The sequence below is a fragment of the Bufo gargarizans genome, chromosome 3, assembly GCF_014858855.1.
Source record: "Bufo gargarizans isolate SCDJY-AF-19 chromosome 3, ASM1485885v1, whole genome shotgun sequence".
In the NCBI taxonomy this organism is placed as follows: domain Eukaryota; kingdom Metazoa; phylum Chordata; class Amphibia; order Anura; family Bufonidae; genus Bufo; species Bufo gargarizans.
The window spans coordinates 131,372,092-131,444,180 of NC_058082.1; the positions used below are offsets into that span (position 1 = coordinate 131,372,092).

Below are 72,089 nucleotides of genomic sequence, written 5' to 3' on the forward strand. Positions count from 1 at the left end.
ACAAGACTTGTGTAAGGCTACATAACATGTGTGAACCTTGTTATTCAGTTTAAATTAAATGCAACCAAATACTAACCATGTGTAACTAAAATTCTGAGCAACTGATGCTGCTTGGTGAACTACAAATGTGTTTTCTTATGTTTTTTTCTTGAAGCAATAGCTTTTTTCTGGCCACTTTTCCATAAATTCCCAGTCTGTAGAGTTATATTGATCCTATAGACATATATTTCTATCTCTGCTGTGGATCTTTGGAGTTCTTCAGTGTTATCATTGATGTCTTTGTTGAATCTCTTAATAATGCTCTCCTTTCTCAATCTGTGAGGTTTGGTGGGTGGCCTTTTCTGGTTAGGTTTGCATTTAATTTTTTTTATTTCTTTTGTTATAATGGATTCAAAGGTACTCCAAGGGGTGTTTAAAGTTTGGAACATATTTTTATAACCCAAACCTGATCTATATTTCTTCACAACTTTATCTCTGACTTGTTTGGAAAGCTCATAGGCCTGCATGTTGCTAGTGTTGCAAATCAGTCAACTTTCAGAATGTGTATTTGTATTCACATCATGTGACACAGATCATGTGACCCTTTGCACACAGGGGGACCTTATTCAAATAATTATGTGACTCTTGAAATTGATTGGTTGGACAAGACATATGGACGCAAAGTTTTTTCAGTTTGTATTTAGTTATTTCTTTATATATATTTTTTTCCAAATAAGATATTTTTTCATTCCATGTCAGGTCCATTACATAACGTCTAAATTAAAATCCATTTTCCATTCAAGTTGCAATTCAACAGGAAGAAGACTTTTGCAAGGCATATAGAATATATAGCATTTTTCTTAGCATTAAAATCACTTTCTTATCTCCTGTGCAAATGAAGAAACTTGTTCTTGCTGTTCTACTTTCAAACTCGCACAGAATATCTTTGTTGCAAGCTGTTATTAATTTCCATGTCCAGATACAGCTTTCTACCTGAACTTTGAATTATTTTCAGGACTCAATTACCCAGGATATAAGGCTGCCATGTCTTTAAGGCAATTCTGTTTTTTGCCTTCTGCATTTATAGTACGAGGCCTACCCCTTGATACCTTTTGCACAGAATGTTCTAAAAAATATCATCTTAGTACTGTAGTAATACAGCAATGCCACAGATATAAAGAAAAGTCATTAAGGGAGTACTCAGTTCTAGGAAATACAGTTTTTAATGGCATGGATACATTTTTCAGAGAGGCTTCTAAATGTGTTGCTTCTTTTTTTAAAGTGAAATGAAGAGCACCCTCAATTCCAGATTAAAGGTTGGAAAAATCATCAAAATTGCAGCTTTCCGGGGAAACGTGCCACCTATGGAAAAGTTCTTACCTTGCTTCATGGATGGTGTACCTCTAACTCACAGCAGCTATCAGGGACCGCGGTTTCAGGATCTCCTTGCATTTGTTAACTATTACATAATTATTATTTTTTTAACTATGGGCACACTCACATGATTATATAAAAGTTTCTTTAATTCATAAATGTCACTTGTGTATATCACTTGACCTCCTTGTTCTCATGTTCCTCCTTCTGCTCAGCCGCACGTCTGTAGGGTTCTGTAGTGCTTACGTTGGGTGCAGGGGTGCTAATCTTAATCCATGACTTGATGAAAAATGATCTTTTGACTACAAAGGCTCAGATCACATATCTTCTTTCTTGCACACTTTTGAAATGTGGAAAATCTCTTGGCGATTATGCTAAATGCGTCCATAGGCTCCCAGCACCCAGAATATGTCTAATAGTGTTGGCATACTTTTTTTTTTTTTTACTGCATAGCAATACTTAGTATGATATGCTTTCCTCTGCAGAGTGACACAGCAAAAGCCTTTATACCACGTGGTATACATTTTTTTTTATAAAGGGAGTTAATTGCTGAGGGATACCTTTGTAAGCATATGGTAACATATGGAGGCTTCTGACAGATGTACATGCCTGAGAATACACCCAACATATATCTATGATGTATGGTAGAACAAAAATGGACATGTAAAGAAAGCCTACGTTGTTTATGCAATGTATTTTAACCTAAAAACGGTGAAGACAAGTTTAAGGGTTCTTGCATGGCATAACGTGCATTAGGCTACTTTCTCACACTAGTGGCACAGACTTTCGGCATGCTTTTCCGTTGGGTGAACAGCCTGTCGGATCCATCCTACCGCTAGTGAACGTGTGCCCCCGCACTGTCGCTCCATTCCCATTGACTATAATGGGGGCGGGGGGGAGTTCCGGTGGAGGCAGGGCAGCACATGGCGAGAGGCTGCCGGAATAAATGTCAGACATGTCATAGTTTTATTCCGGCAGCCTCTCGCCATGCGCTGCCGTGCCTCCACCGTAACTCCGCCCCCGCCCCCATTATAGTCAATGGGGACGGAGCGGCAGTCCGGGGGCACGCGGTTACTAGCCGCAGGGCGGATCTGACAGGCTGTTCACCCAACGGAACAGCCTTCCGGAGGTCCGTGCTGCTAGTGTGAAAGTAGCCTTAGCTGGCAGGCTTCAATGCTGCCGATGATAAGATAAGCAAGAATGGTGAAAGAGAAGGTATGTCTTTCCCTTGGGCCCTATAGATCCTGAGGCTGTACCACATATGGACTACATTAGTGTGTACTTTATCCAGCAAGGCCACCTACATGGTGACTGTGCTCTGAAATGAGCAAGACCTCTTAATTATGTGCTCATCAGATCAAACTTAAAGGGAACCTGTCACCTGGATTTTGTGTATAGAGCTGAGGACATGGGTTGCTAGATGGCCGCTAGCACATCCGCAATACCCAGTCCCCATAGCTCTGTGTGCTTTTATTGTGTAAACAAAACGATTTGATGCATGTGCAAATTAACCTGAGATGAGTCAGAGCTTAAAAATATGTCTCTTATCTGGTCACACAAGTGAGATATGACTGTTTTATGTTAATTTGCATTTGGAAGTACAAAAATGCATAATACTTATTGAATTTGTCTGCAAATAAAAGTGTAATTTATATGTTTAGGGGAACACAATGAACATTTAGAAACGCTCAGTGAGGGTAGCATAGTAGAGGTGACAGGTTCCCTTTAATGTCATTTATCTGTTTTCATTATGCATTTTACTGAAACTATTTTTTCTTTTAGCATTTGGCTGCCATTGTCCTTTAAGATCAGCTAGAAGAATTTCATTATTTTATAATCATATCCTTGGAAAATAAAATTGTAATCTTCTACCTCATGTCAGGAACATATGTTCCTCTCTCATTGCAGTGACATAATGCAAGTAAATGAGATTGTATGTTTTGTCAGGAACCAAAACGACGTGCCTGTGATTTAAGAGTTTATTGCTACACTTCTTTTTTTTTTTGCTGTTGACACCAGTACATTCAAATCAAGAAACTAAACCTTGCCTGGGGCAAGAAAGCTTACTAAAATATAGAGTACATGTTGTGGAAATGATCACAATTTAGAAAGGATGAGTTTATTTATCACTTGTAACTACAAACTGTATAATGCGGTCTCAAACTGGGAGTCCTAAATGATTAAGCTGGAGATGACGGTTAATAAAGGCTGTATTTGTACAAACATACAGTTTTTATATATATATATTACATTTTGACTACAAATAAAAGGACTAAAGAAAACATAAAATGCTTTTATGCCCATGCTCAGGAGTGTACTGCTATGCAGTACGCAAAACAGGGTTGATATACTGTAATTTGGTTATTTTAAATGTTGTTTTTTTTTGCCTACTCAATAGTATTGTATGGATAGGTCACAGTTGACAACCTTGATTCAGTCCCTTTAGGTTTCTAGGAGATGGACCTGGGTCCGCATCTAGTCAGTGGACAGTCTATTGCTGAGGAAGAGAGAGGACCAACGTGTGCTTGCTCCTCAGGACTAGGCCTGAGTCCCAGAGAACTATCATTTCTGAGACAGCTACAGCTAAGAAAGCAGGTTTATCCTAAGTGCTCCAGAGAGTGAAAGAGAGGGAAGATTAGACAGTCCAAGTCTGCAAGGTGGTGCATTGGAGTCAGTCAGCAAGGTACTGTGTACGTTTAAGACTGATATAGACTTTGCAATTGTGAGAAAGAATATTGCCCGCACTCTTTTCCACACTTTGGCCAGCCGTATTTTAATTCTGTACCCCTCAGTCCAGGAATTACAGAACATCTACCAAGAACCTCATAGCTAGCTTACGGTTCTGCAGAAAAAGACTTTATAACGAGAGACAGGAGAAAAACCACAACCACCATCATTGCTGCTATTGATACATAGCTATTGAATTGTGCCTTGATCCTGTTGGATGTACTACTGTATCATGCTAATCCGACTGTGGCTCAGGATCTAAGTTCTCTATCATTATGTATTTGGAGTGTGGGAGGAGATCAGAGGACCCAGAGAAAAGTCACACTTACACAGGGAGAAGATACAAACTCCATTCCAATGTTGTTCTTGGTTGGATTTGAACTTGCAGGGCACCAGTGCTAACCAGTAAGCCACTGTTCTGCCCACTCTGCACTTTAGTAAAGAGAGACAAATTTATTTACTACAACACATACTTTTCTTGCACACTGCCGAAGCACCAAATACCACCAGGCAGGAGCCTCAGCTCCAGAGTGTGCCCAGAGGGAAGAAAGGGTGCAGCCTCCTGTCACTGCATGGCCCTAGGAGAGTGTTGGGGTAAGAATGGCTGATCTGCTTCATGTGAGAACTCATTATTGCTAGAGCCACTACTACTTCCATCCTTCACACATTGCTCCTGGGCTGCCGCATACACTGTGCACTAAGAGCACCACAACCAGCACCATGTTATTCATCCTGCAAGAGGATGGACATGGCGGGGCTCACTGCAAAGTCTCAAAGACTGAATGTACCAACTAAAAAACCTATCCAAATCTAGCCAAGTGTCCTGGCTGGTAGCTTTGGGTCCAACCAAATCAAACACAAAGGGTTGATTTTATATTTGCAGTGGTTTTGGTGTCAGTTTTAAATCTGTCTTTGCTTTGTGAGGTTGAGACAAATTTATAAAATGGGGAACAGTAATAATACATTTGTCACAAATGCAATGTGGTGTAGGCCTATGTCTGTAAATGTACACAAGGGAGTTTCTTGATGTGGAAGTCGCAAGGATATAAACTATTTGTGGCATTTTTACGCCATAAAACTGGTGTAGCAGATTTGATAAATGTCCCTCAAAATGCCCAATTCTGATCTGTACCAGTGGGTTTGAACAAGGCCTCTGATACTTTTCTATCTGTGATCAGTTTCTATAGGATTAAAGCTTGAAAACCATTTTCAGCTTTGAAATCCCGTCTGACCCTCCCAGTCTCAATCCCCTGATCTGATAACTACGGTAGCTACCTAAAATCCAAAGAAGGAATATTGTGCACATGGGTGGTTGTAATGAAGATGATCCTTTCTTATCTGAAGCTGTCATTATGATATAAAGAAGAGATTTGAGGGTGGATACAAGCTCTCATTTATCCTCTTTAACAGGAACTGGAGAGATTCAGAGGGCTTATACTGCTTTGGGGAACCTGATGATGATGATTGGTCTGATCCCTGGTGGTTAGCAGCAGCTGTCAGTAGAGAAGAAAGTGATCTGCTTCAATGAATACTTGCTGAACCTCATGAGACATATAGAAGTCTGAACTTTTCATCAACCACTGGGGCAAAATAAACTGGCTATGATCTCCCTGGAGACCGCTAACCTTAAAGGGGTATTTCAGTTGTTTCAAAATATATTCAAGTCCTACTGCTGGGCCCCCAACCGATCTAATAGTTATTCCCTATCCTGTATATAGGGAATACCTTGAAACAAATGGAATACCCCTTAAAATATATTGCTAGGATGAGCTACTCATAATTTCTACTTGAAAAAAAATAAAAATAAATTACTATGATGTAGCATATTTGTTTCAGATTCTTTTTTTTGTTATATTCACTTCTGCTAGCCACAATGAGACTGTAATAGACATACCTGCCCACAATACAATGACATGTTTAAAGGGGTTCTCCGGGCATTTAGTTTAATTAGTGACTGGTGCTAACCTGTGGAGGCAAGCTCTTTTACATAGGACTTACTCTCCTTCGCTCCCCTGATGCTGCTGTCTGCACTGTACTGCCGTCTGTCGTCCGCCCAGATCCACTCTGGATGTGGCCGCTTGTCCTCCTGTTCAGCTGCATTATAGTCAATGTAGCCGAACAGGTAAAGAAGTGGCCACATCTGGAGCAGGGTGGAAAACCCTGCAGCAAGCAACCGTGCAGTGCAGACAACAGCATTGGGGGAACAATGGAGGGTAAGTCCTATGTAAAAGAGCTTCCTTCCACAGGTTAGCACCAGTCACTAATTAAACTAAATGCCCAGAGAACCCCTTTAGTTCTGATATTTTCAAAATAGCCTGTTTCCTACTGCCGGTTATAGCAGTTATTCCCTATACTTTGTTGTACCTGCTCATCACAATTTTCAAGCTTTACCCAGATTAATTGACTATAGTGCTTGTCTACTGTTGGCATGGATTATTTTATTAGTTTCCTTATTTCTCAGCAGCTTTGACTTTGTTTATAGTTTGTGTCCCCATTATATTGGTCCTACTAATTTTGTAGATGCTAGACGTCTTTTCTTTCTCTTTAGTCACTCATATTTCCAAATTTAGTTGGAGATTCTCCACTCACACAAAAAATTTTATATTCATACAAAATATTATTCAATATTATTTGATATTTTCAAGATACAGGCCGTCCATGATCATATCATGCATCACCTGTAAGCTCACTTAGCAAAAAACATTAACTCTAGTATTAAAGGGGTTATCTGATATCTAAAATATCCCTCCCAATGCTCGGGCCCCTTGTATTGATTATACTTATCTGCTCTCCGAAACCTGCAACACTCTGGATCCCTGCATGGCCGTGACTGCATCCCCCCCATCCCTTGAATTAAAAGATCCGGTGATAGAGGGCACAGCTAATAGCAGGCCGCAATGGTTACCAGCCTCATGAGGGCTGCAGAGGCGGCTGTGCAGGGATCCGGAGTGACGCAGGTGTCGGAGAGCAGGTGAGTATAATCCATACAAGGGTTCTGAGCATTGGGGGGGATATTGTATATCGGATAACCCCTTATAGGGTCACCTACAGGGGCTGAGAATTCAACAGATTATCGCTAATGAGCATTTATAGTAATGGTCGTTAGTCATGATCTTGCTGTGTAAATGCACCGCCGATTAGCTGATGAACGAGTGCAACACAAAAAATCCTTGTTTCCCGGTGGAAGATTGTGCTGCATAAACACGATCTGCTGCTGTGAAACAATGAGACAGTATGGGGAAGAGCGATGACATTAGAAATTGCTCCTCCACTGGCGATCAGTAGATTGTTGGGAAGGAACACTTCCTTCCCGACAATCTGCTTGTACATCAAGGGACCTTTACTCAGTTCATAGCCCAAATTCCTCTAAATTATGCAATGTACATTCAGAAGATAGTGTACACCATGGGTGTCAAACTCATGGCCCTCCAGCTGTTGCAAAACTACAACTCCCATCATTCCCTGATAGCTGTAGGATGCCCAGGCATAATGGAAGTTGTAGTTTTGCAACAGCTGGAGGGCCACGATTTTGACATCCCTGGTGTGCACAGTACCTTTCCGATTGACTAGATGTAGTTGGATACTCTTCATAAAAGAAGGGATAGACAAATTATTGTAGGCTTCAGAAGCTAAGTGGACATTAATGGAAAATAATCCGGCAGCCAATTTCAAGGCACATTGTCTTGAATTGCCTTAAGCTGCACATATACATTAGAGAAAAGGTCACTAAACCTGGCTATTTGGGCTGGATCAGCTTACTTTCTAACATGTATGGTGGTCTCCTAAGTCTTCCTTGATGACAGTTGGCAGAGGAGATAAGGATTGGGTAGGATAGATGGGTAGGATAGATGGGTAGGATAGATAGCTGCCAGCCAAGGGGCATTTAGCCCACAGCTATCTTATCTATATATAATTTTTTACTGAACAGTTCAATGTTGTCTATTGGGAGCAGCTGGGCAGATGACGAGTATGATATTAGTCAATGGGATTAGTGACTGAAATCTAAAAAAATGCCTTCTCCCATGGTCATGGTTTCATCTTCCATATCTCCAGTTCTCAAAAGTACCAGATTAAATTAGATATGTGTGAGTGATTGGAGTAGCTTTCTACTGTAGATTCTGGAAGAAACATGAAAAACATGAGACATAAGCAACATAAAACAAACAAAACTGCAAGATAGCTGTACGAGACAAGGATATCCCTGATACAATGATGTCTTCTCTTACTATTTCTTTAAAGTGTTAATGCTCTGGTAATACATTAGACTTTCCCTAGGCGATCCGCATACCATGCTCTCCACATACCTAACACTGCAGTCATTCAGCACAATCTGAATATCTGACAGCAGAGGGAGATGAATGGTGATAGATCTGTGTCACGTCCATCACAGACCAATCACTGTGCACCCCATCCTGCGGAAATACACCTTATTGATACATTACACCCTCAAAGCAGGATTAAATAACTAAAGCATTGTGCTTCTATGACCCCAATCTAAAAATGCCCTTTTGTGAACTACCATCATGTTCAGACAGCAAATACAAGAGGCAAATTGAGTGTAATAAATATCAAATTCATTTTAGGGTTAATTAACTGTATGATTTATTTATAAATGAAAGTGATAGCTGAAATGACGATATAAATGTGTTTTTTTAACTTTTTCTCTGAAAAGTTTCATAAAATGTACTTTATTATTGTAGAAGTAGAGTTGGACTAGTAAATGTGCTGTTATCTACAGAGAAACGTACCTACCATATATCAAAATGGCTTTGAAGCTGAACAAGCATGTCAGATAAAAAGCAACCTATGTCCGATTAGTCATTCATAAAAAACTGAATGAAATAGCCACTCCGTTGTACATGGTGACCAAATATATGTTCTCTTTCCAGTAAATTAACAGCCAAATAACAAAACAAAAAAATAATCATGAGCATGTACAAAACAATAAGTTATCAGATATGGTTGGACATAAACGTAATAAACATGCTATACCAGGTGAGGAGCAGTTGTAAAAATCCAACAAACTGATTACCTTTACAGCAAATATTTGTCTTATGTTGATCATCGTTAAAATTTCCATAAACGTAGACATTGGATAAACCGGTTGGATTTGGTGATTTCAATCCATTCTAAATATTCATGGCCATTTTACAGCTAGAATTTTGATTGGAAACTATATTATGCTTGAATGGGGCTGAGGTGGACTTCCGACGGCATGGTGGACTTGCGGTAGCACGGATCCGGCAGGCTGTTCCCCCGCTGGAACAGCCTGTCGGAAAAGGCTACCGCAACTGTGAAAGTAGCCTTAAAGGGCCCCATATGCCGGGCCCCCCATGCTGAATATACTTACCCGGGTACCCGCTCCCTGTGCCGCTCCTTGTCCCCGCACCCCCTCTGCTGCGGTGACCCGGGTAAGTATGTTTAGTGTGGAGGGCCTGGCATATGGGTAGGGTTGCCACCTTTCACAACAAAAAATACCGGGCAAGTTAAGCCACACCCCAAAGGGTGTGTGGTTGTGGGGGCGTTGTTTAACACAGGGTGTGAAGTTGCTGTCACACTGTGGCTCCACAGGAATATTAAAGTCCCAATTAGCGCCCCCAGTAATAGTAATGCACCCAGTAGTAGTAATGCCCCCATTAGTGTGCCCCAGTAAAAGGTAATGGCCCTATTAGTGCACCCCAGAATTAATAATGCCCCCTATTAGTGTCCCCCAGTAAGAATAATGCCCCAAGTCCGAGTAATGCCCCCATTAATGCCACCCATTAAGAATAATGCCCCCATTAGTGACCCCCAGTTAGAGTAATATGGCCCTCATCCCCCGGGAACCATCACTCAGGGCCGGCACACTAACTGTAGAGTGTTGTGTGAGAGTCCGGCAGCTTTCCTGGTCCCAGTAACGGAGACCAGGGGAGAGGGGAGGTGTTGTGATAGGAAAGGAGCGCAGCAGAAGAGCTGGGGACGGGAGGAGTCCAGGCCCACGGCTCATCTCATTGTTATCTGGCCTGATCTGGGAGTGAGAGCAGCTTAGTCCCGGCGCGGCCTCCATGCTGTGGGGCGAGGGTTTGCTGTTCTCCTTCAGCAGCATCTTCATGCTCCTGTTCCTGACCACCCGCAGCCCCCAGCTTTCTGGCTTCCAATCCATCCTGACCGACGGCCTCGTCCCTCTTCAGGTTCGAGCCAGTCACGGAGTGCTGGCCGCTCACAGCTCGCCGCCGCTCACTCACTGCCAGCTGTCAGGACCATGAGCGAGCAAGTCAGACAGTCTGCACTGCAGTTTGAAAAGAATACTGTGCCCGGGCAAACCCGGACTGTCCGGGTCAATCCCGTACGGGTGGCAACCCTACATATGGGGGGCTTTTTTAGGATTGGATAACCCCTTCAAATGTACTCCCCCGCCTTTCTCTGGTTTTCTTTTCTGCATGCAAATCCTTCTTATTGATTTCTGATTGTTTCTGGGGACAGTGAGACAATGACACTGTGCAACATCTTCAAGTTCCTGAAATAACATGAGAAAACATGAGTCATAAATGACATAAAACAAACTGAAGTTCAAGAAACCTTACTAGATGGCTAGCCTGCTCCTGATAAAATGATTTCTAGCTTCATAATCCAGCACAAAGAAACTGAGTGTTAATAGGTTGCCAGCCAGTAGCCACATTCTACAAGCATAAAAGGTTAATAATAAAGATACAGACCTGAATTGTAAGGAGAAAAGAAGAAAAAACACCTTTTTAACATGAGATTGAATGAAGTTATGTTAACAGGAAGCGCACCATTGTTTTTATGGGGAAATGCTCCCCCTCTTTGCTATGTACACACCTATTTCCATTTGAAAAAACTGAAGTTGACTCAAAGTTGGCAGCTTTCAAGATGGCTGTTATGCTGGTGACATGGTATAACAGTTTTTTCATTTCTCCTACAGCTTGTTTCTGCCAAACAATTTTAACTTTATCTGGGTGCTTCCTTACCTTTCAGACTCTCTGGGGAAATTTATCAAACTGGTCAGTTTCCCATAGCAACCAATCAAATCCCACCTTTCATTTTCCAAAGGAGCTGTGAAAAATGAAAGGAGGAATCTGATTGGTCGCTATGGGCAACTAAGCCAATTCTACTTTACACCATTTTGATAAATCTCCCCTTTGTACTTTTGCTTTCATATGGATCTGCTCCATGCCTTGGGTAAAAATAAAAAACCTCACAAAAGCTGCAAGTGTGACTGCAGCCTTATGAACGTATGCCCCCATCTGCCCCAATATTGTGATATTCAACAAATGTCTGTAATCCATTGATGTCTATAAGATAAATCTGAGATTTTACAAATGTGTTTCTCTGCAGCAGAAAAAAAGCTAATTTTATAGCAATTGTTTGATGCCAAATGCTTTCCCTACTTAGTGTATTTCTGGAAAGCTCACCATCTGCTGAATATAATTCCGGAATGCACAGTTTTCTATTAACTCAATGCTTGGATTACTATTTTCATGGTTAAAATCCAATTTGCTGGTCTAAATTAGGAGCGGGTGGAAGAAATTAGTGAATAAGTGGCTCCTGTTTGTGAGACAACAGAAAGCTCAGTGGGGGGCAATGTCTTCTCCTGTTGCTGGAGTCAGCAGCAACATTTCTGGCAAATTGAGCAGGAGGAACAAATTGTTTTGTCTTTGGCTTGTCCACTTGTTACTTTTGTCACCTATGTGTTGTTGCTTGAAGATTCTGTTAAATATTTAGGCAAGTGGCCATGTTTATGTGGATAAAACACTCTGCAAATTGCCCAGCAAAAGTCCAGAATCTAGTCACCAAAAGATGGAACATGTAGTCCAAATGGTCCACAAATGGGGCAAACATGGAAAATATATATAGTCCAGATGAATGATATAATCATTAGGTCTTCTAATTCACCTTTCTAGGGATCTATAATTAATTATTAATATAATTGCTGACTTGATCAACTGATAGTAAATGCATTGCTATCTGAAATGTAACGTGAGTCTGGTGAGCACATGGGATCACTGTTCCTGCCATCTATTGCCATCTATGGTGCCTTTGTACTGCAGGGCCTGAAGGTATTAGGTCTAATTACCTGTTCATTTGTATGTGATTAAACTGATAACTTCAGGGTATTGTGCAAATGAATAGACATTACTGTGTCCTGGAATCAATGGACTTCTATCAGCCAAGTATCCCTCACCGTGCACATTAACAAATAATGACCCTCTTGTCCATAAGGATAAATAACACAGGCCTACACACACACAAACGTGCACCTACACATAGATACACACAAGCCAAAAATGACTTTCTAAATTTAATTTAATATTTAATGTACGTAGCAATGGTCATCTTATGGTCATCTTATGCATGTGTTATTTCAATGTATTTGCATCTTATGTTGCACTTTTTGTTCATTGTGTATCTTGGGCTCATGTCGCACATGTACTGTACTTCTTTCAATTTCTAATTATGAACCACTTTGTTGGTTTTTGGTTGAAATACTGGCGCATACTGTGTGCTTATGGTTTATTCTTGATTCACTTTGTGATGTTGTTGTATAAAATGTTCATAGTTGTGAGCAGAGTTACTTTTATCCAGATTTTTTACATTTTAATAATCTGAAAAGACTGACCAGACACTTTTTTGTGATTTAGCACATATGGCTTTACAGACCTATGTTTTTTTTATTTTGCTGGACTACCCAAAAAATGTTAGTATTTTTTTTTTACATAACACCTAGAACTTTGTATTCTTTGTTTGTTTGTTTTATTTATGGAAAACTGCAAACCATTTTTTTTTAAAAACTATAGCTCCCTATTTTTCAAATATGCAAACTGACACCAAAATAAATTGCTAAAATTGGTATACTATGTTTGTGGGTTATTTTGATATATAATATGTATAGTTTCACTTGTACGGGGCTACTATAGCAGCATTTTTTCCCTTTCTGTTAGTATATTAATATATATTTTTACTTATTTTTATAATAAGTTTCCCTTGAGGTCAATAAAAACCTCTGGGAAACATTGACCTTTTTTTTATTTTGCACATTTCCACTATAATTGGGGCATACAAAGGAGGCCCAGTTACAGGGAAAACTGCCCCCTGTGGGTGCACTGGACCCAGGCAGAGCTGATCAGGGTCTGGTAAGATACTGGAGCTCTTCTCCACCTGAGACACACAGCAATGACATAATTGCCAGGTCCAAAAGGGGAAGCGGTTCAGCAGCTCCTCTATTGGCTGCATAGCGCTAGTTGAGTACTATGTACAGAAGAAAGGCAAAGCCAGAAGCGGTAATAAATGTCTTCTCTTCTTCTCAGAGTCCCTGGCCGTCAGGATTGCAGGAGCTGAACATGTACAGCACTTAATCGTTATTAAAATGTAAGTTTCATGTGTACATCACCAGCAGACCGGTATAAATGTAAGACACAAAGCAAAACTAAAATCCACACAGCACTAGCAATAGACTGACAGAATATTCCCATATACGAACATATAAACCTCTGTGTGCTGCTGTATAGTTCTTCTGTGAGCAACAGGAGCAATGTTTGTACAGAATACTTGTGTTAGGCTTCCGTCAAATAGGTTTTTGTTGCCTTTTTTTTTGCCTTATTTCAAGTCCAATAGTGAAGGGTATGCAAAAATGTCTTGAAAAATGAAGAACATGCTGCAAACTGCAATGTGGTCACCAAAAGAGAAAACTGGAACAAACAAAAATGCATTGTTCGTAATGCATTCTATATTTCACAATTCGTTTTGCGTTTTTGCCTGTGGGATAAAAAATGTAATGTGTGAAACCACCTAAAAGAAGACCTGTCACCGCTCCTGACATGTCTGTTTTAAAAGCTACACGCATTTCCCGTGTAATAACAATTCTGGAACATCTAGTCTTATGTCTTTATGTTGTGCCATTCCTTTATTATTTGTACTAGAAGTTATAAATGAATTGCTAGCAGTCTGCAGTAAGGGTACAGAGGGGTGGGAACCAGTTGGGGGGGGGGGGGTGTACCTCCACAGACTCATTCTATCCAATCAGTGCTGCCATTTTCAGACTGTGCATGTACACGCCCCAACTGGTTACCTCCCCTCTGTACCCTTACTGCAGACTGCTAGCAATTATTCATAACTTCTAGTAGAAATAATAGAGGAATGGGATAACATACAGGCATAAGAATAGATGCTCCAGTATTGTTATTACATGGGGAATGTATGAAGCTATTAAAACAGACATGTCAGGAGGAGTGAAAGGTCCTCTTTAAAATGGCCACCAGCAAGCTGTCCTAGAATGCGAGCAGGACTGGTTGCTTCCACTTGCGGAGCTGCCTAGGTGGGTGAGGGGACGGGACCTCACTACACATTATGCTCTGGCACTTCCATATGCTACACATTGGTGAGAATTAAATTATTCCCTGAGAACCCCTTTAAAGGGAACCTGACACATTGTACATGTTATAGAGCAGGAGCTGAGCAGATTGATGTATATTCTTATAAGAAAAGATTCAGTATAACTTGTAATTTATACATTTAAATCCCTGTTCATTCTGGGCTTTGAAGTGAAGGAGGTGGTCTTATCAGTGACTTCCCCCTATGACTGTGCAGAAATGACGCACAGCATCTGTGTGCTTATACTGATATTTATGCCAGCCCCCCACCAAATGTGCAGTTTATGACTTTTTCACACAAAATTTACATATTTAAATAATAACCTGTGTGTTGAATGAAGCCTAAATAGACATACTTGCAGTGTCTCATAGGAAGCTGGGTGACATCCCAGTGAAAGCCATAACAACACTATTTATTTGTTATGCACTTATATAGCGCTGACATAGTCCGCAGTACATTACAGACATCATCACTCGCTGTCCCCAATGGAGCTCACAATCTAAGCTTCCTATCCACATAAATAAATAAAAACTGCCAAAATGAAAAGTAGAACAAAATAGAAAATTTAGCTATTTCCACGTTTACTTCAGTGATCTTTAAAGTCAATGGGGAGTGGATGATGTGGTTCTTAAATGGCATCTGTCTATCGTATGTCCTTGAGAAAGGCTTTAAGGTTGAGCCGAAATGTCGTGTATCCACATGGGTGAATGAACTTTTTGCATTTTTATATATTTTTTTGAGTGCTGCCTTTTTGCTATTTTGTATATTGGGCAATGGTCTAGTCACCTCAGGCGTGCACCTATTTAGCTATTTATGGTTATTTTACTCTAGTGCTGCCATATATCTGCTTTTATGTCTATCTATCTATTTATCTATCTATCATCTGCGTCTGTCTTTCTATCTGTCTGTCAATCTATTGAACATTTGTCCGATTTTTAAAACATACAAAACCATTTAAAGTTATAAGGAGATTGTTGTGTTATTATTACATTCAGTACATTCAATTAATACAGAACACATATGAAATATTTTTTGGGGAAATAAACAATTAAGGAATACCATAACAAGATAAGAGATAAGTATTAACTTTAGTGAACTTTGTTTATATAATACAGTTTCATAACCATGTAACTGAGTTTACTACTAGTTCTTGCTTTTTTAATTCAGTTCTTGCTTATTTGACATTTGCAGATTAATTTCCAGAAGATCATGGGTTTGCTTAGATGTCACAAAATATAAGTGTGTATTATTTGGCTTCCAACTGAGATCCCTGTTAATGACAGCCTCATTTGCTCAGCTTCACTGACCATTTGTCTTGGAGACACAAGAGATTGGTGAAAGGGGAGACTCATTTACATATCCTTGAGCTTATAACCTTAGGAAAGGGATGGGACCAAACAGTTTTCTGCACTCTCTTGTCCTGATCACAAGGGCTTCTTAACAGGACTGTGCTGAGTGACTTCACAGCTGGAGGGCCTCACTTATGCTACATTTTGCTCTGCATGACAAGGCATCAGGACTTTTAACTTTGCTGCTTGAATTTCTATAACCCAAAGGAAAAGACTAAAGGCCTAAAATGATGGATCATTTAAGCATCCTGCATACACTGTTGCTGAGTTTGATGACTTCATTATCTTTTGGGGAAATCGCTCATTACTATATCTATGAAGAGGATGCACCAGGAACAGTAATTGCAGTTTTATCAGACCACCCTATGTTTAACTCCACGGAGCGACCAGCTACCAATTTCCGCCTCATGAAGCAGTTTAACAACTCTGTTATCCATGTCCAAGAGAGTGATGGGCAGCTGACCATTGGTGAAACAATAGATCGAGAGAAGATCTGCAGACAATCTCCAAACTGTATTTTGGCACTGGATGTGATCAGTTTTTCAAAGGATCAGCTACAACTGATTAACGTGAAACTGGAGGTAAGAGATATAAATGACAACAGACCCCATTTCCCCAGCTCTGAGATGCATGTGGACATTTCTGAAAGTTCATCAGTGGGTACTCGATTTCCTTTACAAATTGCAATTGATGAAGATATTGGAACAAACTCGATCCAAAACTATGAACTCTCTTCCAATAGTCATTTTGCCATTGATGTTCTGACCAGAGTAGATGGTGTTAAATATGTTGACTTGGTGTTAATTAAAGAGTTGGACAGAGAAAGTACATCTGCATATACATTGGAACTTGTGGCTATGGATGGTGGAAGCCCATCACTTTCTGGCAATACAGTAGTTAATGTTCGTGTCCTGGACTTTAATGACAACAGTCCTGCATTTGAGAAGAGTGCTGTCATTGTGGACATCATGGAGGATGCTCCTGTAGGATACATTCTACTAGATCTTAATGCAGAAGACCCCGATGAAGGTTCAAATGGAGAAATTATTTACAGTTTCAGCCCTCAGGTCTCTCCAGAGGTACGTCAGCTTTTTAAAATTGATTCTAAATCTGGAGGTGTAACCCTTGAAGGCAGAATTGACTTTGAAATTAAACAGACCTATGAGTTTGATGTACAGGCTCAAGATTTAAGTCCTAATCCATTAACTGCTAACTGTAAAATAATTGTGAATGTCATTGATGTTAATGATAATGCCCCAACTATCAGCATCACTCCTCTGACTTCTGTGGACAAAGGCATAGCCTACATAAGTGAATCATCTGCAATGAACAGCTTTGTAGCGCTAATCAGCACCACTGACAAAGACTCTGGGTCAAACAGTCAAGTCCACTGCACACTGTATGGACATGAACATTTCAAGTTAAAGCAAGCTTATGATGACAGCTTCATGATAGTCACCACCTCAGGTCTTGATCGTGAAAAGATAGCAGAATATAACCTTACACTGGTGGCAGAAGATCTAGGATTCCCTTCACTGAAAACCATAAAGCAATATACCATCAGGGTGAGTGATGAAAACGACAATGCTCCTCAATTTACAAAGCAAATATATGAACTGTCTCTCCTGGAAAACAATCCTGCGGGTGCTTATATCACTGCACTGACTGCTAAAGACCCAGATTTTGGGCTCAATTGCAAAGTATCTTATAAACTAGTTGATGCAAAAATAATGGGCCAATCATTATCCACATTTGTTGCTATTGACGCAGAGTCTGGTGTATTACGAGCTGTAAGGTCTTTGGACTATGAAAAGCTTAAACAGCTGGATTTTGAGGTTGAATCGTCTGACAATGGTGAACTACAGCTTTCAACCCGCACTCATGTGAAAATCAAAATTATAGATGAGAATGACAATGCACCCGTGATAACATTCCCTTTCTTGGACAATGGATTGGCTGAAGTTATGTTGCCAGTCAATGCTCCACAAAATTACTTAGTTTTACAGCTTAAAGCCACAGATAAAGATGATGGACTGAATGGCAAGCTGATTTACTCTATTGTACAGGATAACCAGAGACTATTTACCATGAACCGAGAGAATGGCGAGTTAACATTAACCAGGAAAATTGACTCATTGCAGGATAAAGACTTGAGTATCAAAATTGCTGTCTATGACAGCGGAAAGCCTCCCTTAAAATGCAACGTAACTATAACATTTATTCTCACTGATTCATTTCTATCGAATGTAGAAGTAGTGATTATGCAAACATCTGCACAACAGCACCAGATGGACTTGTCCATAGTCTTCATAGCTGTTCTAGCTGGAGGCTGTGCCTTGATCCTATTTGCCATTTTGTTTGTGGCCTGTTCTTGTAAAAACAAGTCCAACAATTCCAAGACAGACATTGAAGACCAAATGATGAAAGAAGAAGGAAAAGACCAACTACTAAGTGATACAACTAAGAAGACTGAGTCAAGCCCTTCTATCTCTCATTCTGAATCATGTCAGCAGTCACTTAACACTGAGTCAGAAAACTGCAGCCTAACATCCATAAGTGATGAGTGCAAAGACCTCACAAGAGCTTCACAAGTAAGTAATAAGTAATCATGTTACATCACTTACTTTGGAATTCTTAATGCACCCTTCTGACCCACAAAAACTTATCAATATAATATTTAATATTATGTCTTCTTTTCCCAGAGTTCAGAATCTGCCTTTTTATGTCCTTCATCCAGATGGCAATGCAACAGCTCTTCAGGGAGTATAAGGTAAGAGCTACTACTATTGCCTTGATCACTTATTAGTATTGTTATATGTCTGGAGTCTCACAGATTCATGCATTTTTCCCCATTCCACTAGTAAGTTTCAGAGAACAATGCAGTAGATTATCCCCACATTCATTAGTTTGGAAGATGTGTACTCAAACCACTTATGAAAAATGACAAACATTTGTAATGCACTTTTCTCAAGTTCAGGGATGGTTGGGTGGCTGGGGCAACTCCCTGGGAAGTCAGTGGCTGCCATATAGGTTCTCGAACCCCAATACACACTAGGGTCAATTTCAAGGAAAAACCATTTTTCCCTATTTGTATATTTTTAAGATAAACTGGTGAACCGTAAGTGCATGCAGTAGATTAGTCGTAATGTGGATGCTTTTCCAATCTTCATATTAAGTTATTAAAGTGATTGGCAAGTTACTCATATCGATGACCTATCCTCAGGATAAGCCATTAATATCATATCAACATGGGGCCTGGCTACTGACACCCTCGCCAGCAGTTTGAAGAGGCTGCATCCCTGCTGTAAGCACTGTGTTCTCTTTACAGTTTACCTTGTCATCCACATTGCAGCAGCAGAGCAGTGCAATTGCAGCTGCAATGTCAACAATGAGCAGCTAAACAGTAGGGAGAACACAGCGCCCAGAGGAGCATCATGGTCACTTCAAACTGCTGATCGGTGGGGGTGAGAGGAGTCGGATCCCTGCAGCAGGGGCGGATCAAGTGCATGATAGGCCAGGGGCTGTCTACACTACTCGGGCCCCTCCTTAGTTTAAAAAAAAAATATGTATGAAGAGGCTGTGGTTCTTCGTGAGCACCACAGTCTCTTCATAGGACATATGACATCACATTCATCGTTCACATGGTCTAGGTGCAGCTCTGTTCCGTCTGAGTGATTGGGTCTGAGCTGCAGTACCAAGTGCAGTGCCATCAAATGGACAGCGCTGTGCTTGGTAAGGAGTAAAGAGGCTACGGCGCTCACTGGAACATCGCCGTCTCCTTAAACAGCGGATTGGGGGGGTGCCAGGAATCATACCCCCACCATCTCACAACTCTCTGAGTACAGATGTCATAGATGTTACATGCAGTCCTATGTAACACCCTACATAACACAGTGAATTATTGCGTTATGTGGGGTGTTACATAGGACTGCAGGGAACATCAACTACATTATCTGTACACAGAAAGTTATCACTGTTATCTGGGTTGTTACAAATTTGCCAAATTTAAAATACATATGAGTATAATAAAAAAAGACTTAGAGGAGAATAGAGCCCCACATACCCCTTACATCCAGGGATATCTCCTGTCATGTAGACCTTCTCTTTCCTCTTCTCCCAACAATGTCATCCTGCTGCCACCCCCAATACTGTGCCCACTGTGCTGTGTCATTTATCAAACTGGTGTAAAGTACAATTGGCTTAGTTACCCATAGCAGCCAATCAGATTCTACCTTTTATTTTCCAAAGGAACTGTCAAAAATGAAAAGGTCAGATCTGATTGGTTGCTATGGGCAACTAAGCCAGTTCTATTTTACACCAGTTTGATAAACTATCCCAAAGATCCCTATAGTGTCTACAGCAATTATAATGTCCCCTAGAGTGCCCCCAGTAATAATAACATCCTATTTTGTGCTCCAGGTAATAATGCCTGAATAGTGTCCCAAAAAATAATATCCCCTAAAATGTCCTGTAATAGAAAGGCCCCTACAGTGCCTCCCCAATAGCAACGTCCCCCACACTGCCCCATATAGTAATTTCCCCCACATTGCCCCATATATTAATTTCCTTTACACTGCCCCATATAGTAATAATTATCCCCACACTGCCCCATATAGTAATAATTACCCCTACACTGCCCCCATATAGTAATAATTACCCCTACACTGCTGCATATAGTAATAATTTCATCCACACTGCCCCATATAGTAATAATTACCCCCACACTACCCCATATAGTAATAATTACCCCCACACTGCCCCATATAGTAATTACCTCTCACTGCCCCCATATATTAATTTCTCTCACACTGCCTACACATAGTAATTTTTACCACACTTCTGCATATAGTAATTTCCCCCACACTGCCCCATGTAGTAGTTTGCCCCCACATTGCCCCTATTAATTTGCCTCCACACTGCCCGCATTAATTTGCCCCTACACTACCCCATTAAGAAATCTGTCCCCACACTGTCCCCATTAAGTAATTTGCTGGAAAACTGCCCCCATTAAGTAATTTGCCCCCACACTGCCCCATTAAGTAATTTTCCCTACACTGCATCCCTGCAGCAATATGACCTCCTCTGCCCCCCAAAGTTGACGCATACGCAAAAAAAAAAGGCTAATACTTACCTGTGTCCGTGATGGTGAGGCAGGTGTGCATACATCAAAGCCCTGCGCCCCGCCACAGGCACGCAATGACGTAATCGCACATGATGACGTCATCACGCACACCTGTGTCAGGCTTTTACTACCACATAGGCCTCAGGCCTACTAGGCCTGAAGCCTATGGTGGTGATAGGCAGCAGGGCAGGGAACTATGTGCTCCCATGCCCTGCCGCAGTATGTGGGCATTCGGGTCGGCGTCAGCCCCCCAGCGATGCCAGGCCCGGGGCTGCCGACCTGAACGTCCCTATCATAATCCGCCACTGTTGACCTATCCTGAAGTTAGGTCATCAATATGAGAAAACTGGACAACCCCTTTAATTTGAATAAAATAATGAATTGTAACCTTAATTTAAATAGACTGCTATAATTAATTATATATTTTTATTTTCAGTGTAAGTTCTCAAATTGAACATTTAAGTGCAAAGGACAGTGGCAAAGGAGACAGTGGCAAAGGAGACAGTGACTTTATTGACAGCGACTCTGATGCTAGTGGAGAAAGTGGGAAAAAAGACTGCTGTATAACCACACAGAAACAAACTAGTAAGTTTGGGATAATAATTATATTATATTGTATGATTCAGTACATTGTTAAAGAACAGTATGCTACAGTTGTAATAGATGCAGATGGTTCAGTCTATACACAAACCTTTATGGGTGACCCTTTGTACCCCATTTAGAATTTTGATTTATTGCTGCATACTTTTCATCACTAGTAGGTATCATATGGATATCATATTATTGTCAGTCACCTTAAAGAGCATCTGTCAGCATGATCCACCCTATTAAACCAGACATATTGCTTGGTAGGGTTGATGCTGAGTACAATTATACCCTTCTATTGTCTCTAGGTTCAATAGCTGCCAGAATATAATATTTTTTATATTTATGTAAGTGACCTATTTGGAGCACCGAGGGGCTGGCCATATCACTTGGAGTACCGCTACTGTTACACCCCTTGGTTCTCTGTCTTACCTCCTCTCCCCTTTGATTGACAGGGTTAGACATCTCGTCTAGCCCTGTCTTCTGGTGCCTGCACTGTGGCTAATGTAGTCATTGGTGTTCCAGCATTATTATGGTGTAAAAACAGTCATTGGAATAAGTGTGTTTTAGCAAAATCATGCATTCTTCTAGGAATGCACGATTTGCTAATGTGCTGTGGCCAATATGTAGGTGCTGCCCAGTTCATCATGCCGACAGGTGCTCTTTAACCTCCATAATCATCTAATGGAAGGAGGGCTCCTAGTCTAATGTAAAGTCTGTCAGGCTAGACACTATTTAGTCCTAGAATCATATTGTAACATAAAAATAGCAATTAAATTGATTTCCCATTTATCTCTTATGGTTAATAAGAAATGTATTTTTCAATTTTTTCAAATGTAAGGGAAATGAAACAATAAAATGAGAATTTTTATATTTAGAACTAAATATAATTGTACTAACATATATTTGTTTTCATTTTAAGGTTCCACATACATTGGAAACTCATCAGCATACCAAAATACTGAAAGTCAATTTGGTGATCCAAGCAGTAAAGCTCTCTATCCTGGAAATTTTACAATGCAATATGAAAAGGGATACTCCATGTCTTATTCCTTAGTCCCCACTTACAACTCATACCAACATCATAGAATACCCAACGTGCATATCCCCCATTATGCACTGAAAGAATCCTACTATCATAGCAACAGTATACCAGATGAAAGGATGCACAGACAATGTGGACGAGACTTGATTAGTAGACAGACCACACTCTCTCCACCCAGACTGTCCAGAAGATACCAGGAAAAAGGTTATAATCCACCACTCACATTACAACCTTGTGAAATAGCAACTACTTTTTAGTGTTTTGGACTATTGTAAAAGTGGAATCTCTCCTTAAGACTACCTCTCTGTGAAGACCACCCTAAACCAGATTTTTCTGTGCCAGATTTTTAATCTAGCATTGTATTCTAGTTATAATGCCGTTTTCTTGTGCTTGTCTTAAAGAGATATCACTGTATATTGTTCTCAGGATTGTAGCCTGTAAAACAAAATCAGTGTTTTGCCAAAAATGTGTCACTTACAGATACCAAACTTGAGCAACATGAAAAGGTGGAGATAATATTACTGAGTTTTCATGTGAACCCATGACCTTATGTTTTTTTTTATTTTATCTGAGACCTTTCATAAAGGGCCAAGATCCTTGGTTATGAAAATGTATTATATGAAGATGAACAGATGTCTTAACATATGATTATATGTCTCTATTAATGTTAGATTTGAAAGCACTATACTACTAAAAGTTTCTAAAAATATAAAACAGCATGAATTGAAACATATCAATATATTGTAGAACTGTCAGGAGTTCTAGAAATTGATTTCTTGCTACTTAGTATGTAAATATGTCCTAAATGTTGTCTGTATATATCTATATGTAAATATACTGTTGTATGGTGTAAATTATTGATTTGCTTTTCAATAAATATTTATTTTGAAAATAATTTATTTCTTACTTATTTTTCCTTTCTTTCCGTCATTTTGGATTAATTATCATTGTCAGACAACCATGAAATTATTCTTTAAAAACAAAAGTATTTAGTCACTGAGGTATATTGAGAAAGACAAGGACATATTCCAATGATTTTCTCAATCAGAATTCTAAAAGTTTTCTGTCCTTCAAATGCAATAAAGCATTAAATAGGACATATGACATAGTAAACTTCAGGAACATTTTTACAATTAAATTAAATTTTATAAACTTTGTATGATCTATATTATTGAATGTTGACCGGTTGATTGTGCTAGTTTTCTTTTGCAGAGGCTAACAAAGGTAAAGCACAGTTCCATAAAAAAAAAACTGCTCATATAACAACATAATAAGCATAATAAGGAGTGAACTCCAAATTCTGTGTTTTCTTTTAAAAAATTTTTTTACATCTTTAGCTCAAGGTCCCTTTACACAGGACGATGTACAAGCAGATTGTCGGGAAGGAATCATTCCTTCCCGACAATCGGCTGATCACTAGCGGAGGAGACCGGTGCAGTTACATGTATCAATAGCTTCCAGCTCCCCCAGAGTATGGGGAGAGGCAATCGCTAATGCCATCGCTCTTCCCCATACAGACTTGCTTCCTGGCAGCAGATCATTTTTACACAGTACAATCTTCCACCGGGAAACATGAACTTTTATGCTGCATAAATGATCCAATTACCAGATGAACAAGCGTTTAGCTTGTTCATCGAGTATTCGGTGGTGCATTTACACCACCAGATCACTATGAACGCTCATTAGTGGTGATCTGTTCAATTATTGGCTTGTGTAAAGGGCCCTTTATTCTGTTCAAGCCTGTTCATATATGTCGGTTTAGAATCATAGTGATAACCCTCTAATGCCTTTAGTTTTTATTTTGTTTAATGAGATTTATGGCATAGCTTGAACTCAACCCCTTAACGATTGCCTACTGTCTTATGACAGTGGGCAGTACAGGTCCTCAGTCAGCAGGGATGTTTTTTGGTGTCACTGCAGTATAAGAGGGTTGTCTGCTCAAGGAGAGCTCCTGTTCTAAGAATAAGCTCTTACTAACAGCTGCAGGTCTTAGTGCAGGCTACTGCTTCATAGCTGGGGTGAGAGAAAGCTCAGGTCCTGGATGTTAACCATCACCACAACATGATCAAAAGTTACCACTACGCTCAGGTCAACAGTTTTCCCAATGACTCAATTAGAAACTCATGGAGCCACCTACAGTCAGTTCTGAACAGCTACAAACGGCCTAAGGCTGTCTATTCAATTGTCCTGCTGTTAAGGCACACTAGTGTTGCCCGTACAGCAATCATATCATAGAGACACAGAGTATAATATATTAGCATATTGTTATATATAAATTATTATGCTAATACAGGAGTAGGTTAATACATGATAAATTTTAAATAAAGTTATAAAATAGTAACCTTATAATAGGATTAAAAAAAAAAATCTAATGTGCTAACATGAAACGAAAATAACTAACTTCAAAATGCAAATTATTGTGCATGCATACATATGTACCGCGAACAATGACAAAAATTATGCAATTTCTCAGTCCACAGTCCTGTCAATGAAATAAATAAATAAACAAAATAAAAATGTCTGCTGAAATGCATGGAGGCAAGAAGGCATAGTCATTAAGGGGTTTCGCCCAATTACTGTATTTACGTTGCATATTATGAAGAGTCAAATAGGTATTTTCAATGGATTGCTATCTAACTGATCTATCTACCTGACTCCACCCTGAAGGGATGTAATGAGCATTTTTGGGATTTTTCCTAGCCATTGTACCAAAGTATAGAATAGTAACTTGCTCAAGATTCTCTTAGAGAGACCTCTGTATTGGGCAATAATGAGTGACCATCAAGATATCCAATAAATGGGGGATGAACAATCGTTATAATGCTAATTATTGGGAATGAGAATTTATAGTAATGTTCATTGTTCAGGACGTATCTCTATGTTTTCTCTGAGTGGTTGATTCATTTTTTTTTGTATCCAAAAAATGGCAACAGTTTAAAAGAACATTTAAACATTTTTATATGCAATGGACAAAACAGATGGAAAATGGGCGGCATCCAAGTTCTGTCCATGGATTTCATGAACCAACAGACGTCCATAAATGGAACGCAAGTAGTACATGTCTTCACTCTTTGCATATATATCAGTGGTTCACTTCTGTCTTATGGAATGATACCCTATATGTGCATTTTACATCTTGCTTGGGTTCACCGTAAGACTTCAAAGGACTGGAGCGAATTTTGGATTTTGGAGGCCCATTTTGGTTCTATGGCACCATAATGTCTGAGCAGATGTTGTGAACTGCCGAAACATAAAGAATACAATGAATAAAAAAATACGTTGAAAGTAGATTGCCTCTCCAACCACCCAACCTTATTTGTTATTTATTTTGTGTTTTATGGCAATGGATAAAAATTTTGGAAAAATGTGGGACATTTAAGGTAATAATTTAATGTCGTGTGATATTCTCTGAAGTAATTCTTAATACAGAGGCCAGCGTTTGATGGACACTGTGGAAAATAATATCTGGTGTCTCTTTGAATTCCATGCTTTGCGCAAACCCTGCACCTCTTCTGTGGGTCGGTTTTGCTGCCGGTATGAGGTCAGGGAAATTACTTTTGCTCAGTCTACTGACAGACTCGGACCCAGAGCTCACAGGGATATCATTTGTGATGTTATAATAAAATATCATTTATTTACCAGTCACCACTGACCCTCTGTGCATTGAAGACCATGTGACCTTGCACTAGAGGCAGTTATAGGACAGTCTTATACACAATATATTGGATTATTGCACAGTATAATGTACTTAACATCTCTGCACTTCATTTCTGTGAGCACTGTGGCTTTCACTATAAGGTCTCAAGCACACAACTGTATCCGTTTTGCGGTACGCAAATCAGAGATGTGTTCCATCTGTGATTCGCATTTTCTTGTGGACCGTTAACTTCAGTGGGTCTGCCAGAACAGGACATGATCTATCTTTTGCAGCATGGAGATGCGGATAGCACATGGATGTCCATATTTTGGGGATCCGCAATTTGCAGACCTCAAAATGGATACATGAGACTTAATGGGGCAAAATAGCTGTCCCTATATCTGGGACAATTTATTGGCTATTTGCCAACCCTCCTTGGTTTGTTTTCTGGAGTCTCCCTAAACATGTAAGCCCTCTTAGATCCCAGCAGGACATATATAACATTGTACCAATCACAAATTGTGCTGTTTAATTATAAAAAATTCATTTAATGTGCTCCCCAATCATAAAAGTCTTCCATGTAATGACAAGCTACTAGTCTAATAGTCACATTCATTTTATGAAGTTCTGGATGGTCAGGCTGCAGGTCACTTTCTCCATGTGCTCACAGTGTCCTCTCCAGTAAAGAACGTGCACCCAAACTCATAGCCAACTCCAACACATCACCATCAGCCCCCCCCCCCCAATCTCCATGTCAACATGCGCCGTGCCCGACTGGCCTAGCATGGACCCGATCATTTTATTCATCCTACCAGGGCAAGCATGCTCAGGCATATAGTGCCCTGGGGGGAGTCTGTTGGTATTATTATTATTATTATTATTATTATTATTAGTGATGAGCGGGAGGTGCCATATTCGATTTTGCGATATTTCGCGAAAATTCGATTGAATATTCGTCTTATATTAGTCTAAATCAAATATTCGTCATTATTCTATTTATCGCGAATAATATGCAATTTAATTATTTGCGTATTGCGAATTTTCTTTTAACTGTATAAGGCAACTTTCCTATGCCTATGGCTAGGCTAATATGTGTATTTTACGAATATTCTCTATATTGCTATAACTTCATTTTTTTGAATATTACAAATATTCTAAAAAAACTAAGTTATAGCAATATAACGAATATTCGTAAAATACACATATAGACTGTAATTTAGCTAATATAGTGCTATAATAATTTTTTTGGTCAAATAGTTTTTGCCTCTTCTGAACTTCAGTTCTATACTATAGCACTATATTAGCTAAATTGCAGTCTATATGTGTATTTTACGAATATTCGCTATATTGCTATAACTGAGTTTTTTAGAATATTCGTAATATTCTAAAAGACGAAGTTATAGCAATATAGCGAATATAGTCGTTATTTCAAATATTTGTCATTTTTTCCCAATGTGTACTGTTATTCCACCTTGGCATACTGCTCCCCGACAAGCGTCCCCGTCACCATGGAAACGCATGTGCGTTAGAATATACAATCGGATCTGAGTTTTCGCGTTCTAAGGGAAAACTCAGATCCGATGGTATTTTCTAACCCACAGGAGTTCCCATGGTGACGGGGGCGCTTGTTGGAGAGGAGTATGCGAACAACTGTACAGATAGGAAAAAATAATGTGAAAATTCTAAATAATGAATATATTCACTATATTGCTATAACTTTGTTTTTTAGAATATTGGTCATTTTATTTTCCACATGAAAACATGATTCCTCCCTGTTGTTTTCATTAAATTGAATGCTCATAAAATGTTTTGTCTTGTTGCATGTTGAAGCTCTACTTGGAACTTTGTTAAGATCCAGCCATGCTAAATATGATTTTTTGCCATTTTTCATGTGGTCTTATACTTTTGATCAGGACTGTAGTAGCCTTTTTCAGTCCAACAAGAAAAATATATTCTCAGTTCACGTCTGCAGTTAATTGTGGTAAAAGCGTTTAGTGGCCTATTTCAGTACAAAAAGAAAAATATATTTGTTGCTTTTAGAGGTGTTTTAATTTCCGTGTAATTTGTTTAGTTCAGCTACAAGTATGTCAGGCAGAGAAGTTCCAGGCCATGCACAGAGGAAGGAGTGGCAGAGTCCTAAATGTTTCTGGCGCAAGCAGAGTTCGCAGCAGAGTAAGGGGGCGTGGCAGCAGGAGTTCTTGATTGGTTAACTCGGTCATCCACGTCATCCCAAGTGACATCAGACACCCCCAGCCAATAGTCGGTGGGTTCGTCAGACACAACCTGTAGTTGGCATGGCCCGGGAGCAGACCCTGTGCCCTCACCTGTCCTTAACCTGCCTCTGTCCTATTCTGTTTCCTCACCGCGAGAAGTACTATATGCTGTGGGCTCAGCTCCACTTTTCAGCGAGAAAGAGCTGCTAGAGGAAGCCAGCAGCTACTGCCCAGCCAAGATCTGGAGGAGACATCCACCGCTACCTCCGTTAGGAGGGCAAGTAGTGATGAGGATAGTGGCGCGGGAGCTTGTGTTGCGAGTGGTCAGGCTCCTGATCCAGAGACCATTGAGGTGGACATCAGTGACGTGCAGACACTACTTGATGATGATGAACCCGATTGCACTTGGGAGCCGGGTGTAAAAGGGGCTTCATCATCATCAGGAGAAGAGGGTGGCAGCTTGCCTGTGAGGCAGCGGCTGAGCCAGCAAGGTGGTAGCAGCCTACCTGCCCAGGAAGTAGTGGTGCAGGGGTTCACGGAGGCAGCGGCAGTAGCAGTCAGTCAGTGTGGACTGTTGGGAGGAAATTCACCCACTCGGCGGTGTGGCAGTTTTTTATTAAGCTGCCAGAGGAGGTTAATGTGGCCACATGTAGAATATGTGGGCAGAAGGTGAAGCGTGGTCAGAGTGCCAATGTTGGCACTACGGCCCTGCGTCAACATATGCAGCGTCGCCGTACAGTGGCCCGGGTGAACCATGGCTCCGATGTGGTGGTCCAGCCTGCCGCAGCTACTGCTGCATCACCCAGTGGCACACACTCGGTTTCAGCCAGTCAAGGCTTCACCACCTCAGCCAAAGGGAGCTTTCTGTCATTTCCATCTTCTGCTGGTCCAGATGCTCCTGCTCCTACTCCTTATCAGTAAAGTTGAGCGGACACCTGGAAGTTTGGGTTCGACGGGTTCGGCTAAACTTTGCAAAAAAGTTTGAGTTCGGGACACGAACTTGACCAGAACTTGACCCCGAACCCCATTGAAGTCAATCAGGACCCGAACTTTGGAGCACTAAAATGGGTCTAAAAAAGTCATGGAAAGGGCTAGACGGCTGCAAAGGGCAGCAACATGTGGTTAAGAGCATGACAAGTGGTGTGCAAACAAATGTGAATAGGGAAATTACTTAATATAACATAAAATACGTAAAATTTGAAAAAAATCATCTTGATCTAGTAGTAGGAGGAGGTCCATATAGAGTAGGAGGTTGAGGAAGCAGTGGATGTGGCAGTGTGGCAGTGTAGGTGGAAGCAGCAGTGGAGGAGGAGGAGGTAGCCAACACTCGTTTTTTTTTGTTAAAATTTGGGTAGACCCCAAAACATTGGGAAATATAAAAAATAAAACACAGAGAAAGTGCGCTGGAGTATAACAATGGCTGGGTGAGGCCGGTATACATGTCTATTCTGCACAAGGTATGGACAAGTCCTGTGGGATCCCTGCCTGGTTCATTTTAATGAACGTGAGCTTGTCGCTACATTGGCTGTGCCCACATACTACTCCACCATATTGCACGTCCCCATGACATCCACGATCCAATTGGATATCTTCCCTATCAACTTTCCATGCCGGAGAGGGAGTCTGAGAAAAGGATACCACATCCAAGGGAGGTCAATGGCTGAAATCTGATTGGGACAAGATATTAAAGCAGAAAAATTGAAGGAAGGTAGGAGGCGCGCTACAATTACCCACTCCCGACTCGGGAGGTAATGACAATAAATAACAATACAGGACTCTTATGATGCACTGTTATTGGAATGAGTAATAAAAAATTACAGGGAATGTCACTGCAGTATTTTGGATTAGGAAACGTTATACAGGAGAGGCCCTGCTGCCGCTTTGTTGACTCTAGATAACCTCTGGGCGATTGCACGTCCCCGTGACGTTCACAATCCATTTAGACATCTTTTGATGTTCTTTTATGCGCCTACCATGATGATCACGGGTATTGGGGAATCAGGGTTCCATGCCGGAGAGGGAGTCTGAAAAAGGGATACCACATCCAAGTGAGGTCAATGTCTGAAATCTGATTGGGTGGAGAGGGTGGGTCAAGTTTTTAAATTAAATTCAACACATGCGCCAGGCAAGGGATGTGCGTCAAACTGGTTAGGCCCAGAGCTGCTACGAGATTTCACCCATTATCGCACACCACCAGGCCGGGCTTGAGACTCACTGGCACCAACCACTCATTGGTCTGTTGTTCCGTCTACAGCTTCTGCGCGGTGTGGGGTTTGTCCACCAAACAGATAAGTTTTAAAACTGCCTGCTATTGTTTACCCCTGACTGTGCTGAAATTGGTGGTGAAGGTGTTACGCTGACCTGATGAGGAGGCGGTAGAGGAGGAGGAAGCGGAGTAGGAGAAGGAAGCAACAGGAGGCAAAGAGAAACGCCCTGCAATCCTCGGTGGTGGAAGGACATGAGCCAAATTGCTATCCACCTCAGGCCCAGCCACTGCATTTATTCAGTCTGCTGTCCGGGAGATATATAACGTCCCTGACCGTGCTTACTGGTCCGCGTATCCGTAGTTATGTGGACCTTGCCACAGATGACGTTGAGCAGTGCACACCTGATTTTATCCCCCACTTGGTTGTGCAGGGAAGGGATGAATCGCTTGGAAAAGTAGTGCCGGCTGGGCACAACGTACTGTGGGACAGCCACCGCCATCAGATTCTTAAAACTGTCTGTGTCCACCAGACGGAATGACAGCATTTCAAAGGCCAGGGATCGTGGGTGGGTAGGGGGTACTTCCTCTTTCGCTCCAGTGTTTGGGAGATAGACAGCTGATTGCTTACATGCAAAATTGTCGAGATGCTTGCCACATCCTCTGTTTGCGGGGTAGCAGGTGTCACTGTCACTCCAAAGGGGACTGCAGCAGAAGAGGAAGCAGGAGGAGCCAGAGACCTTTCTTGGTTTTTGAGATGTCTACTCCACTGCAGCTCATGCTTTGCACTTAGATGCCTGGTCATGCATGTTTTGCTCAGGTTTAGAAAGTTTATGTCTCGCTTCAGGCTCTGATTGTACAGCGTGCAAACCACTCGTGTCTTGTCGTCAGCACATTGCCTGAAGAACTGCCACGACAGGGTACTCCTTGGAGCTGGTTTTGGTGTGCTAGGTCCCTTGCTGCGGTGGGCAGTAGCAGGAGTACTGCCTAGGGGATGGTAGCTCCGCTTTTGCACCCTACTCCCTCTTTTGCTGTGCTAGTGGCTCTGTGCGACCACCGCCTCTTCCTCCGAACTACACAGGTCACTCATATGACCTTGATTCCATGTGGGGTCGAGGACCTCAACGTCATCCATGTAATCTTCCACCCAGTCTTCACCCCTGCCCTCCTTGTAGGTCTGCAGAATGCAGAAAGCCGCAGCAGTTGGCACCTGTGTTTCGTCATCATCCGAGACGTGCTGCAGTGGTCCTCCCATGTACTCATCCTGAAACATAAGTGGTTGGGTATCGATGCACTCAATATCTTCCACTTTTGCTGCATTCGACCCTACCAAATGTGCTCCAGAGGAAGGTGTTTCATTTGGACACGTAGCTGGCAAATATCGACCGCGTCCTCTCCCTGTAACAGGAGCTCCACCAACACCAGCAGCACCACGACAGGAGCCACGTCCCTTGTTTGACGCTCTCCTCATTTTTTGCGGTCACCCACCAAAGTAACAGACGTTTTTGCTAAATTAAGCTCCTTGTGAACAATGCAGAGCAGGGTTTTTTTGACAGCCAAAATGGGTTAATGTCACCCAACAATGGAACAGACAAATTATAGAAATTTAGGTTACTTTTGGGACGGGAAAAATGGGTTAATGTCACCCAACAATGGAACAGATGAGTTTTTTAAACTTATTGCCTGGTCTGATATGCAGTGCAGGCAGCAAAGGTACTTTATTGCCAAAAAAGGTGTTTTTTATCACACACAATGAAACAGATGGATTTAACTGTATTTCTTTAAACTACCGTACATGCAGCACAAGGCAAAAAGGTACTTTATTGCCCCCCCCCCAAATATTTTTTTTAAACCCTAAATGAAGCAGATGGATTTAAATGAGAATATATTGCACTCTCACAGATGAAGCACAGGTTTTTTTTGCATGAAAAATGGTGATATGTCACCCCTACAATGGAACTGATGGACTTGCAGAATGTATGTGCCTGCCTGTCACATGTGCAGGCTTCAGAGGTACTTTACACCCAAAAATTGTAATTTGAAGCCCAAAAATATTACAGCGGTATTTAATGGTTTTATTTGACTGATAGGAACGCAGCGTAGGCCGCAAATGTACTTTATAGCAAGAAAAAACTTAATTTTTCAACAAAAAATGTAACTGCAGTATTTGACAGTTTTATTGGACTGTCAGAAATGCAGCACAGGGCAATAAGGTACTTTATTGCCCCCCAAAAAGTTTCTTAACCCTAAATGAAACAGATGGATTTAACTGTGATTATATTTCACTCTCACAAATGAAGCACAGGGGTTTTTAGCATAATAAATGGTGGATATGTCAACACTACAATAGAAGAGATGGATTTTCTAAATTGATGTGCCTACCTGTTACATGTGCAGGCCTCAGAGGTACTTTACATCCAAAAATGGGAATTTGAAGCCCAAAACTGTAACAGCTGTATTTAATGGTTTTATTTAAATGACAGGAACGCAGCATAGGGCGCAAATGTACTTCTAGGCAAAAAAAATTGAATTTTTCACCCAAAAATATAACTGAGGTATTTGGCAGTTTTATTGGACTGTCAGAAATGCAGCACAGGGCAAAAAGGTACTTTATTGCCCCCCATTAACCCTTAATGAAACAGATGGATTCAACTGTGATTATATTTCACTCTCAGATATGAAGCACAAGAGTTTTTAACATAAAAAATTGGGGATATGTCACCCCTACAATGGAACAGATGGATTTGCTGAATTTATGTGCCTGCCTGTCATATATGCAGTGCAGACCTCAGAGGTACTTTACAACAAAAAATGTAAATATGTCACCCCACAATGGAACAGATGGATTTAACTGATTATATTTCACTCTCAGAAATGCAGCACAGAGGTACTTTACAGAAAAAAATGGGGATATGTCACTCTTGGGTCCCGGAACTGACAGACGGTATTATTTTCCCTTTCCCTGGAACATATGCAGTGCAGGTGCACTTTAAAATTGGGTTTATGTTGTTGCACAAAATGGCCGCCGACACCCACCTAACTAACAGACGTATTAAAACTTTTTTTTCAGTCTCACTGGGCTTAGGGCAGGCTGAAAAAATGTTGCATTGCACCCCCAAAACAAAAAACGCTGTAGATCGCTGACTTCACACCAAGTGCAGATATGAGTCTTTCATATTCTCGCCCTCACAGCAGCATCCTATCCCTACAACTAGTAAGAGCAGAGTGACGTGCAGCCTCTTATATAGAGGCTGGGTCACATGCTGCACTTGGCCAATCACAGCCATGACATTATTAGGCATGGCTGTGATGGCTTCTAAGGGCACACTAGTTAAACGTTTTTTGATTGGCTGCCTTGCAGCCTTTCAACAAGCGCCATTAAATCGGCGAACACCAAACTCAAACTTTTACAAAAATGTTTGGGTCCGGGTACAAAAAACCCTAAAGTTCGCTCAACCCTACTCATCAGCCAGTCCATCAGCAATCCATCACCAAAGCGATTGCTAAGAGACAGCAGTATGCATGCACACATCCAACGGCGCAGAAGCTGAAAGTGCTCCTGTCAGAGTTGCTGGTGCTACAATCCCTCCCTTTCCAAGTGGTGGACTCTGAACCTTTCAGAGAACTGATGGCTTTTGCAGAGTCGAGGTGGAGAGTCCCAAGCCGTCATTTCTTTGTGAAAAAGGCAGTACCAGCCCTGCACAAATATGTCGAACAGAAGGTGGGCCAGTCCTTGAGCCTGTCGGTGTCTACCAAACTGCACGGCAGCGCCGACGCGTGGAGCTATAACTACGGTCAGGCACAATACATGTCCTTTACGGCCCACTGGGTGAATGTGGCTCCTGGACAGCAACACCAGCAACTTGGCTAGGTCACTCCGCTTCCGCCTCCACGTTGTCACGCCGTTGGTCCTGCGAAAATGTCCGCCTCTGTCTCCTTATCCTCCACCATGTCCTCAGCCACCACTGCAGGGACAAGTCACAGTGCCCATCCAGCATACATGTTCAGGGCACGGCTGTGTCACGCTGTTCTGCACCTCATTTCCCTGGGCGAACGAAGTCACACATGGGAGGAACTTCTCAGTGTCCTTCGTCAAGAAATTCAATCCTGGCTTTCTCCCCGACAACTGAAAATCTGAACCATGGTGACCGACAACGGGAAGAACATTGTGTCGGCGCTATGTCAAGGAAAGCTGAGCCATGCGCCCTGCATGGTACACGTGTTTAGTCTGGTTGTCAAGCAGTTCCTGAAGTCTTCCACCCATCTGCAAGACATCCTAAAAATGGCCAGGAAACTTTGCATGCACTTCAGCCACTCGTATACCTCAAAGCACAACCTTCTTGAGCTGCAGCGGCAAAAGGGCATCCCCCAACATAGGCTGATATGCATATTTTCCACCCGTTGGAATTCCACCCTCCATATGTTGGACCGAATATATACGAACAGAGAAAGACCATCAATGATTTCTTGATGATGTAAGCGGACAGGAGTACTCCCCTGTGTAACTTTGATGTCCGCTAGTGACAGCTTATGCGTGACACCTATCATTTGCTCAGGCCCTTTGAGGACACCACGTTATTTGTCAGTCACCAGGACTACAGGATGAACAACGACATTCCACTGCTTCATGTCCTGGAACAGATGCTGGTAACAATGGCTAGACAGGGAAGTGGAGATGTGGCGCCTAGATCTCACGGCCACATGAGCCCTGTGGGGGCTGAACTGGAAGAGGAGGCGGAGGAAGACAATGAAGCACAGGCAATGTGTAGCCAATTGGATGGTTTTTCTACTCAGGTGACAGGAATAGGATCAGCCAGAGGAGCTCCAGGTGTGTGTGTGCTTTTTTTATTTATGAAAAAGCACCTATATGTGTGTATATGAAACACGACAAAAACACAAAAATATAGTGGCAAATCTGGGGGAGCTGCTCAACCCCTAACACTGTAGCGTGTTTTTCATTGGGGGAGCAGCCCCACCGCATGTGGACCGCAGCAAACGAAAAAATTTTTTGCATACGGTGGAGGATGTCGGCGCGGTCCACATGCACCACAAAGGCATCCTACACAAAACGGAGCATTGTGCGGATGAAAATATAATCATATAAATCACAGAAGAAATGCACCAAACGGATATGCCACTGACTATACTGGCTAGTCATAAATGCAGATATTAAAAGCTGAGACTTTTGCCAATATATTCCTGTCAGGAAGATATCGGAGCCCAACATGCACCACGTCACGGTTCTCAGCATGGCAAGGGGTCCTACCACTACGCTACCTATGGTGTGAACAAGGTCTGAAGGTGATGTAATCCAGCTCACAGCCAAGCTTCCACACAACCGCCTAGCAGGACAACTAGTGCAATGTGAACAAAGCCAGACTGTAAGCCACACCCATATCAGACCATGTGATGGAGGTTACCAGGTGCAAAGGAGAGTGTTTGAATGCCAGGTAAAGGCACTTACACTACATATAAAACAAGACAAAAACACAAAAATATAGTGGCAAATCTGGGGGAGCTGCTCAACCCCTAACACTGTAGTGTGTTTTTCATTGGGGGAGCAGCCCCACCGCATGTGGACCGCAGCAAACGACTATCCCCAGCAAAAAAAAATTTTGCATACGGTGGAGGATGTCGGCGCGGTCCACATGCACCACAAAGGCATCCTACACAAAACGGAGCATTGTGCGGATGAAAATTTAATCATATAAATCACAGAAGAAATGCACCAAACGGATATGCCACTGACTATACTGGCTAGTCATAAATGCAGATATTAAAAGCTGAGACTTTTGCCAATATATTCCTGTCAGGAAGATATCGGAGCCCAACATGCACCACGTCACGGTTCTCAGCATGGCAAGGGGTCCTACCACTACGCTACCTATGGTGTGAACAAGGTCTGAAGGTGATGTAATCCAGCTCACAGCCAAGCTTCCACACAACCGCCCAGCAGGACAACTAGTGCAATGTGAACAAAGCCAGACTGTAAGCCACACCCATATCAGACCATGTGATGGAGGTTACCAGGTGCAAAGGAGAGTGTTTGAATGCCAGGTAAAGGCACTTACACTACATATAAAACAAGACAAAAACACAAAAATATAGTGGCAAATCTGGGGGAGCTGCTCAACCCCTAACACTGTAGCGTGTTTTTCATTGGGGGAGCAGCCCCACCGCATGTGGACCGCAGCAAACGACTATCCCCAGCAAAAAAATTTTTTGCATACGGTGGAGGATGTCGGCGCGGTCCACATGCACCACAAAGGCATCCTACACAAAACGGAGCATTGTGCGGATGAAAATATAATCATATAAATCACAGAAGAAATGCACCAAACGGATATGCCACTGACTATACTGGCTAGTCATAAATGCAGATATTAAAAGCTGAGACTTTTGCCAATATATTCCTGTCAGGAAGATATCGGAGCCCAACATGCACCACGTCACGGTTCTCAGCATGGCAAGGGGTCCTACCACTACGCTACCTATGGTGTGAACAAGGTCTGAAGGTGATGTAATCCAGCTCACAGCCAAGCTTCCACACAACCGCCCAGCAGGACAACTAGTGCAATGTGAACAAAGCCAGACTGTAAGCCACACCCATATCAGACCATGTGATGGAGGCTACCAGGTGCAAAGGAGAGTGTTTGAATGCCCTGGTAACCTCCATCACATGGTCTGATATGGGTGTGGCTTACAGTTTTTGTAATCTCATTTTATTTTCTGATTGCAGATTTCTTTATTCTATTTCTTGAATATTATTATGGGGCTTGCTAACTTCCCCGACATTTTCTTAACAGCATTTAGAAAGCATTAGGCCCCTTTCACACGGGCGAGTTTTCCGTGCGGGTGCGATGCGTGCGGTGAACGCATTGCACCCGCACTGAATCCTGACCCATTCATTTCTATGGGGCTGTGCACACGAGCGGTGATTTTCACGCATCACTTATGCGTTGCGTGAAAATCGCAGCATGCTCCTCTTTGTGCGTTTTTCACGTAACGCAGGCCCTATAGAAATGAATGGGGTTGCGTGAAAATCGCATGCATCCGCAAGCAAGTGCGGATGCGGTGCGATTTTCACGCATGGGTTCTAGGTGACAGTCTATTCACTGTATTATTTTCCCTTATAACATGGTTATAAGGGAAAATAATAGCATTCTGAATACAGAATGCTTAGTATAATAGTGCTGGAAGGGTTAAAAATAATAAAAAAGTTAACTCACCTTCTCCTCTTGTTCGCGTAGAGGCCGGTCTGTTCTTTAGCTGTGGCTGAAGGACCTTTGATGACGTCAGATCACATGCTCTATCACCATGGTGATGGACCATGTGATTGGAGCATGTGATCTGACATCACCTCAGGTCATTCAGTCCACAGCTAAAGAACAGACCGGCATCTACGCGAACAAGAGGAGAAGGTGAGTTAACTTTTTTATTATTTTTAACCCTTCCAGCACTATTATACTAAGCATTCTGTATTCAGAATGCTATTATTTTCCCTTATAACCATGTTATAAGGGAAAATAATACAATCTTTAGAACATCAATCCCAGACCCGAACTTCTGTGAAGAAGTTCGGGTCTGGGTACCAAACATGCGTGATTTTTCTCACGCGAGTGCAAAACGCATGACAATGTTTTGCACTCGCGCGGAAAAATCGCGCATTTTCCCGCAACGCACCTGCCTCTTATCCGGGCAAAAAACATGACGCCCGTGTGAAAGAGGCCTTAAGAAAATTGCTTTATAGCAGCCCCATGGGCCATAGACACAATGGTCAGGAGGGGACCTCATTGACTTCTATGGGAGAGTTTTCTAGGCATGCTCTGTGACCTGTGCAGGGGTCATTGTACAAGTAAAGAACAGATAAGCTTTGACCTTCACCTATTGTAAATGGTGGATCTTGTCTTATCTGTCATTCTAAAGGGTCAGGAATCCCAAAGATAATGGCTAACAAGCATTCATAGTTTTTCCCCACTTTTTTATAGATAAAAATATTTGAATGTGTTTTATGTTTTGCACACACAAAAGACCACCTATAGTATCACTGAAACTAATAACTATTTTTTTTTTATGAAAGAAAAATAATGTGTGTACATTTGTATATTTTACATACACAAAGTCGGCTATTGCTAAAACTAATAACTATATATGTGAAAAAAATATGTTCCAGTCAGGGAGTAAAGGCTTTATTGACTTTGACAGCATGTAAACTTTTCTTGCTATGTGCCTGTGGTAACTTTATAGCTGGCAGAGACCCTCAAACATCAAGTAACCTCATGATTTATGCAGAGGGAGACCCTGTTATCTTTTCATAAACTTCTTTTATTCCTGACGTATAAAGTTGCGTGACTGTAGACAAGTGGTTAAACTACCCAAGCCTAGTGGACAATCTATACTTATGGTATGTCAAATTGTCATAAGCTAAATGGAATTGTGGTGCCCACAATTGTCTAGGATTGTGATATTGATCTTTCAATATTGGGTCGGTGGGGGCCCAGCTCCTTGCACTACACAATGAACAGAACTGTGTAATTCCTGTGCTGTTACAAGGTAACAGCTGATCAGTGGGTGTGCGGGTCCTCATTATAGGGAATCAATTAAAAAAAACTTTAAACTATACAATAAAAAGTGAACCTTGTCGAAGGGTTTCCAAGTTTGTAGCCCTCACAGTAGTCACTGATTGGCGGTGGATACAAATAAAATGAACGGCTGGAATTTTGTCAAAACGAAGAAAAATGCTAGTAAGAGTCATTGTCAGAATTGTGGTTGGGAGCTTGTTCACACGAACATGCCGTGTTTTGCGGTCTGCAAATTGCGGATCCGCAAAACACTTCCCCAGTTTGTGCCTTCCCCAATTTGTGGAACAGAATAGACAGCCCATTTTAGAAATGCCTATTCTTGTCCGCAAAATGGACAAGAATATGACATGATCTATAATTTTTGCATGGCCATGGAACGGAGTAACGGATGCGGACAGCACACGGAGTGCAGTCCGCATCTTTTGCAGCCCCATTGACGTGAATGGGTCCGCACCCTAGCTGCAAAAAATGTGGCTCGGATGTGGAACCAAACCACAGTCGTGCGAATGAGCCCTAAGACCTGATGTGGACAAATGGTCATAGCTAAGGGATATCAGGAATTTATTCCGAAATTAAAGCGTACTTTAATTCGTACCAGTGAATAGGACCACAGACAAGATGGCCAAACACTGGAGGTGCCGAAGATCAGTTGATGAATGATTAGGTTGAATGGGTTAAATGATTACAATGCAATACAGCTACAGGGGATATGGCATCTCACCATATGAACTAATGCGTGCCCTCAAGATTAGATATGTAGATTAACAATCATTTCTTTATTTGTTATTCTGGCAGTCCACTTATCAGTATTTAAAATAAGAAGGTAGCAGGCACACTCATAGATGGGATAAATAAAGTGTTTTTTATTTTGTTAAAATCTTACATATGTTAAAATTGGGTACTGGTGTTTCAAGAAAAGGTAAGTGTAATAGTCTGGGCACTTGTTACGGGTGCCAGATGGGAGGTGACTGATATTAGGTGATCTTGGGGTAAATTCGTGGAGAATGGATGGGGGAAAAAATGGACGGTATTTAGTCCGTTGGGGTAGGTGGTGTGTTGTGATATAGAGAGGGGGATGGTCGGGGAGTACAGTCTTTTGAGACTGGCTAGAGTAGGTGGGGTAGCCTTTCCCAGTAGTTTGTGATATATGGTGTAGAATAGAGTGAATTGGGCTAAAAGGGAAAAAAACAATTCATGTAGTAGGTGAAATAAAATGGATAAAAAATAGAAAAATTATGTAAAAAATAGAAAAGAGTATTATAGTTCAGTATCCGGTGGTCCCAAAGATAGCGCTAAAAAGAAAAATTAAAAATGGTAGAGAGATAGTATGTGTTACGTATGTAACTTATTGTCCCATAAGTAGCACTTTAAACAAGATTTCAGTGAGTTAAAAAGTGATACTTTTCTGTGTAATAGAAGGCCTTATATTTGTGGGAAGATGTATAGCTCCTGTGGGGGAATTGGTGCTCTGGACCTCGGTGCGGCGTCCCGCACTGTCTTAGGTACAGAGATCACTTACCCGCCACGTGGAGGTGTCTTCCTTCACTGCTCCGGTCAGTTGTTGCTTGCAGTAGGATTCTCCGGCTGTCGGCGTCCCTCGTGGTCTCCAGGCGCGCGCGCTCGTAGTTAGGTCTGTAATATTCACGTGACCTAGTGTCGGTCACGTGATCGGGATCTGCCGGGCCGGTTTGCAAGTAGAAATAGAGCTGGGGGAGCGCTTCTACTTCTATATCCACTATCACTGCCCCGTTTGGCAAGATTCCTCCTTTCTCCTTAAACGCGTTTCGGGACTATACTTGGTCCCTTCTTCAGTAAGTGGAGGACTTGCGGCGTCTGTCTGGAATTTATTTGCCGTTTTGAATTAGTTGATTGATTTAGGGTGCAGCCCATCACTCAGGGTTGATTGGAGAGTGGGTTGTTCTTTGCCTAATTGAAATGATTGTTTCATTTAGGAACATCAGGTTTTGATACTGAGGGACCAAAAAATAAGGTCCATTGGGAAATAATGTAATTGATGATCAGAGTAGAGAGTTGACCTTGGTGGTTAGATAGGTAATTGGGATGGAATAAAAGATTAAGATGGGATGAGAATTTTGGGATAAATGAGAATTCTTGGGATAAGGTGTTTGGTATAGGGGGATAATTGGAGATGGTGGCAAAGCGTTGGCAGCCTTGGATGCAATTGCATCCAGTGTGTGTGTTCTATGTAACATCTTGGTGTGGATGAGACTAGTGTACATATTGGGGTGCATGAGTCTAGTATAGGTATGTGTGTATCTGTGTTCCTATGTGTGTGAATGTGTAGTGGAAAATGTGGTTAGTAATCTTGGGGTATGGTTATGTGTATATCAATTTAGTGAGAATGTAGCTGATGTGTATGTATATAAGTCTAGTGTGGGTATGTGTGTGTATGTGTATATGCGTGTGTGTGACGTATGTCGTAGCACATGGTGGTATGTCTAAGTTGATCTGTTGATCTCAGCTTTTATTTATACATTTTGTGGGTGATTGGTATATGTTGTTTATTATACCCTTATATCCTAGAATTGAATACCAGACCGCCTGGACCAACACCAATAGAGAACAGCCCCCTACATTCTAGATTTGAATACAAGACCGCCTGGACCAACACCAATAGAAGCCCAGTATAACACCACCACAAATATCCCACCAGGTGAATGTGGTGTCATGCTTTGCGCCACATTCTGAGGGCCCTCGTTCAGTCAACGCCGGGTCTACTAATACAGACCAGTGTTGTACTGTTCATGCATACCACTTAGATGTGGAGCAACTTGCAAATCCATGCTTCATTCTCCCAGGACCACAATACTAGACCGCCTGGACTAATACCAATAGAAGTCCAATTTAACATCACCATAAATACAAGATCAATCACCTAGACTCAATAGAAAGAAAAATACAGAAAACATACAAACAATACAAAATATACATAATGCCTAAATATTTCTAACTAAGTGCAAATTATAGCCCAAAAATAGAAAGTGACATTTACAAGATCCTAAAAGTCCCACTGACACAATGCTCCAACATTCCCAATCAAGCACATGGATAAATAAACAACATATACCAATCACCCACAAAATGTATAAATAAAAGCTGAGATCAACAGATCAACTTAGACATACCACCATGTGCTACGACATACGTCACACACACGCATATACACATACACACACATACCCACACTAGACTTATATACATACACATCAGCTACATTCTCACTAAATTGATATACACATAACCATACCCCAAGATTACTAACCACATTTTCCACTACACATTCACACACATAGGAACACAGATACACACATACCTATACTAGACTCATGCACCCCAATATGTACACTAGTCTCATCCACACCAAGATGTTACATAGAACACACACACTGGATGCAATTGCATCCAAGGCTGCCAACGCTTTGCCACCATCTCCAATTATCCCCCTATACCAAACACCTTATCCCAAGAATTCTCATTTATCCCAAAATTCTCATCCCATCTTAATCTTTTATTCCATCCCAATTACCTATCTAACCACCAAGGTCAACTCTCTACTCTGATCATCAATTACATTATTTCCCAATGGACCTTATTTTTTGGTCCCTCAGTATCAAAACCTGATGTTCCTAAATGAAACAATCATTTCAATTAGGCAAAGAACAACCCACTCTCCAATCAACCCTGAGTGATGGGCTGCACCCTAAATCAATCAACTAATTCAAAACGGCAAATAAATTCCAGACAGACGCCGCAAGTCCTCCACTTACTGAAGAAGGGACCAAGTATAGTCCCGAAACGCGTTTAAGGAGAAAGGAGGAATCTTGCCAAACGGGGCAGTGATAGTGGATATAGAAGTAGAAGCGCTCCCCCAGCTCTATTTCTACTTGCAAACCGGCCCGGCAGATCCCGATCACGTGACCGACACTAGGTCACGTGAATATTACAGACCTAACTACGAGCGCGCGCGCCTGGAGACCACGAGGGACGCCGACAGCCGGAGAATCCTACTGCAAGCAACAACTGACCGGAGCAGTGAAGGAAGACACCTCCACGTGGCGGGTAAGTGATCTCTGTACCTAAGACAGTGCGGGACGCCGCACCGAGGTCCAGAGCACCAATTCCCCCACAGGAGCTATACATCTTCCCACAAATATAAGGCCTTCTATTACACAGAAAAGTATCACTTTTTAACTCACTGAAATCTTGTTTAAAGTGCTACTTATGGGACAATAAGTTACATACGTAACACATACTATCTCTCTACCATTTTTAATTTTTCTTTTTAGCGCTATCTTTGGGACCACCGGATACTGAACTATAATACTCTTTTCTATTTTTTACATAATTTTTCTATTTTTTATCCATTTTATTTCACCTACTACATGAATTGTTTTTTTCCCTTTTAGCCCAATTCACTCTATTCTACACCATATATCACAAACTACTGGGAAAGGCTACCCCACCTACTCTAGCCAGTCTCAAAAGACTGTACTCCCCGACCATCCCCCTCTCTATATCACAACACACCACCTACCCCAACGGACTAAATACCGTCCATTTTTTCCCCCATCCATTCTCCACGAATTTACCCCAAGATCACCTAATATCAGTCACCTCCCATCTGGCACCCGTAACAAGTGCCCAGACTATTACACTTACCTTTTCTTGAAACACCAGTACCCAATTTTAACATATGTAAGATTTTAACAAAATAAAAAACACTTTATTTATCCCATCTATGAGTGTGCCTGCTACCTTCTTATTTTAAATCTTCTCCTTTTGACTGGGTGAGTCAAAACCAGCAGTTCAGCACCTCAGCCATTCTACTGACCAGTTGAGCCGCCTTAATCCTATTTTTCATATTATTACAATCACCAAGAAGGCGCTAGCTCACTGCCCAGGAAAATGGATATTTGGGATCATGTTGAAAATAAACGCATTAGAGTAGAAGCCTTTACATTTGAGAACACCAATACAGAACAACATGAAACCAATATGGCAGATTTATTTAAAGAAGCAGAGACCCTATTAATCAAACAACTCAAACAACGTTGGGAAATCAAATCATTAAAACAATACATTGAACACAAAAAAGTCCCAAAGGGACTGCAATTGATAAAAACCCCTGCCCAAGACCTATGGGATATGGAATTCAATAAAGAATGGGATACATTACTACATGAACAATCAATATCTCTCATGCGCCTAATCATAAAAAGAAGATCTGCCATACTTGAGAATGTTACTACACAAATTGATGAAACTAGAGTCAAAATAGAAAACCTCCCCAAAAATGATGATTATAACAGTTGGCAACAGAGATTGTGTAAAAACCTTGACAGAATAGAACAAGACATTATGGAGAAAAAAATAAAGAAACTAAAGAACATTATATATCCTTCCCAAAAAAGGGACCACAAGGAAAAACAGACAAACAATCATATAGATAGAGATACAGATCTCCATAGAAATAGAGAGGCAAATACACCAGAAACCTCCTCTAAAAAACAAACCATATTTTCCATACCGACCAACAATAGATTTGAAATACTGGAAGAACACAACCATTTTTTAGACAAAACCCCCCCACACCACAAACCACACACGCGACACAGACCACCACACTCCCCACCACAAATAACGCCACACAATCACCAATACAACCTAAGACACAGACATCAAACACAAAACCAAGAATACAGGCCATATTACCAGTACAACCCACATCAACCAAAAAGAACACAACAACAAACAAGAGACAATTACCAGACACAACCAATGAGAGAAAATTACCAAGCACAACAAACGAGGAAATACGGAGAAAGAGAAAGAAAAAGATACGTAGAGGAGGGAGAAACAAGGATAAGACACAACAGATAAATCCACTCGACATTGAAAACACAATTATCAACATAAGTCAAGCTACCCTAAATACAGCTCAACAAAAACTACTAAACAAAGGACTGAAATTTGCGCCCACCAACCGACTAAATAAATTTGATACATACATAGGCGTGGAAAAATTTATCCGCAAGCTATGTCTTAAAAAATACTACATGAAAAACCCTGTAATGAAAGAAACTCCGAGTGATACATATGAACACACAACATTGAAAAATCCATCAAAAAAATATCCAAGACAGGAGATAGGAAAAGAACTAGCAGCATTTAAACAATGCGTGGAAAAAGATATACGCAAACTGAAAGAACAGTCAAAAACAAAAAACAACCTATCTAAGAAAGAAATTGAAGCCATAAAACAATTACAAAGAGAGAAAGACATAACAATACATCCAGCAGACAAGGGAGGAGCAATAGTGATCCAAGACACAACCAAATACAATTTAGAATGCATAAAACAACTAACAGACACAAACACCTATAAAAAATTGAAAAGTGACCCCACAGAACAATACCATTCAGAACTAACCCAATTTTGCAATATAGGCCTAGACAAAAAAATTCTGTCTGAGACAGAACATAAATACATCCTAAATACACAAAAAAGAATACCAGTCCTATACTGTCTACCTAAAATTCACAAAAACAAGGAAAACCCACCAGGCCGCCCCATTATATCAGGAATTGGATCACTCACTAGCAACCTATCTCAATATATAGACACATTATTACAGCCAAGAGTCAAAAATATAAATTCCTACGTTAAGGACACAACTCAAATAATCAATATAATAGAGAATTTAAAATTTGAATCAGACTGGTACATTGGTACCCTAGATGTACAGTCCTTATATACATGCATAAATCACTCACAAGGCATTGAAGCCATACACAAACAATTGACCCAGGAAGCCAAACTCCCCACAGAACAAATCAACTTCATAACAGAAGGGATTCACTTCATACTAAACCACAACTATTTCAACTGGAACTCAGAATTCTACTTACAAGTCCAGGGCACTGCCATGGGCACCAGGTTCGCCCCCAGCTACGCCAACCTATTCTTGGCGCAGTGGGAACGAGAAACCGTCGCGCCAGCACTGGGGACGGACCTGGTGCTATGGCAACGCTACATAGACGACATCCTGTTTGTATGGCGAAACAGTGAGGAACACTTACATTCCTTCTTGAAACAGATAAATTCAAATAAATACAACCTAAAATTCACCCCCACCATCAGCACATCAACAATTGAATTTTTAGACCTACAAATAACCATAGACAAAGACAAACTCATCTGCACAACATTTCAAAAACCAACCAGCAAAAACAGCTTCATACAATTCGATAGCTGCCACCTACCGTCCTGGCTAATAAACATACCTCAGGGACAGTTCCGACGAGTTAAAAGAAACTGTACACTGGACATACAATTCGAAGAAGAAGCACAAAAAATGAGAAAACAATTCCTGGATAAAAATTACCCAATGACACTCATCGACTCATCATTAAACCAAGTACGACATATGAACAGACAAGATTTCTTTATACAAAACAAAGAAGAAAAAACCTCACAGAAAGACACCTCCTTTAGAATCATTCTCCCATACAACTCACAATACAAGAAAATAAAACAAATCATCAACAACCACTGGCATCACATCAAACAAGATAAAATCATAGGACCCACCATTCCAACCACCCCACAAATCACATTTACAAAGGCCCCAAATCTAGGCCTAAAAGTAGCCCCCTCCATCAAACAGACCTCAAACAAAGACTCATCAATCCAAAAATGGATGGACATTACAGGCTTCTATAGATGTGGAAAATGTAACAATTGCCGGACAACATCATTCCCCAAAAAAACCACACATGTCACATCCAAGAAAAACTCACACAAACAGGAGATTAAAGAATTCTTAACGTGTAGTTCAACCGATGTCATATATGCCTTGGAATGCCCATGTCAAAAAATTTATATAGGCCGCACAAAAAGAACCCTAAAAAAAAGGATATCTGAACACATCTCAAATATAAAAAAAGGACTTGAAACACACACACTATCAAACCACTTCAAATTAGTACACAACAAGGACCCCACAGGACTAATATTCACAGCATTAGAAAAAGTAACAAAAGATTGGAGGGGTGGAAATCATATACACAAAATGTCCAGATTAGAATCCAGACGAATCTTTGAATTCGACTCAATTGTACCCAACGGATTAAATGCTGAAATGGAAATCTTCGGCTTCCTCTGAAATATTATACCTGGTCTGTCGACATAACCATAATATCCAGCAATGGATCGCTCAGATACAATACACCATGACCCTACACATCCATCAAACATCCCCTCCATTTTATTAGGCGAATCAATGTGACGTCACGCCCTGCTCCACAGTCTGAGGGCCCTCGTACAGTCAACGCTGGGTCTATTGTAATACGGACCAGTGTTGTACTGATCTTACATGCCACTCAGACGTGGAACAACAGGCAAGTCCCTGCCCCACTCCAATATAGAACAGCCCCTTATATCCTAGAATTGAATACCAGACCGCCTGGACCAACACCAATAGAGAACAGCCCCCTACATTCTAGATTTGAATACAAGACCGCCTGGACCAACACCAATAGAAGCCCAGTATAACACCACCACAAATATCCCACCAGGTGAATGTGGTGTCATGCTTTGCGCCACATTCTGAGGGCCCTCGTTCAGTCAACGCCGGGTCTACTAATACAGACCAGTGTTGTACTGTTCATGCATACCACTTAGATGTGGAGCAACTTGCAAATCCATGCTTCATTCTCCCAGGACCACAATACTAGACCGCCTGGACTAATACCAATAGAAGTCCAATTTAACATCACCATAAATACAAGATCAATCACCTAGACTCAATAGAAAGAAAAATACAGAAAACATACAAACAATACAAAATATACATAATGCCTAAATATTTCTAACTAAGTGCAAATTATAGCCCAAAAATAGAAAGTGACATTTACAAGATCCTAAAAGTCCCACTGACACAATGCTCCAACATTCCCAATCAAGCACATGGATAAATAAACAACATATACCAATCACCCACAAAATGTATAAATAAAAGCTGAGATCAACAGATCAACTTAGACATACCACCATGTGCTACGACATACGTCACACACACGCATATACACATACACACACATACCCACACTAGACTTATATACATACACATCAGCTACATTCTCACTAAATTGATATACACATAACCATACCCCAAGATTACTAACCACATTTTCCACTACACATTCACACACATAGGAACACAGATACACACATACCTATACTAGACTCATGCACCCCAATATGTACACTAGTCTCATCCACACCAAGATGTTACATAGAACACACACACTGGATGCAATTGCATCCAAGGCTGTCAACGCTTTGCCACCATCTCCAATTATCCCCCTATACCAAACACCTTATCCCAAGAATTCTCATTTATCCCAAAATTCTCATCCCATCTTAATCTTTTATTCCATCCCAATTACCTATCTAACCACCAAGGTCAACTCTCTACTCTGATCATCAATTACATTATTTCCCAATGGACCTTATTTTTTGGTCCCTCAGTATCAAAACCTGATGTTCCTAAATGAAACAATCATTTCAATTAGGCAAAGAACAACCCACTCTCCAATCAACCCTGAGTGATGGGCTGCACCCTAAATCAATCAACTAATTCAAAACGGCAAATAAATTCCAGACAGACGCCGCAAGTCCTCCACTTACTGAAGAAGGGACCAAGTATAGTCCCGAAACGCGTTTAAGGAGAAAGGAGGAATCTTGCCAAACGGGGCAGTGATAGTGGATATAGAAGTAGAAGCGCTCCCCCAGCTCTATTTCTACTTGCAAACCGGCCCGGCAGATCCCGATCACGTGACCGACACTAGGTCACGTGAATATTACAGACCTAACTACGAGCGCGCGCGCCTGGAGACCACGAGGGACGCCGACAGCCGGAGAATCCTACTGCAAGCAACAACTGACCGGAGCAGTGAAGGAAGACACCTCCACGTGGCGGGTAAGTGATCTCTGTACCTAAGACAGTGCGGGACGCCGCACCGAGGTCCAGAGCACCAATTCCCCCACAGGAGCTATACATCTTCCCACAAATATAAGGCCTTCTATTACACAGAAAAGTATCACTTTTTAACTCACTGAAATCTTGTTTAAAGTGCTACTTATGGGACAATAAGTTACATACGTAACACATACTATCTCTCTACCATTTTTAATTTTTCTTTTTAGCGCTATCTTTGGGACCACCGGATACTGAACTATAATACTCTTTTCTATTTTTTACATAATTTTTCTATTTTTTATCCATTTTATTTCACCTACTACATGAATTGTTTTTTTCCCTTTTAGCCCAATTCACTCTATTCTACACCATATATCACAAACTACTGGGAAAGGCTACCCCACCTACTCTAGCCAGTCTCAAAAGACTGTACTCCCCGACCATCCCCCTCTCTATATCACAACACACCACCTACCCCAACGGACTAAATACCGTCCATTTTTTCCCCCATCCATTCTCCACGAATTTACCCCAAGATCACCTAATATCAGTCACCTCCCATCTGGCACCCGTAACAAGTGCCCAGACTATTACACTTACCTTTTCTTGAAACACCAGTACCCAATTTTAACATATGTAAGATTTTAACAAAATAAAAAACACTTTATTTATCCCATCTATGAGTGTGCCTGCTACCTTCTTATTTTAAATCTTCTCCTTTTGACTGGGTGAGTCAAAACCAGCAGTTCAGCACCTCAGCCATTCTACTGACCAGTTGAGCCGCCTTAATCCTATTTTTCACTTATCAGTATGTCACATATAAATAGATATCAATTTATGGCCCCATATATATGAAGCCGTAACCAAAATTTCCGAGATCACTACCAGATTTGTTTGTTAGCAGTCCATAGTTAGACCTCCAGGCTAGTAGACAAAAAACAAAATACACTGAGCCCTTTGTGTTTTACTTATTTTTCTGTTTGTCTTTTTGTGTGCAATTATCTCTTTACAAGTGTTAATGAGTTAAAGTTCTTCCACTTCATTATGATGCACACCCATAGTGTACATTTTACAATAGCATCTTTGCATGTCTTTTTCTCCTGTTTAGAATCATAGCAATCTCTTTGGTTGGGAAGGCTATTTATACTATCCCGCTTGTCAAGTATTTTCCTACAAAATATTTGCAAGACATTTTAAAATATAGTAACAAGTTTACTTGAAAAATTGCATCTCAGCCTTTTGGCCAAGATCAAGTGTATCAGAAATTCCTATGCTAACCGGGAATACTTATTTCCTTAAAATATAACTTTTACTAGAAATGCCATAAAATAATTCAAGAGTTAAAAACACCAAAAGACAGTGAGCAGATCAAAGGACTGAACCACTATTAACACATCCAACTCATTAATATTCAATCTAGTTGCCTGAGGATAGAACAAAGGTAAAATACAGTCCTACCGCCTCCAGACGTGTAGATTGCAGATGAATGTACGGTGTGTACTAGAAACGTATCCTTCAATACAGTGGCCAAGGATATTGAGAACGGGTGCTTTGTTTGCACATATGATAGGCAGCAATAACTAGTGACCCTGATCAGAGGTTCCCTCACAGTAATATCAAGGAGGGGGACTAGTCCATTAACTGCCTAGCAGACACAGAGCACCCGCCCGACAGGGGCGACCCCATACGGAACCTGACCCTAGTTTGGGGCCTATTCCCTATGCTTGCCCTCACTAGATCCCTACATGCCACATTTCGTCATCATCACAGGAATTATCAGTGGAATTTATTAGTGACGTTCAATAGGGTGAATTATCAAATCAACTCCTAATCCAGAGGAGACACAGTCCGACAGTGGTCCCACTGTGTTCAGACGCAGAGAAATGTCCCATATATCATGCTGCCTCACCGTTGGTGTACATCAAGTGTAGTATCTGTTCTTTTCGGTGGTATGTCTGGGCCACTGAGATGGTGCAGATCAACACATGGAGTTTAACCCATTGGCCATAAGTTTGCCATTGATAGGTGACCAAAGGCCCCTGGATCGAAGCCATAGACCGGGCTGCCCAAGTTGCAGAAGAAGTGGTAGCCCTGGGGTGCATTAACTTACTGGGGATAGGAGCCCACTTGGTACATTTGCATGCATATCACTATGTAATAATTTGAGCACACTTAGGCTACTTTCACACTAGCGTTTGATCGGATCCGTTCTGAACGGATCCGATCATATTAATGCAGACGGAGGCTCCGTTCAGTACGGATCCGTCTGCATTAATAACTTAGAAAAAATTGAACTAATAACTTAGAAAAAAGTGTGAAAGCAGCCTGAGCGGATCCGTTCAGACTTTCAATGTAAAGTCAATGGGGGACGGATCCGCTTGAAGATTGAGCCATATGGTGACATCTTCAAGCGGATCCGTTCCCATTGACTTACATTGTAAGTCTGAACGGATCCGCTCGCCTCCGCACGGCCAGGCGGACACCCGAACGCTGCAAGCAGCGTTCAGCTGTCCGCCTGTCCGTGCGGAGGCGAGCGGAGCGGAGGCTGAACGCCGCCAGACTGATGCAGTCTGAGCGGATCCGCTCCATTCAGACTGCATCAGGGCTGGACGGAGGCGTTCGGGTCCGCTCGTGAGCTCCTTCAAACGGAGCTCACGAGCGGACCGACGAGCGCAAGTGTGAAAGGAGCCTTACCTCTCTTTGCCTGGGCCTTTTGGCTTGGCAAGATGAGGAATTTTTAAAATTCTGTCTGAATGTCTAGGCCGTAAAGACACATATTAACGTATTTCATTTTTTGTTTACTGTGTGTTCCACATTTGTTTCTGTCACTAGGATCTCTTATGGTTGTGGTGCCTTTATGGACAACCCCCCAGAGATATAGGGTGTGTGACCATCAGGTTCCTCACCCCCTGCAAACCCCCTTGGCTTCCCCTTTTGGGTGGAAGCCAGGCCTCTACTAAGGCTCTTGGTCAGAACCTCTTGTGGCAGCTCAGGTGGAAGCCATAGCAAGATGGCCGCATCCTCTGTTGCGGCTGTGGATGACCACATGGCCCATAACAGGTAGGAACTAGTGTTAGGGACCACTCATGGAGGCGACCCTGACGTGGCGAGTGGCTTATTACACTTTGGCCGAAATGTACACCAATGCCTCATTCAACATCCAACATAGAGGCAGGGCAGAGTGCTGGTTGCAGAGTGCAATTGAATTTGTGTTTTTACGTAAGTATAAGTATTCATTTTTGTATATGGTACTATTTACTGGCACATGATTGTGGGGCATCTATTGGGGCAATTGTTACTGGAACATAATTGGGGGGCATCTATGAGGGAACTTGTTACTGGCACATGATTGAGGGGCATCTATGGGGTCTCCTGTTACTGGCACATAATTGGGGGACATGTATGAGGGCACTTGTTACTGGCACATGATTGGGGGCATCTATGGGGCACTTGTTACTGGCACATGATTGGGGGGCCATCTATGGGGCACTTGTTACTGCATATGATTGGGGGCATCTATGGGGCACTTGTTACTGGCACATGATTGGGGGCATCTATGGGGGCACATCTTACTGGCACATTATTGGGGGGCACTGTGTCGGCATCTATGGGGGCACTTCTTACTAGCATATTATTGGAGACTATGGGGGCATCTACTGAGGCCACAAAGAAGGGGTATTTTATATAGGGGAAGGGGGAGTGGAACACTATGGGGGCTTCTACTGAGGCCACAAAGAAGGGGTATTTTATATGGGGGCTCTGTATAGGGGCAATTTATACTGGGGCACATTATGGTGGGTACTATGAGGAAGGGGAGAGAGGATTACTATGGACTCATCTATAGGGGGCACTAAGAAGGGGTATGTTATACTTGCAAATTATGGGGGACACTGAGGGCATCTACTGGGGCACTATATATGGGAAATTTATACGGGTACATTATGGGGGGCACTAGGAAGAAGAGGGAGAGGAGCACTATGGGGCATTTACTGGGGGCACTATATAGGGATATTTTATACTGTCACATTATGGGGGCATTATGGGACATTTGCTCAACTGGGGGCATTAAATGGGGGTATTTTTTGCACTGGCACATTATAAGAAGAATTATTACTACTGGGGGGCATTATGATGGGCTTTATTACTACTTGGGGTCTATGGGGAACATGATTACTTGTATGGGCACTATGGGAGCATTATTACTTCTGGGGCACAGCGGAGAAATGTTGGGGGCACTGTAGAAGCACTATTACTACCATGTGTGCTCTAGCAGAGAATTATTCCTATTGGTTAGACTTTTGGGAGCACTATTACTGTGGGGGAACCTTGGCACAGTATCAGCTTACCACAATTATTTTCGGGGGACGTTATGTTTACACTATTAGTGTCAGGGGCACTATTTGCTGGGCGCAGTTATTTTAGGGCACTGTGTGCCAATAATTATTGAATGGCACTATCTGCATAGTACTACTATTATGAGGGGGGTTATCTGTTTCTGCAGTATAGTATTGAGGAGCACAGCGCCACATTATTGGGGGTGGTAAGATGATTTGTCCAGAAGATGGGAGGATGATGGAAAAGTAGTAAACTAAGATTTTGTTTTTCAAACTGCAGAGACAAGAAATGGCTGAAAAATGGTGGCCTGGTCTGAAGGTCTGAAAGGAGAAAATGAGGAAAGAGAACATCTACATCAAAGAGACATCACTGGATGTAAGAGGTATGTGGTGTTGTAGTACCCTGTATGTAGGGGTGGATGGAGGGGTTAGTAGTACAGTACTATCTGCACATTGTGGAAATAAAATATAGAGATGATGGGGGCACTCAAGTATCTGGATATAAATGGGCTAATGCGTAATAAGTGAGTATGGCTAATTTATTCAAAGCATATATACAGACTTGTATAGTTTCAAGCTATAAAAAATGAAGGATCCCGCTATAAATTAAAAAAATGAAAATTAAGAATAAAAAGTAGAATAAAACCATATAAACCTTATAACATATAAATAAGAACCTAGAGGCTTAGAATGTTCACACTTGGTGTGCCGCACAGACTTATGGCTTCTTAGATGAAAAGGCACATATAATTGGTAGTTATATGTAAGTAATCATATGGTATAATGTCAGCTTGGTCTAGGATCCACAATCCAGTGTGTTATAAAGAAGTGGTGTCCGCTCATAAAGAAAGCAATGTTAGTTGTGGACAGTTTCTCTTGTAATGCCTGGTTAGTCAATATTAGACAGCATGTGGTCTATGAATATAGATTCAAATACCACAGATGTCATTGAAAAAATATAATTTGTCAGGTACTTTGCCACTCCTGTAGTTCGTCACTTGTATGCAATCGCTGATTACTTGGTTGTTGTAACTATCGTGGCCTCATAAGTGTTACTGACGTCTGACGTGGTGTCCCACGTGATGCCGGAAGTATGCCGCTATTGGTCCGGCAGGAGCGGGCTGATTGAAAAAAGATTCCGGAGGTAGGCAGCTTTAGTTGTTGTACGCTGGTAGGCATATCCAAAGGTCTCAGTCGTGCCCAAATCACTGTTTGTTCATCAGACGCGTTTCGGAGTTAAAGTACTCCTTCCTCAGTGGTCCAACTACACTACTATAACACTCTGGATTGTGGATCCTAGACCAAGCTGACAATATACCATATGATTATTTACATATAACTACCAATTATATGTGCCTTTTCATCTAAGAAGCCATAAGTCTGTGCGGCACACTATACACTCTATATTTTATTTCCACATTTATTCCATACGGCATAGGGTGTGCCGTGGGGTGTGCACCATTTCTGTCTCGGCAATAATAGTTTTGAACGTAGTAGTTCTGGTGTCTATAGCAAGTTTCTGCAAGCTTTTTTATATAAACGCTGCATTTTCAGAAAAAAAAAGGGAAGTATTTACATTACTGCCAAGGAACACCTCTAGTGGCCACTCATCATTATTAAAGTTTACTACTCTACGAGGTGTGTAGATTTCTTTTGTGTGTGTTGTGTCGGAGGGCGTGATTGCATGCTAGGGCGTGGGAAGGCGGGATCCAGGGGCCCCAAGTAAATTCTTGCCCAGGGTCCAATCAATATTAAAGACTGCCCTGCAAATAAAGCATATTTATTAAGACCAGCAATTTAGACAGCGGTCTTAAAGGGGTTGTCTCACTTCAGCAAGAGGTATTTATCATGCAGAGAAAGTTATTACAAACCACTTTTATTGTCATTGTTCTTATTGCCTCCTTTGCTGACTTGATTCATTTTTTCGTTGCATCATATACTTCTCATTTCCATAGCTTCGACCACCCTACAATCCAGGGCCTGCACACTATAGGAAAAAGTGCTGGCCTCTCTGGTGGCCAGGACTGTCAGAGTTCATATAGGCTGGCGCTTTTTCCAAAAGAGTGAAAGCACGACCACCACTGATGGATTGCAGGGTGGTCATCACCATGGAAATGAGCAGTGTATAATGCAATGGAAAAATTATCAAGCCAGCAAAAAAGGAAATATGGACACTCAGAATTAGAGTTGAGCGAACACCTGGATGTTCGGGTTCGAGAAGTTCGGCCGAACATCCCGGAAATGTTCGGGTTCGGGATCCGAACCCGATCCGAACTTCGTCCCGAACCCGAACCCCATTGAAGTCAATGGGGACCCGAACTTTTCGGCACTAAAACGGCTGTAAAACAGCCCAGGAAAGGGCTAGAGGGCTGCAAAAGGCAGCAACATGTAGGTAAATCCCCTGCAAACAAATGTGGATAGGGAAATTAATTAAAATAAAAATTAAATAAATAAAAATTAACCAAAATCAATTGGAGAGAGGTTCCATAGCAGAGAATCTGGCTTCCCGTCACCCACCACTGGAACAGTCCATTCTCAGATATTTAGGCCCCGGCACCCAGGCAGAGGAGAGAGGTCCCGTAACAGACAATCTGGCTTCATGTCAGCAGAGAATCAGTCTTCATGTCATAGCAGAGAATCAGGCTTCACGTCACCCACCACTGTAAGAGTCCATTTTCATAAATTTAGGCCCAGCACCCAGGCAGAGGAGAGAGGTCCCGTAACAGACAATCTGGCTTCATGTCAGCAGAGAATCAGTCTTCATATCATAGCAGAGAATCTGGCTTCCCGTTACCCACCACTGGAACAGTCCATTCTCAGATATTTAGGCCCCGGCACCCAGGCAGAGGAGAGAGGTCCCGTAACAGACAATCTGGCTTCATGTCAGCAGAGAATCAGTCTTCATATCATAGCAGAGAATCAGGCTTCACGTCAGCCACCACTGCAACAGTCCATTGTCATAAATTCAGGCCCAGCACCCAGGCAGAGGAGAGAGGTCCCGTAACAGACAATCTGGCTTCATGTCAGCAGAGAATCAGTCTGCATGTCATAGCAGAGAATGAGGCTTCACGTCACCCACCACTGCAACAGTCCATTTTCATAAATTTAGGCCCAGCACCCAGGCAGAGGAGAGAGGTCCCGTAACAGAGGATCTGGCTTCATGTCACCAGAGAATCAGTCTGCATGTCATAGCAGAGAATCAGGCTTCACGTCACCCACCACTGCAACAGTCCATTTTCATAAATTTAGGCCCAGCACCCAGGCAGAGGAGAGAGGTCCCGTAACAGAGGATCTGGCTTCATGTCACCAGAGAATCAGTCTGCATGTCATAGCAGAGAATCAGGCTTCACGTCAGCCACCACTGCAACAATCCATTGGCATATATTTAGGCCTAGCACACAGGCAGAGGAGAGAGGTCCCGTAACAGACAATCTGGCTTCATGTCAGCAGAGAATCAGTCTTCATATCATAGCAGAGAATCAGGCTTCACGTCAGCCACCAATGCAACAGTCCATTGTCAGATATTTAGGCCCAGCACCCAGGCAGAGGAGAGAGGTCCCGTAACAGAGGATCTGGCTTCATGTCAGCAGAGAATCAGTCTTCATGTCATAGCAGAGAATCAGGCTTCACGTCACCCACCACTGTAAGAGTCCATTTTCATAAATTTAGGCCCAGCACCCAGGCAGAGGAGAGAGGTCCCGTAACAGACGATCTGGCTTCATGTCAGCAGAGAATCAGTCTGCATGTCATAGCAGAGAATGAGGCTTCACGTCACCCACCACTGCAACAGTCCATTTTCATAAATTTAGGCCCAGCACCCAGGCAGAGGAGAGAGGTCCCGTAACAGAGGATCTGGCTTCATGTCACCAGAGAATCAGTCTGCATGTCATAGCAGAGAATCAGGCTTCACGTCACCCACCACTGCAACAGTCCATTTTCATAAATTTAGGCCCAGCACCCAGGCAGAGGAGAGAGGTCCCGTAACAGAGGATCTGGCTTCATGTCACCAGAGAATCAGTCTGCATGTCATAGCAGAGAATCAGGCTTCACGTCAGCCACCACTGCAACAATCCATTGGCATATATTTAGGCCTAGCACACAGGCAGAGGAGAGAGGTCCCGTAACAGACAATCTGGCTTCATGTCAGCAGAGAATCAGTCTTCATATCATAGCAGAGAATCAGGCTTCACGTCAGCCACCAATGCAACAGTCCATTGTCAGATATTTAGGCCCAGCACCCAGGCAGAGGAGAGAGGTCCCGTAACAGAGGATCTGGCTTCATGTCAGCAGAGAATCAGTCTTCATGTCATAGCAGAGAATCAGGCTTCACGTCACCCACCACTGTAAGAGTCCATTTTCATAAATTTAGGCCCAGCACCCAGGCAGAGGAGAGAGGTCCCGTAACAGACAATCTGGCTTCATGTCAGCAGAGAATTAGTCTGCATGTCATAGCAGAGAATCAGGCTTCACGTCAGCCACCACTGCAACAGTCCATTGTCATAAATTCAGGCCCAGCACCCAGGCAGAGGAGAGAGGTCCCGTAACAGACAATCTGGCTTCATGTCAGCAGAGAATCAGTCTGCATGTCATAGCAGAGAATGAGGCTTCACGTCACCCACCACTGCAACAGTCCATTTTCATAAATTTAGGCCCAGCACCCAGGCAGAGGAGAGAGGTCCCGTAACAGACAATCTGGCTTCATGTCAGCAGAGAATTAGTCTGCATGTCATAGCAGAGAATCAGGCTTCACGTCAGCCACCACTGCAACAATCCATTGGCATATATTTAGGCCTAGCACACAGGCAGAGGAGAGAGGTCCCGTAACAGACAATCTGGCTTCATGTCAGCAGAGAATCAGTCTTCATATCATAGCAGAGAATCAGGCTTCACGTCAGCCACCAATGCAACAGTCCATTGTCAGATATTTAGGCCCAGCACCCAGGCAGAGGAGAGAGGTCCCGTAACAGACAATCTGGCTTCATGTCAGCAGAAATCAGTCTGCATGTCATAGCAGAGAATGAGGCTTCACGTCACCCACCACTGCAACAGTCCATTTTCATAAATTTAGGCCCAGCACCCAGGCAGAGGAGAGAGGTCCCGCAACAGAGGATCTGGCTTCATGTCAGCAGAGAATCAGTCTGCATGTCATAGCAGAGAATCAGGCTTCACGTCAGCCACCACTGCAACAGTCCATTGTCATAAATTCAGGCCCAGCACCCAGGCAGAGGAGAGAGGTCCCGTAACAGACAATCTGGCTTCATGTCACCAGAGAATCAGTCTGCATGTCATAGCAGAGAATGAGGCTTCACGTCAGCCACCACTGCAACAATCCATTGGCATATATTTAGGCCTAGCACACAGGCAGAGGAGAGGTTCATTCAACTTTGGGTAGCCTTGCAATATAATGGTAAAATGAAAATAAAAATAGGATTGAATGAGGAAGTGCCCTGGAGTCCAATAATATATGGTTATGGGGAGGTAGTTAATGTCTAATCTGGACAAGGGACGGACAGGTCCTGTGGGATCCATGCCTGGTTCATTTTTATGAACGTCAGCTTGTCCACATTGGCTGTAGACAGGCGGCTGCGTTTGTCTGTAATGACGCCCCCTGCCGTGCTGAATACACGTTCAGACAAAACGCTGGCTGCCGGGCAGGCCAGCACCTCCAAGGCATAAAAGGCTAGCTCTGGCCACGTGGACAATTTAGAGACCCAGAAGTTGAATGGGGCCGAACCATCAGTCAGTACGTGGAGGGGTGTGCACACGTACTGTTCCACCATGTTAGTGAAATGTTGCCTCCTGCTAACACGTTGCGTATCAGGTGGTGGTGCAGTTAGCTGTGGCGTGTTGACAAAAGTTTTCCACATCTCTGCCATGCTAACCCTGCCCTCAGAGGAGCTGGCCGTGACACAGCTGCCTTGGCGACCTCTTGCTCCTCCTCTGCCTTGGCCTTGGGCTTCCACTTGTTCCCCTGTGACATTTGGGAATGCTCTCAGTAGCGCGTCTACCAACGTGCGCTTGTACTCGCGCATCTTCCTATCACGCTCCAGTGCAGGAAGTAAGGTGGGCACATTGTCTTTGTAGCGTGGATCCAGCAGGGTGGCAACCCAGTAGTCCGCACAGGTTAAAATGTGGGCAACTCTGCTGTCGTTGCGCAGGCACTGCAGCATGTAGTCGCTCATGTGTGCCAGGCTGCCCAGGGGTAAGGACAAGCTGTCCTCTGTGGGAGGCGTATCGTCATCGTCCTGCCTTTCCCCCCAGCCACGCACCAGTGATGGACCCGAGCTGCGTTGGGTGCCACCCCGCTGTGACCATGCTTCATCCTCATCCTCCTCCACCTCCTCCTCATCCTCGTCCTCCTCGTCCTCCAGTAGTGGGCCCTGGCTGGCCACATTTGTACCTGGCCTCTGCTGTTGCCAAAAACCTCCCTCTGAGTCACTTCGAAGAGACTGGCCTGAAAGTGCTAAAAATGACCCCTCTTCCTCCTCCTCCTCCTCCTCCTCCTGGGCCACCTCCTCTTCCATCATCGCCCTAAGTGTTTTCTCAAGGAGACATAGAAGTGGTATTGTAACGCTGATAACGGTGTCATCGCCACTGGCCATGTTGGTGGAGTACTCGAAACAGCGCAACAGGGCACACAGGTCTCGCATGGAGGCCCAGTCATTGGTGGTGAAGTGGTGCTGTTCTGTAGTGCGACTGACCCGTGCGTGCTGCAGCTGAAACTCCACTATGGCCTGCTGCTGCTCGCACAGTCTGTCCAGCATGTGCAAGGTGGAGTTCCACCTGGTGGGCACGTCGCATATGAGGCGGTGAGCGGGAAGGCCGAAGTTACGCTGTAGCGCAGACAGGCGAGCAGCGGCAGGATGTGAACGCCGGAAGCGCGAACAGACGGCCCGCACTTTATGCAGCAGCTCTGACATGTCGGGGTAGTTGTGAATGAACTTCTGCACCACCAAATTCAGCACATGCGCCAAGCAAGGGATGTGCGTCAAATTGGCTAGTCCCAGAGCTGCAACGAGATTTCGCCCATTATCACACACCACCAGGCCGGGCTTGAGGCTCACCGGCAGCAACCACTCGTCGGTCTGTTGTTCAATACCCCGCCACAACTCCTGTGCGGTGTGGGGCCTGTCCCCCAAACATATGAGTTTCAGAATGGCCTGCTGACGTTTACCCCGGGCTGTGCTGAAGTTGGTGGTGAAGGTGTGTGGCTGACTGGATGAGCAGGTGGAAGAAGAGGAGGAGGAAGCCGAGAAGGAGGAGGTGGCAACAGGAGGCAAAGAATGTTGCCCTGCGATCCTTGGCGGCGGAAGGACGTGCGCCAAACAGCTCTCCGCCTGGGGCCCAGCTGCCACTACATTTACCCAGTGTGCAGTTAGGGAGATATAGCGTCCCTGGCCGTGCTTACTGGTCCACGTATCTGTGGTTAGGTGGACCTTGCTACAGATGGCGTTGCGCAGTGCACACTTGATTTTATCGGATACTTGGTTGTGCAGGGAAGGCACGGCTCTCTTGGAGAAGTAGTGCCGGCTGGGAACAACATACTGTGGGACAGCAAGCGACATGAGCTGTTTGAAGCTGTCTGTGTCCACCAGCCTAAATGACAGCATTTCATAGGCCAGTAGTTTAGAAATGCTGGCATTCAGGGCCAGGGATCGAGGGTGGCTAGGTGGGAATTTACGCTTTCTATCAAATGTTTGTGAGATGGAGAGCTGAACGCTGGCGTGTGACATGGTTGAGACGCTTGGTGACGGAGGTGGTGGTGGTGGTGTTGGTGGTACATCCCCTGTTTGCTGGGCGGCAGGTGCCAACGTTCCTCCAGAGGCGGAGGAAGAGGCCGAGGCGGCAGCAGCAGAATAGGCCGAGGCGGCAGCAGCAGAAGAGGTAGCAGGGGGAGCCTGAGTGACTTCCTTGGTTTTAAGGTGTTTACTCCACTGCAGTTCATGCTTTGCATGCAGGTGCCTGGTCATGCAGGTTGTGCTCAGGTTCAGAACGTTAATGCCTCGCTTCAGGCTCTGATGGCACAGCGTGCAAACCACTCGGGTCTTGTCGTCAGCACATTGTTTGAAGAAGTGCCATGCCAGGGAACTCCTTGAAGCTGCCTTTGGGGTGCTCGGTCCCAGATGGCGGCGGTCAGTAGCAGGCGGAGTCTCTTGGCGGCGGGTGTTCTGCTTTTGCCCACTGCTCCCTCTTTTGCTACGCTGTTGGCTCGGTCTCACCACTGCCTCTTCCTCCGAACTGTGAAAGTCAGTGGCACGACCTTCATTCCATGTGGGGTCTAGGACCTCATCGTCCCCTGCATCGTCTTCCACCCAGTCTTGATCCCTGACCTCCTGTTCAGTCTGCACACTGCAGAAAGACGCAGCAGTTGGCACCTGTGTTTCGTCATCATCAGAGACATGCTGAGGTGGTATTCCCATGTCCTCATCATCAGGAAACATAAGTGGTTGTGCGTCAGTGCATTCTATGTCTTTCACCGCTGGGGAAGGGCTAGGTGGATGCCCTTGGGAAACCCTGCCAGCGGAGTCTTCAAACAGCATAAGAGACTGCTGCATAACTTGAGGCTGAGACAGTTTCCCTGGTATGCATGGGGGTGATGTGACAGACTGATGGGGTTGGTTTTCAGGCGCCATCTGTGCGCTTTCTGCAGAAGACTGGGTGGGAGATAATGTGAACGTGCTGGATCCACTGTCGGCCACCCAATTGACTAATGCCTGTACCTGCTCAGGCCTTACCATCCTTAGAACGGCATTGGGCCCCACCATATATCGCTGTAAATTCTGGCGGCTACTGGGACCTGAGGTAGTTGGTACACTAGGACGTGTGGATGTGGCAGAACGGCCACGTCCTCTCCCAGCACCAGAGGGTCCACTAACACCACCACGACCATGTCCACGTCCGCGTCCCTTACTAGATGTTTTTCTCATTGTTATGGTTCACCACAACAACAAATATATTATTTGGCCCAATGTATTGTATTCAAATTCAGCGGGATATAAATTTGAGGCCTAGTATTTAGGCGCTGGGTGACCGGTATGGATTTAGTGACAGAATTAGACTTGGAAATGCACAGAAGCGTGTGTGTGAAGTTATTCTGAATGACCCTATGTGCACCTTGAATATTATATACCCTTTTTGGGATAGATTTCAAATAGCTCTGATATAGCAGGAACCACTAAATTATGAAATTGCTAAATTGGGAATTGTATTTCAACCCAGAACAAAAAATGTGCTTTGACGGACACTAAATATCTTGCCCAGCAACAACAGTACAGCGGTAACGAGAGATTTAGCAGGATATAAATTTGAGGCCTAGTATTTAGGCGCTGGGTGACAGGTATGGGTTTAGTGACAGAATTAGACTTGGAAATACACAGTAGCGGGTGTGTGTGAAGTTATTCTGAATGACCCAATGTGCACCTTGAATATTATATACCCTTTTAGGGATAGATTTCAAATAGCTCTGATATAGCAGAAACCACTAAATTATGAAATTGCTAAATTGGGAATTGTACTTCAACCCAGAACAAAAAATGTGCTTTGACGGACACTAAATATCTTTCCAAGCAACAACAGTACAGCGGTAACGAGAGATTTAGCAGGATATAAATTTGAGGCCTAGTATTTAGGCGCTGGGTGACAGGTATGGGTTTAGTGACAGAATTAGACTTGGAAATACACAGTAGCGGGTGTGTGTGAAGTTATTCTGAATGACCCTATGTGCACCTTCAATATGATCTACCCTTTTAGGGATAGATTTCAAATAGCTCTGATATAGCAGAAACCACTAAATTATGAAATTGCTAAATTGGGAATTGTATTTCAACCCAGAAGAAAAAATGTGCTTTGACGGACACTAAATAACTTTCCCAGCTACAACAGGACAGCGGTAACGAGAGATTTAGCAGGATATAAATTTGAGGCCTAGTATTTAGGCGCTGGGTGACAGGTATGGGTTTAGTGACAGAATTAGACTTGAAAATACACAGTAGCGGGTGTGTGTGAAGTTATTCTGAATGACCCAATGTGCACCTTGAATATTATATACCCTTTTAGGGATAGATTTCAAATAGCTCTGATATAGCAGAAACCACTAAATTATGAAATTGCTAAATTGGGAATTGTACTTCAACCCAGAACAAAAAATGTGCTTTGACGGACACTAAATAACTTTCCCAGCTACAACAGGACAGCGGTAACGAGAGATTTAGCGGGATATAAATTTGAGGCCTAGTATTTAGGCGCTGGGTGACAGGTATGGGTTTAGTGACAGAATTAGACTTGGAAATACACAGTAGCGGGTGTGTGTGAAGTTATTCTGAATGACCCTATGTGCACCTTCAATATTATCTACCCTTTTAGGGATAGATTTCAAATAGCTCTGATATAGCAGAAACCACTAAATTATGAAATTGCTAAATTGGGAATTGTATTTCAACCCAGAAGAAAAAATGTGCTTTGACGGACACTAAATAACTTTCCCAGCTACAACAGGACAGCGGTAACGAGAGATTTAGCAGGATATAAATTTGAGGCCTAGTATTTAGGCGCTGGGTGACAGGTATGGGTTTAGTGACAGAATTAGACTTGAAATACACAGTAGCGGGTGTGTGTGAAGTTATTCTGAATGACCCAATGTGCACCTTGAATATTATATACCCTTTTAGGGATAGATTTCAAATAGCTCTGATATAGCAGAAACCACTAAATTATGAAATTGCTAAATTGGGAATTGTACTTCAACCCAGAACAAAAAATGTGCTTTGACGGACACTAAATATCTTTCCCAGCTACAACAGTACAGCGGTAACGAGAGATTTAGCAGGATATAAATTTGAGGCCTAGTATTTAGGCGCTGGGTGACAGGTATGGGTTTAGTGACAGAATTAGACTTGGAAATACACAGTAGCGGGTGTGTGTGAAGTTATTCTGAATGACCCAATGTGCACCTTTAATATTATATACCCTTTTAGGGATAGATTTCAAATAGCTCTGATATAGCAGAAACCACTAAATTATGAAATTGCTAAATTGGGAATTGTACTTCAACCCAGAACAAAAAATGTGCTTTGACGGACACTAAATATCTTTCCCAGCTACAACAGTACAGCGGTAACGAGAGATTTAGCAGGATATAAATTTGAGGCCTAGTATTTAGGCGCTGGGTGACAGGTATGGGTTTAGTGACAGAATTAGACTTGAAAATACACAGTAGCGGGTGTGTGTGAAGTTATTCTGAATGACCCAATGTGCACCTTGAATATTATATACCCTTTTAGGGATAGATTTCAAATAGCTCTGATATAGCAGAAACCACTAAATTATGAAATTGCTAAATTGGGAATTGTACTTCAACCCAGAACAAAAAATGTGCTTTGACGGACACTAAATAACTTTCCCAGCTACAACAGGACAGCGGTAACGAGAGATTTAGCGGGATATAAATTTGAGGCCTAGTATTTAGGCGCTGGGTGACCGGTATGGATTTAGTGACAGAATTAGACTGGGATATGGCCAAAAAATAACCACACTATTGCTGGTTAAATGCACTTGGTGACGGGCGCAGCTTGCCCCTGATGTAGTATATGGCCAAAAAATGAACAGACTATTGCTGGTTAAATGCACTTGGTGTCACAGCTTGACCAACCACACTACTGAGGGTTAAATGCACTTGGTGACGGGCGCAGCTTGCCCCTGATGTAGTATATGGCCAAAAAATAAACAGACTATTGCTGGTTAAATGCACTTGGTGTGACAGCTTCACCCTGATGTAGGCTTTAGCCAGAAAACAACCACACCATTGAGGGTTAAATGCACTTGGTGACAGGCGCAGCTTGCCCCTGATTTTGTATATGGCCAAAAAATGAACAGACTATTGCTGGTTAAATGCACTTGGTGTGACAGCTTCACCCTGATGTAGGCTTTAGCCAAAAAACAACCACACCATTGAGGGTTAAATGCACTTGGTGACAGGCGCAGCTTGCCCCTGATTTTGTATATGGCCAAAAAATGAACAGACTATTGCTGGTTAAATGCACTTGGTGTGACAGCTTCACCCTGATGTAGGCTTTAGCCAAAAAACAACCACACCATTGAGGGTTAAATGCACTTGGTGACAGGCGCAGCTTGCCCCTGATTTTGTATATGGCCAAAAAATGAACAGACTATTGCTGGTTAAATGCACTTGGTGTGACAGCTTCACCCTGATGTAGGCTTTAGCCAAAAAACAACCACACCATTGAGGGTTAAATGCACTTGGTCGCAGCTTGTGCTGGCGCACCACAAGACACAAAATGGCCGCCGATCACCCCAGAAAAATGTGACTGACAAACGGTCTGGGCAGCCTAAAAACAGTGAGCAATTGAGGATCAGCAGCTCAATGATCCACAGCTGCAGATCGATCAGTTAATCAAGTCCTTTGGAGGAGTTAATCTGCCTAATCTCGCCCTACTGTCGCAGCCGCAACCTCTCCCTACGCTAATCAGAGCAGAGTGACGGGCGGCGCTATGTGACTCCAGCTTAAATAGAGGCTGGGTCACATGGTGCTCTGGCCAATCACAGCCATGCCAATAGTAGGCATGGCTGTGATGGCCTCTTGGGGCAAGTAGTATGACGCTTGTTGATTGGCTGCTTTGCAGCCTTTCAAAAAGCGCCAAGAAAGCGTCACAAAAGCGCCAAGAAAGCGACGAACACCGAACCCGAACCCGGACTTTTACGAAAATGTCCGGGTTCGGGTCCGTGTCACGGACACCCCAAAATTCGGTACGAACCCGAACTATACAGTTCGAGTTCGCTCATCCCTACTCAGAATACATTAGTAAGTGCCTTGCATTAACTTCCTCTACATGCTAAATGCCATTTGCTCAAGTGAGACAACCCTTTAATTCTGCTGGAGGAAGTGCCAAAGTTATGTGGAGGTGCAGGTGAATATCAGTACATAAATAGGCCCCATATTTGTTAAATAAAACCTATTGGAAAGGGAAAGACTAGAAATATGACATATCAGGAAGATTCTACATGGGCCAATCTCGAGATTAAAAAAAAAAGCATCCTGGATAAGGCGCCCTGGAGCGTCCACCACTACAGAAGAAGAAGGGGCCTCCACCAGATGAACCTGCAGATGTCAGTGATTTAGAGCAACAGCAAGTGACTGGAGGCTGAACTAAGCCATAAATAGGAGTCAGCGACTGCTTTACCTGCAGTCTACCCACCTCTACAGGCAGGGGCAGCACAGGCAGCAAAGGGCCCCTGTGCAAAGGATGTACCTGGCCCCCCACCCCAAACCACACATACAAATATAAACATATATGTGCAAATAAAAAACATCTTGTGAATATTGTTACAATATGTATATATTTATATATTCTTTTCATACTAGGTCACGCCTCTAATTCTGCCCAAAGCATAACTATACACACCCAGTCCCCTTATTGGCCCCACATAGTAATTATTCCCCCTTTGTGCCAGTACATAGTAGTTATGTCCAGATATGTGCCCCCTCACAGTAGTAATGGTCAGATATGTGCTCCCTTCACAGGAAGTTAAAAAAATATATACTCACCTAGTTCCTCATCATCACAGTTCATCCGCTGGCGCTTCACAGTAGTAGCAGGATGTAGTGTCACACATTGCTCTGCTGGTCTGTGTAGGAGGAGGAGCACAGCAGATTCCCGGCCGCACCGCTCATCCTCATACACAGACCAGCAGTGTGATGTGTGACCACTGGCATAGCTATAGGGGTCACAGCAGTCGCAGTTGCCCACGGGGCCCCCTCAAGCCAGGAGAGCAACAGTAAAGCCGTACCCCCCTCATTAGTGGCAGTGGCAGTGTAATGCTGGGCTCCGATAGGTTACCATGGCAGCTAGGACGCTACTAAAGTCCTGTCTGCCATGGCCAGTTACTCTGCAGCATACTTACATGCGCTGTGGTCACCAGGCGCTCCTCCTTCTTGTAACTCGTCACAGGTCTGTGCGGCGCATTGCTATAAGCATAAGCAATGCGCCACACAGACCTGTGATGAGTTACAAGAAGAAGGAGTGCCAGTGGGCCACAGCGCATGTAAGTATGCTGCAGAGTAACTGGCCATGGCAGACAGGACTTCAGTAGCGTCCTGGCTGCCATGGTATCCGATCGGGGTCCCAGCATTACACTGATGGGACTCCGATCGGAACTGCCGCTGCCACCAATGATGGTGGGGCGCACTGCCCACCAATGATTTTGATACAGGGCAGGGGGAAGATGGCACACTGCCCACCAATGATTTTAATACCGAGGGGGGGAGAGTGCACTGCCCACCATTGATTTTAATACCGAGGGGGGAGGGGTGCACTGCCCACCAATGATTTTAATACTAGGGAGGGCACACTGCCCACCAATGATTTTAATACTGAGGTGGGGAGGGTGCACTGCCCACCAATAATTTTAATACTGGGGAGGGCGCACTGGGGGCTGATGTAGATGGTACTGGGGGCTAGTGAGAGGCACTGGGGGCTGATGGAGAGGGACTGGGGCTGGTGAGAGGCACAGGGGGCTGATGAAGAGGCACTGGGGGCTGATGAAGAGGCACTGGGGGCTGATGAAGAGGCACTGGGGGCTGATGAGAGGCACTGGGGGCTGATGAGAGGCACTGGGGGCTGATGAGAGGCACTGGGGGCTGATGAGAGGCACTGGGGGCTGATGAGAGGCACTGGGGGCTGATGGAGAGGCACTGGGAGCTGATGGAAAGGCACTGGGAGCTGATGGAAAGGCACTGGGGGCTGATGGAGAGGCACTGGGGGCTGATGAAGAGAGTACTGGGGGCTGATGTAGAGAGTACTGGGGGCTGATGGAGAGGGTACTGGAGGCTGATGGAGAGGGTACTGGGGGGTGGTGAGAGGCACTAGGGGCTGATGGAGAGGCACTGGGGGCTGGTGAGAGGCACTGGGGGCTAGTGAGAGGCACTGCGGACTGGTGGAGAGGCACTGGGGGGCTGATGAGAGGCATTGGGGGCTGATGAGAGGCACTGGGGGCTGATGAGAGGCACTGGGGGCTGATGAGAGGCACTGGGGGCTGATGAGAGGCACTGGGGGCTGATGAGAGGCACTGGGGGCTGATGGAGAGTGTACTGGGGGCTGGTGAGAGGCACTGGGGGCTGATGGAGAGGCACTGGGGGCTGGTGAGAGACACTGGGGTCTGATGGAGAGGCACTTGGGCTGATGGAGAGGATACTGGGGGCTGGTGAGAGGCACTGGGGGCTGATGGAGAGGCACTAGAGGCTGATGGAGAGGCACTGGGGGCTGGGGAGAGGCACTGGGGGCTGATGGAGAGGCACTGGGGGCTGCTATGGAGCACCCCTGAGGCCTAGGCAGCTAGCACCCCTGAGGCCAAGCCAGTCAGCACCCCTGAGACCAAGCCTGTCAGCACCCCTGAGGCCAAGCCTGTCAGCACCCCTGAGGCCAAACCTGTCAGCACCCCAAGGCCAAGCCTGTCAGCACCCCTGAGGCCAAGCCTGTCAGCACCCATGAGGCCAAACCTGTCTGCACCCCTGAGTCTTCAGAACTGTAAGTAAATTATATATAAGGGGAGCTTATAATATGAAAGAGACTAATTATGTCAGGGCTGCTCTTCACCTACACGTGTATCAGCACTAGATAGATACCCCTTACTCTCCCTAATACGAAAACTACACAATATACATATCCCTACCTTCTGTCTAATACACATACACACCCCACGATATGTACTTTCACCTTCATCAAATTATTTTGCTATGGGGCCCAGTCATTTCTAGCTACGCCCCTGTGTGCGACACTACATCATGCTAGTGCTGTGGGGAAGGTCCATATTTAGATTTGATGCTGCCCTAGGCACTTTAGTGCTAGCTTTCTCCCCCCCAATGAAGTCCATAGCTGACGGTAAAATGCTCCCTACGCCTTCAGCTATCCCCCACGACTCCCTCATACACTTGGACAATTAAAGGACTGACCTTTTACGTGTGCGCTTGGCAGCGGAAGGCATCTGTGTTGGTACCATGTTCCTATGTGCCTGCATTGCAGAGAAAAATGATTTTTTATTACATACAAACGGGTGCGTTAACATTACTCCTAGAGGCTCCGCTCTCTCTGTAACTGCCGCACCCTCTGCACTTTAACATGGCCTGGTGGGGTGACATTTTCACTGCCAGGCCCTGTCAAAGTAGACAGGCAGCGGCAGTTGCAGAGACAGCAGAGCCTCTAGGTGTAATGGTAACGCCCCGTTGCTCCTAGGGCATAATTTGCATATATTCAAATATTCATTTTTTTCCCTCTCAATAATGCAGGCATATATGAACATGGGCCCAACACAGACCGGCACTGATGGGTGGCTTTAGCGCTGCCCTAGCCATTTTACAGGCTAAGGCAGCACTAAAGCATGTCCATTAGTGCCAATGATATCACCGGGCCCACTGCCAGGCGGAAGCCACCCCCAAATAGCATCCCCAATGGTAATAATGCTCCCTACAGTGCCCTCAGTACTAATAAGGTCTCAATATAGGGCACCTCTTATAATCTATAAGGCACTTCTATAGAGCCCTCAGTAGTAGTAATGCCCTCCACCACTGCCCACAGTATTTATAATGTTCCCTGCTGTGCCCCCTGTAATTATTTAACCTCCTGCCATACCCCCCCCCGGAGTTATAATCTTCTCTGTAGTGCCCCCATGGATCATCTGATGGACCATGTGATGAGCGCAGTGATGTCACCAAAGGTCCTTTTCCTTCAAGGTCATCAAAAAAGAAGACAGAAGACGAGCCGAGCTGCGCAAACAAGTGGATGAGGTGAGTTTAATTATTTATTTTTTAACCCCTTCATCCCTAATTTACTTAGCATTCTGTATTAAGAATGCTATTATTTTCCCTTATAACCATGTTATAAGGAAAAATAATAATGATCAGGTCCCCATCCCGATCGTCACCTAGCAACCATGCATGAAAATCGCACCGCATCCGCACTTGCTTGCGGATGCTTGCGACTTTCACGCAGCCCCATTAACTTCTATAGGGCCTGCGTTGCGTGAAAAATACACAATATAGAGCATGCTACAATTTTCACGCAACACACATGAGATGTGTGAAAATCACTGCCTATTGCACAGCCCCATAGGAATGGGTCCGGATTCAGTGCGGGTGCAATGCGGTCACCTCACGCATTGCAGCCGGTCGGAAAACTTGCCCGTGTGAAAGAGGCTCTACAGGGAGTGCAGAATTATTAGGCAAATGAGTATTTTGACCACATCATCCTCTTTATGCATGTTGTCTTACTCCAAGCTGTATAGGCTCGAAAGCCTACTACCAATTAAGCATATTAGGTGATGTGCATCTCTGTAATGAGAAGGGGTGTGGTCTAATGACATCAACACCCTATATCAGGTGTGCATAATTATTAGGCAACTTCCTTTCCTTTGGCAAAATGGGTAAAAAGAAGGACTTGACAGGCTAAGAAAAGGCAAAAATAGTGAGATATCTTGCAGAGGGATGCAGCACTCTTAAAATTGCAAAGCTTCTGAAGCGTGATCATCGAACAATCAAGCGTTTCATTCAAAATAGTCAACAGGGTCGCAAGAAGCGTGTGGAAAAACCAAGGCGCAAAATAACTGCCCATGAACTGAGAAAAGTCAAGCGTGCAGCTGCCAAGATGCCACCAGTTTGGCCATATTTCAGAGCTGCAACATCACTGGAGTGCCCAAAAGCACAAGGTGTGCAATACTCAGAGACATGGCCAAGGTAAGAAAGGCTGAAAGACGACCACCACTGAACAAGACACACAAGCTGAAACGTCAAGACTGGGCCAAGAAATATCTCAAGACTGATTTTTCAAAGGTTTTATGGACTGATGAAATGAGAGTGAGTCTTGATGGGCCAGATGGATGGGCCCGTGGCTGGATTGGTAAAGGGCAGAGAGCTCCAGTCCGACTCAGACGCCAGCAAGGTGGAGGTGGAGTACTGGTTTGGGCTGGTATCATCAAAGATGAGCTTGTGGGGCCTTTTTGGGTTGAGGATGGAGTCAAGCTCAACTCCCAGTCCTACTGCCAGTTTCTGGAAGACACCTTCTTCAAACAGTGGTACAGGAAGAAGTCTGCATCCTTCAAGAAAAACATGATTTTCATGCAGGACAATGCTCCATCACACGCGTCCAAGTACTCCACAGCGTGGCTGGCAAGAAAGGGTATAAAAGAAGAAAATCTAATGACATGGCCTCCTTGTTCACCTGATCTGAACCCCATTGAGAACCTGTGGTCCATCATCAAATGTGAGATTTACAAGTAGGGAAAACAGTACACCTCTCTGAACAGTGTCTGGGAGGCTGTGGTTGCTGCTGCACGCAATGTTGATGGTGAACAGATCAAAACACTGACAGAATCCATGGATGGCAGGCTTTTGAGTGTCCTTGCAAAGAAAGGTGGCTATATTGGTCACTGATTTGTTTTTGTTTTGTTTTTGAATGTCAGAAATGTATATTTGTGAATGTTGAGATGTTATATTGGTTTCACTGGTAAAAATAAATAATTGAAATGGGTATATATTTGGTTTTTGTTAAGTTGCCTAATAAT

The 72,089-nt window shown here is 43.2% G+C and overlaps 1 protein-coding gene across 1 annotated transcript; it reads left to right on the plus strand.

The window, feature by feature from the left end:
• The first annotated feature begins 16,024 nt into the window (after positions 1-16,024).
• Positions 16,025-22,806, plus strand: LOC122931436 (protocadherin-8-like). Its single transcript, XM_044285509.1, has 4 exons — positions 16,025-18,388; positions 18,500-18,567; positions 21,356-21,504; positions 22,427-22,806. The coding sequence occupies exons 1-4, from the start codon at positions 16,025-16,027 to the stop codon at positions 22,804-22,806; spliced, it is 2,961 nt and encodes a 986-aa protein (XP_044141444.1).
• Positions 22,807-72,089: the final 49,283 nt, after the last annotated feature.

Bases quoted from the DNA above. Each gene is read 5' to 3' on its own strand.
- LOC122931436 (XM_044285509.1), top strand. From the start codon at position 16,025: ATGATGGATCATTTAAGCATCCTGCATACACTGTTGCTGAGTTTGATG. The intron at 18,389-18,499 runs GTAAGTAATAAG...TTCTTTTCCCAG, and splicing joins ACCTCACAAGAGCTTCACAA to AGTTCAGAATCTGCCTTTTT. The intron at 21,505-22,426 runs GTAAGTTTGGGA...TTTCATTTTAAG, and splicing joins AACCACACAGAAACAAACTA to GTTCCACATACATTGGAAAC.